The 71,678-nt window shown below is 31.4% G+C and overlaps 5 protein-coding genes across 10 annotated transcripts; 3 read left to right on the forward strand and 2 right to left on the reverse strand.

Annotated features, from left to right (window-relative positions):
- The first annotated feature begins 8,157 nt into the window (after positions 1 to 8,157).
- On the forward strand, positions 8,158 to 14,950 carry LOC107901334 (bifunctional purple acid phosphatase 26). Of its 5 annotated transcripts, none has more exons than XM_016827286.2 (11): positions 8,189 to 8,313; positions 8,437 to 8,459; positions 9,188 to 9,415; positions 9,898 to 10,098; positions 10,369 to 10,480; positions 11,130 to 11,356; positions 12,740 to 12,878; positions 13,238 to 13,458; positions 13,909 to 14,030; positions 14,150 to 14,311; positions 14,553 to 14,950. In XM_016827286.2, the coding sequence occupies exons 3-11, from the start codon at positions 9,242 to 9,244 to the stop codon at positions 14,626 to 14,628; spliced, it is 1,434 nt and encodes a 477-aa protein (XP_016682775.1). In that variant the 5' UTR covers positions 8,189 to 8,313; positions 8,437 to 8,459; positions 9,188 to 9,241; the 3' UTR covers positions 14,629 to 14,950. The 5 variants fall into 5 exon arrangements, with proteins under 5 accessions (XP_016682776.1, XP_016682773.1, XP_016682775.1 ...); XM_016827285.2 differs by having other exon boundaries at positions 8,263 to 8,459; positions 14,553 to 14,663; positions 14,874 to 14,950; XM_016827287.2 differs by lacking the exon at positions 8,437 to 8,459 and having other exon boundaries at positions 8,158 to 8,313.
- A 548-nt stretch (positions 14,951 to 15,498) lies between these two features.
- Positions 15,499 to 22,596, reverse strand: LOC107901333 (synaptotagmin-5). Its single transcript, XM_016827283.2, has 12 exons — positions 22,271 to 22,596; positions 22,038 to 22,193; positions 21,819 to 21,939; positions 21,233 to 21,354; positions 20,819 to 20,920; positions 20,125 to 20,199; positions 18,487 to 18,566; positions 17,996 to 18,146; positions 17,659 to 17,889; positions 16,651 to 16,947; positions 16,238 to 16,351; positions 15,499 to 16,027 (listed from the first exon to the last, which is right to left on the reverse strand). The coding sequence occupies exons 1-12, from the start codon at positions 22,373 to 22,375 to the stop codon at positions 15,869 to 15,871; spliced, it is 1,713 nt and encodes a 570-aa protein (XP_016682772.2). The 5' UTR covers positions 22,376 to 22,596; the 3' UTR covers positions 15,499 to 15,868.
- Positions 22,597 to 45,735: 23,139 nt separating this feature from the next.
- On the forward strand, positions 45,736 to 50,074 carry LOC107900000 (putative chloride channel-like protein CLC-g). Its single transcript, XM_041095213.1, has 7 exons — positions 45,736 to 46,099; positions 46,177 to 46,377; positions 46,583 to 46,760; positions 47,103 to 47,365; positions 47,953 to 48,222; positions 48,340 to 49,468; positions 49,638 to 50,074. Exons 1-7 carry the CDS (start codon positions 45,951 to 45,953, stop codon positions 49,770 to 49,772), a joined length of 2,325 nt encoding a protein of 774 aa, XP_040951147.1. The 5' UTR covers positions 45,736 to 45,950; the 3' UTR covers positions 49,773 to 50,074.
- Positions 50,075 to 50,247: 173 nt separating this feature from the next.
- Positions 50,248 to 54,571, reverse strand: LOC107901332 (calmodulin-binding receptor-like cytoplasmic kinase 3). 2 transcript variants are annotated; one of them, XM_016827281.2, is made up of 8 exons: positions 54,387 to 54,571; positions 53,354 to 54,090; positions 53,050 to 53,268; positions 52,710 to 52,978; positions 51,721 to 51,886; positions 51,536 to 51,625; positions 51,124 to 51,422; positions 50,248 to 50,661 (listed from the first exon to the last, which is right to left on the reverse strand). In XM_016827281.2, exons 2-8 carry the CDS (start codon positions 53,607 to 53,609, stop codon positions 50,455 to 50,457), a joined length of 1,506 nt encoding a protein of 501 aa, XP_016682770.1. In that variant the 5' UTR covers positions 53,610 to 54,090; positions 54,387 to 54,571; the 3' UTR covers positions 50,248 to 50,454. The 2 variants fall into 2 exon arrangements, with proteins under 2 accessions (XP_016682770.1, XP_016682771.1); XM_016827282.2 differs by having other exon boundaries at positions 53,050 to 53,265; positions 54,387 to 54,556.
- Positions 54,572 to 68,017: 13,446 nt separating this feature from the next.
- Positions 68,018 to 70,364, forward strand: LOC107901331 (heptahelical transmembrane protein 1). The gene is made up of 4 exons (XM_016827280.2): positions 68,018 to 68,490; positions 68,578 to 68,670; positions 69,377 to 69,434; positions 69,512 to 70,364. Exons 1-4 carry the CDS (start codon positions 68,231 to 68,233, stop codon positions 70,181 to 70,183), a joined length of 1,083 nt encoding a protein of 360 aa, XP_016682769.2. The 5' UTR covers positions 68,018 to 68,230; the 3' UTR covers positions 70,184 to 70,364.
- The last annotated feature ends 1,314 nt before the right edge of the window (positions 70,365 to 71,678 follow it).

Here is a 71,678-nt window from a genome sequence, read left to right on the forward strand (position 1 = left end):
TTTTATTTTTTTAGGAACAAAAGTTTTCTTGGGCAAGATTCTGCTTGGGATTTCACGAAACAAGATATTTTGCAAGTCCAGTCCCTGAGGATTTGGCCCTACTTCCCTTTTACTATTCTTTTTCATTATTTATCAGGGATAGGATATTTTTGGTGCTTTCAACGACCGCATCAAATATATTTGATATTCAAATATATGACCAAAGCTAGAAGTAACCTTATAGCCTCCATTCTAGCAATAGAGGCAAAGGTTTCATTGAAATCTATAACTTCAACCTGTGTACCCTTGAGCTACCAGCCTTACCGTATTCATTGTGATGCAACCATTCTCATCTGTTTTATCCATAAATATCCATTTTATACCTATCATATTACTAAGGACTAGCTTGGGAACCAACTCCCAAACTTGGTTTCTCTCAAATTATTGAAGCTCTTCTTTCATTGCATGGTCCAATCAGCATCCTTTAAGGCCTCTTTAACCTTCTTAAGCTCAAACTGAGAAGTATAGTAAGTCAACTTGATCGTATCTCTATAGTTAGGCCTTGATTTCCCTCTAATTCGAACACCACTTTGAAGATCTCCTATAACGACATCCATGGAATGATTCTTTCTAACTCTTGCTGAAGGTTGAACAACTTCATTGGCATCAACAGAATCTCTAATATAATTAACATCTATGCTTTATGGATTTCTAGATCAAGTTGCTCGATCACATTTTTCATGCTAGAAACAATAGGTACAGTTTTAAGCACTATATGTGTCACACATTCCTCTTCACCACCAACAACCTTTTGAGTTGTTTCATCTTGTACCACAACATTAATTGACTCCATGATCTTCTTAAGACGATTGCTGTAAGTTTTACTTTTGTTTTAAGTACCCAAGGAATACCCCTTCATCACTCTTTGCATCACTTTCCTTAGTATTCCCAATCTTTGAGAATATAACACACACTGCCAAATATATGGAAATATTTAACATTAGGTTTCTTACCACGCCATAAATCATATGGAATTGAGCAGGTCTTTGTGCTTAAGTGGACTCTATTGATGACATAGGTAGTAGTATGAATTACTTTAGCCCAAAATCTATAAGCTATTCTCTTGTTGTTCAACATTACTCAAGTCATCTCTTGAATGGTTCTATTTTTCCGTTCCACCACTCCATTCTACTAAGATGTATGGGTAGTAGAGAATTCATGGGAAACATCTTCCTTATCACAAAACTCAACAAACTCTCAGTTTTCAAACTTCTTGCCACGATCACTTCTAATCCTAACAATAGCTCCGATGGTATTCTATTTCTTAACCATAAGCCTTTTTTTAGAGTTTCTTAAATTCATTGAAGGTGTTTGACCTTTTTTTTCAAACTCATTGCCATGATCAATTCTAATCCAAAACTCTAGATCAAACAGTTTTTTCTTTGTTGCATCTAGGAAAAAGACTTTATAGTAGTTGTCAAAAGTTATGACACCTTGCTATGATTCCCTTTACCACATATCATTCCCTTTTTCCTGTTGCAAAAAGTAACATTTCCCTCATAGATTTCAACAAAATTTCTTAAGCATGGGAGGTTATTAGCCATATGGCATGAACGACCATTGCAAAGTACCATACATCATCGATTGAAGCTTTAAGTGACTGGTGTGCAACAAACAACATTGCTGATATTTTCGTCTCTATACAAGTTTTTCTTTCTTTCAAACAATGCCAGAAGTAGTGGGCGATATTTGTGACACTGTTTTATTCTACTAAAAATTTTTGAGCATCTTGAAAGAACGGGCTTGATATGGCCTGAAGCACCAAAATAGTGACAAATGATCCTTCTTCTGGTAGATGGAGTTGATTTCTTCTAGAGTTTAGGCTTCTTTTGAACTTTTACCTATTTAGAGCATTCTCCAAGATAGTGGTTACTCCCTACTTTGACACACTCTAGGACTTTCTACAACAACTTTCCCTTTATCTATAAATCCTAGGCCTCCTCTTTTCTGATCTTTTTTCCAGTTGTCATCATCATATTCAATTTGTCAGTGCTCTAAGTGAATTGTTCAAGAGTTTTCCTTACATCTTTGAGTTCTTCTTCAAGCTTTTCAACCCTTTTTTATTGCTCATCAAGCTCTATTAAATTTGCATCTACTTATCCTTCAAGCATGGAGACTTTTTTTCTTCAAAAAATTATTTTCAGTTGAAATCTTTTCACTAAGAATATTCTATTTTTGTAACATGAGATTGTAGGCTTTCAACAATTCCTCTTATGCCTCTTTTTCATTGCACTCCAATGATTTACAATCAGAAACATATTAAAGCAACAAAATTGCTTACCTATTCATCATTAGACTCTGATTTTGAATTGGTTTCCTCATCAATCCAAGTTACACATAAAGATTTTCCCTTCTTCTTTTTCAGGTTTGTTACAACCTATTATGATTCTAGAGTAGAAATAGGAACAAGTTACAATAGATTTCGTATCAAGTTTTCCTCTGACACCGAGAAAAAAAATATTTAGTTTGGGTAATTGTTGATAGATTAACGAATTCAACACATTTTATTCCCATCAGGACTGACTACTCACTTGAGAGATTAACTAAGTTGTACATCTCCGAAACTGTTAGACTACACAGTGTGCCACTGTCTACTATCTCTGATAAAGATCCAAGATTTCTAAGTTTTAAGGTAAATTACATGAGACCCTAGATGCTAAACTTAATTTCAGTACCGCTTTCCATCCACAAACAGATGGACAGTCGAAACGAGTGATTCAAATTTTAGAAGACATGTTACGATGTTGTGTTATCGAGTTTGAAGGTAGCTAGGAAAATTTTCTACCTTTGGCTGAATTTGCTTATAATAACTACTAGTCCAGTATTAAAATGGCACCGTTTGAAGCTTTATACAGATGTAAATGCAAAAATCTATTCTACTAGTCAGAATTGAGCGAAAGAAAACTATTCGGGAAATGTTGGATTAGAGAAATAGAAGGCAAAGTCTGTATTATCTGAAATTGTCTAAAAGCAGCTTCAGACCGTTAGAAATCGTATGTTAATTTGAAACGAAAAGGCATCGAGTTTCAAGTGGGTGATAGAGTGTTTTTAAAAGTCTCTCCGTGGAAGAAAGTACTATGGTTCGGCAGAAAAGGGAAGCTTAGTCTGAGATTTATTGGGTCGTATGAAATTATCAAGAGAATTGGTTCTGTGGCTTACAGACTGACATTACCTCCGGAACTCAAAAATATCTATAATGTTTTCCACATTTCAATGCTACAATGGTATAGGTCAGACCCTTCTCATGTGATTACTCCCAGTGAGATTGAATTACAACTCTATTTATCGTATTCAGAATAGTCGGTAAAGATTTTAGCTCGAGAAGTAAAAGAACTCTGTAATAAATTAGTACTATTAGTGAAAGTTCCATGGCACCAGCACAGTATTGAAGAAGCTACGTGAGAAATGGAAGAGTTGATGAAATCTCAGTACCTGAACCTATTTTCAAGTAATAAATTTTGAGGACGAAATTTTCTAAATGGGGAGAGTTATAACACCCTATTTTTCAGTGGTACTAGAAACGCCGATTTTGGAACTCCAATTTTTGATAATTGAGTCAGTAAATATGATTTATTAATAATATTTATGATTCAGTTATAGTGTTATAGTGATTTTTTGTCTAGTAATTTTAATGAATAGTTAGTAATTAATGTACAAGGACTAAATCGTAAAAACTATAAAAGTTGATCATTATTAAATTTTAGTAGCTAAAAGGGCTAATTAGTATTTGAGCAAAGGTTTATGTGGTAATTAGACCATAGTGAAATAGTATGGATGGTTAAGGCGTATTTTAATTGGAAAATATGTTAAAATAAGGTTAAAAATGGTTTTAATAAAATGTTAAAACATAAAAACATCATTATCATCTTCTTCCACTTTGTTTTCACCACCGGAAACTTAAAAAAAAAATAAAGCATAAGAAGCCATTGTTAAAGCTTCTAGGGTTTGATCAAGTGTATGTAAGTGGTTTCTAAGTTCGTTTTTTCGTAAATTTTATGTTTTTGATATCATTCTAGCTTAATCTAGCTAACCTAAATGCTAAATTGTAAAACTACCAAAGATTTTAAAGTTGTCATTGTTGCTTTTGAAGCTTTTTTGATGTTAAATGGTAGGATATGAATATTAGATATGGAATAAGACTATTTTGTAAAGTGGAATTCGTTAGTTTTGAGTTTAGGGATTAAAATGAAAATATTTCAAAAATAGCATGAAATTTCTATAAATATAGGTGTTTTAGAGCTATACAAGGATGAAATTGAAAATGGATTGAAAAACAAAGTTTAAATGTGAAAGATATGATAGTTTCAGTTGTAGGGACTAAATTGACTAAAATGTGAAACATTAGGAAAATTGTGAAAAATAAAATTAAGTTGACATATACATTGAATAAGATGTTATAAGGTTATTGGTACTGATAATTGGAAATAAATTACTGTATAGATCAAGAATTGGACCAACCGGCAGATAATCGAGGAAAAAAAATTACAGATTAGTCATTGACACTTCTGCTATTGTTTTTTGTACCTAATAAATTCATACGGTATATTTATGTATACTTATGTAATGTTTGTGGTTGAATTGTGAAATTAAAATATTTGAATGTATTTGAAAAATGGTTACAAATGAGTACAAAATGTGATAAATGATTTAATTATAAAAAGATGTTCGGAATTGTATACTGAGCTCAGATGAACATAGGATAGAATACAATTGGCATGTAAATAGGGTTATTCGTGCACTATATGAGATTTATATAAGATGTGAGATAGAATATGGGAAATTCACTAATTGTACCAAAATCCAACATTTGTTGAGGTTACTGAGTTTGTCTCTATGGAGATCACTGTTAGTGATTTCATCTATAGAGATTAGGTGTGTTTTGAAGGGATCTGTAGCCTACAGGCTTGGCACTCAGTGCCCAGGTGTGTATTGGTGGTATAACTCGTTTGAGCAATCAAGTGTGTTTTGGGTGGTTACCTGCGTATCCGTATATGTTTATTACAATTCATCGGGCTAAATGGTTATTGTAAATGAGATGTTGATCGGATGGTGATGTATATAATGTGATAAATTATGGTTGTCTATTGGAATGACTTGGAATTCGGTGGTATGAAATGAAATGAAATATTATATGGTTGAATGTAATACACTCACATTGTGTATGTGAAATGTGTTGGCAGGAAATTTGTTTAGTAGATAATTTATATATTACTGTGTTGGGAGGTGAGTTTTCATATTTCAAAACTTATGAACTTACTAACTATACTCTATTTCATTTTCTATTTTTTGTAGTTGACATTTTGTGGAACTTGGTTATCGAATTACCTCCAGAGCTCACACTATCCAGCTTCTATCTCGGTAGTCTTTTAATCATTCAAACTCGATTACGTGGCATGCAAATAGGAGTTAAATTGTATATATGTTTTATTGGAAGTTAAATGTTGAATGGTGATGTATAAAAGTGTGTGTGCATGTTGGCAAGTTGGTATGTTAACTTAGAGTTTTGAGTGGCAACTTTTGAATGTGGTTGATCAAACTTATATATGGATATTGATGTGGTTGCTTAGTATGAAAATGTGATGGAAAATGTGATGGAAAATGTAATTTAATGGTATGTTTAAATGTGACATGCTATGTTCAAACAAGTGAAGTCTTGGTGATAAATAAGGCATTGTAATTTGGTGTTTATTTTGGATGATATAGGCATGATACATGAAAGGTTTTGGTGCATAAATTGTAATATAGAATTGAGCCATATTGAATAGATGAATGGTATAAGTGATTGAATGGCTTGAGTTTATTCATGACATGTTGATTGATTTGGGTGTCATTTGAGGCATATTGGTATAGTGGTTGAATGTGGTTAAAAATGTGGTAAATTAGCATGTTTCTATTGAGTTTGTACAGGTTTTGAATAGGTTCAATTATGCTTTTGGACTTAAAATTATGCTTTGGAGATAGTCTGGTATGAAGTAGGCACTAAAATGACATATTTTGCGTCACACGGTTTGGCCACACAGTTGCGTGTCACACATGAGCTTGTGACACATCCGTGTACCACTGGAAAATAAAGTGCATTAGAATCACACGGTTTCTAATTACCACATGGGCTAGCCACATGCCCATGTGACTACTGTAGATATTGATCATTTAGTTTTCACATGGCTTCAGTATGCTACACGACCATGTGACTTTTGTTAAATATTTACAATTTGACCCACACGACCACAGTGAGTTACATGGACTGGATATACAGTCGTGTGACTCCAATCTTACATGGTTACAGCTTGTTACGCAGCCTGGGCACACGGTCGTGTGACCTCTATTTTGCACAATTGTCATTCTATTTGTAAAAGTTTCAAAATAGTCATTATTTGATTCCATGTCAATTCTAGAGATTTCGTAAGCTCAATTTAAACCCGATTTTTTCAAAGCATGATTTTTGTGAACGTATGTAGTTATTCGATGTTTAATTAAACTTTGATTTCAGATTTGCTTGTTACTAATTCGTTAATAGTTGTAGCATCCTATAGCTCGGGTTCGGCGATCGGACCGGGTGAGGGGTGTTACAATCCTTCCATTTTAAGCAAGTAGATCAACCAAGATAATCACTAATTATGTTAAGTGAAAGGCTCTAATATCAGTTGTAAAAGCGAAAGGGTTGGTTGCTTTGCAAACAGAAATTGTGGTTGTAATAGTGCTTAGAATTGTGCCCATAATTTCAACCACGAAACCAAAAGTGTGAAAACAATAAAGATGAACATCGAGACTGTTTACGCAATTTGACCTCAACCTACATCTGCAAGGCCTTACCCAGAGCAATGATCCACGATATTTCTCACAATACAACCAATGATTTAAGTCCTAACACTAGTCTAACGCTTACCATTTTAGCAACTTCACTATTGTACAAATACTAAATCACTTTCCTTTTAAGCTTCCCCCTTAAAAGCTTAGTTTTTCAACCCAAGAGACTCTCTTGATTGCTTACAAAAATAATGTGCACATAAACAGTTTCTTAGTTGAACAAATTTGTGCTTTATCAAGCTCTTAATCACTTGGTTACTCTCAATATGATCACCTTAACCTAGACAAAACATAAGTTTATATATTACTTAAGTTTTGCTTACATAAGAGTTATAATCTAATCATTTTTCTATAAAGTGAGACTAAAAATCAGCATGAGATGATATTTCCATAATAGTCTTCATGAAATCCAATGTCTTCAACTGTAGAAGTTGGCTTTACTTGACCTGCAAGTAACCAAACTTAATCCACAAGAAACTAATCTTTAAGTCTTCAATTTCATCTTAGTTGGTCTTCATGTTATGGTCTTTACTCATCTAAATTCTTCAAAATAGAAAACCCAATACTTTTGTTCTAAAATTTGCCAACTCTACAAATTGGCAAGTAGAGCAATAAAACAATGTCTGAAGTTGTGACCACTATTTCAACCACAAAATTAACTTTTCCTTCAAATGTGTCAACATGTTTCATTGTTTATTATATATTATTTTTTAAACACGTATCTGTTTTTAGATTTGTGGTTTCCACATGCATAGCTTATGATAGGATATCTAGTATTAATAATGTTGTTAATTGAATTGGTATCACAAGTCAAGTTGACCCTAACTCACAACTGACGACAAAATCATGATAAATAATTTTAGTACATTTAATATTATTTATCTGATGTATTTAAATTCCGTTCTACTCATAATTTAATCTAATTTTTATTTTAATATTGTACATATTTCATGTGTTATTATAATTAATTAATTTCAAAGCATATATTTTATTGTTTATTGTATATTATTTTCAAACACATATCTATGCTTAAAAATCGTGATTTCCACACACATACACATGTGATAGGATTTATAATATAAATTAAAATTCTTGAAATTATATATAAAATATATTTTATTGAATCCGGAATATATAAAATAAAAATGGAGAATAAAAAAAATAGTTTAAATAGTTAAAAGCGAAATGAAAACAATCATTTTTACTCCCGACAACACAGTCACCATCCAGTCCCATGTTGCCACGTGCAAAGTCCAATCCAATGAAGAACGATATTCTTTAAGACCACGCAAGCTATGGTGAATATACGAGAAAACGGTTCTCTAACGTACGCCACCTCAGCCCGTACTATCTCCACTATTGTACGCCTCCACGTTCGGCCTATCTTCTCCTTACCCAAACACCAATTATTAAGACAAAGACAACAAATTTCCCATCATTAGTCGTTCAACTGCTTTTTTTTCAAAGGTTCTTTCTTTTTATATCTCTCTCTTTTTGTTAATCTGATGTTGGTTCTGTAATTCTTTCTTGCTTCTAATCTAAATTTGTTGTATTGGCGATCTTTTCTGATTTGGGATTGTTGTAAAAAAGGTGTGTTTCTTCAGTCCAAACAGGTGAGCATAATCTTGGGTTTTTTTATTGCATTCATGTGATATTGTGATTCAAGTTGATAGATATATTATAATTTCTAACATTAATTAATGAAATTTCTTCTTGATTTTCGTTTCTCAATGATGTAATGAATAACACCGTTTCAGTAATTATATCTTTCTGTATGTTGGGATGGTTTGCTTTTTCGTTATGTTTTAAAGTGAGGACATGATGGTAATTCAAAAGGGTATTTAGCTGATTTTTGGTAAAATATTATTGGGTTATATGTTAAATGAAGGTTGGTTTGATGTAATCCAATCAAGGTAGTTGTTTCTAGTGGATTTTAGTTTCTTCTGCAAATTATATTGGCCACGGTGAGGACTGTGTATTTAGCAGATGCTTCGAATTCTGACTCCATTTTTGTGCCTCCTATAACACCTACTAAACTTGATGGTTTGAACTTTGAACGATATCAGTCATTTGTTATTGGATCTTCCCTAACAAGCAAAATTGAACAGATGTAAAAATGTCAACAAACTTTTTCCCCTCTTTTGATGGTCTTTAAGCATATCTCCTCATTTGATGCATTTCATAAATTGAACAACTTTAAAAAGCGAATAAAGAAGTATCTTTTTTGTTTTACAAATCTGTGTTGAAGTACATGCAGGGTGATTTGTTCTTAATGTATTGTGCATCCTTAAAGCTTCTTGATTACTTTTTTTAATTGATTGGTGTTTAATCCTGAATGCAGTAAATCACATGGTTTTTGGTTGATTTATCAAGAGTCGTAGCAGGGGTCACCAAGATGAAGTCTTTGCTTTTTCAACTTATATTGGCATCTTTTGTTCTCTCGAACTTTGACAATAATGTGAATGCTGGTCACACAAGTGTCTTTGTTCGGAAGGAATGGCCATCGGAAGACATCCCTCTTGATCATGAAGTATTTGCTGTTCCCACAGGTCATAATGCACCACAACAAGTAAGACTTCCTTTTATTAACTTCATTTTTTTCAGCTAGCTACGTAAAGTCTATCAACATTTGTATTTGTTAGTCCTATTTCTGTTCTCAGTGATCATTACCAGAGCTTGAATAAGAATTATATTATGCAACAATGAAGACACTTTCTTTTTTAAATAGGGACTGAAGATTATTTCTCCTTTCTTATTCGATACCTTGCTACTTACAGCACTAAATTCTCTGACTGTAATCTTTCTTAGTATACTAGGGAACCACCATATAAGAAAAAATCAGAGTACAAATTTCTGGATCTTGTAAAGCTTGATACTAATCTATGCATTATATCTGTCAAATTGGTGTTGTTCACTGAAAATGGCTCGATTAAATTTGTCCTCATGAAGTATGCTTTCCAATTGCAGAACTTCTTACCACATATTCCTTGTTGGCTTCTATTCCAAACCTTTTCCAACCTGTATGTAACATTCATGTTATTGAAACTGTAGGTGCATATAACACAAGGAGATTATGATGGGAAAGCTGTAATTATCTCATGGGTCACCCCTGATGAACCTGGGTCCAGCAAAGTACAGTATGGAACATTAAAGGGAAAATATGAATTTACTGCAGAGGGGAAGATGACAAACTACACCTTTTATAAATACAATTCTGGCTATATTCATCATGTTCTTGTTGATGGTCTTGAGGTAACAATATTTACTTGGGAAGTAATACTTGCACAAATGGCTTAACTTCTTCAACAGTGAGAGAGTTTCCTGTTTTTATTAGAAGCTTATTCTACATGCCCTTAGCATGGATTTTTTTATATGGTGGGATAACATTTTTTAGCTCTTCCATTACAAACTTACAAGAATGGACTTTGAGTTCAGTTTGCCTTTAAAATTGTAATTGACCTTGTCATCTGAACCATGATAAGAACAAATTGGTTGCTTAATCATTTTATTTGTTGTTCTCAGTATGATACCAAGTTCTATTACAAGATTGGAACTGGTGATTCTGCACGAGAATTTTGGTTTCAAACACCTCCTAAGATCGGTCCAGATGTTCCTTACAAATTTGGAATCATTGGTGAGTGTTTTCTTCTGTAATCTAAAGCAATGTTGGAATGTTTTCAGTCATGTTAATCGAAGCAGTTCTGATGCTGGAAAAGTTTCTGATTTCAATCAAATGCCTGAGTTTAATCCTTTTGCATATTAGAATCATTAATTTTTTTTAAAAAGGGCAGTCAACTACATCTGAACTCTTATTGCTGCTTGAGTGCCTGTAAGCCTTCTGCTTCTTAGTAGCCCATTGGCCATTAAAATCATTATTGATGTAATACTGGGAACAAGGAAAATGTTGGTGTATTTATTGAAGACCACCAAAACTTGATCTTTTGTGCTGGAAATATGTAAACAAGTACATTGTGGACAGAAGAAAATGGAAATCAGCTATATGAAGCCTAAAATCCCAACTAGCTGGATTTTGATCAGAAATTGTTGTTTGCCATTTAACCAAGTTCATCTCTGTTATCAATCATATTTTATAACTTGTCTAGTGTCTCTCTCATGCATTGCAGAATGTTCAACTCAATTCACATTAACCAGATCAGGCTCATTTCGTAGTTTTTTTATGCCATGTCTTTTCATTAACTCATAATGATGTGTTTCCCCTATATCCTTTTTTTTCCTTTCAATCTCTAATTTTTGTTGATTGAATTGTCTTTAATATGTTGCAGGTGATTTGGGTCAGACATATAATTCACTGTCCACCCTTGAGCATTACATGCAGAGTGGAGCACAAACTGTCTTGTTTGTAGGAGATCTTTCTTATGCTGATAGATATCAGTATAATGATGTTGGTATAAGATGGGATTCATGGGGTCGCTTTGTTGAGAAAAGTACTGCATATCATCCTTGGATCTGGTCTGCTGGGAATCATGAAATAGAATACATGCCTTACATGGTAAAGCGTTGAACGAGCATTCCTACACATTATTGCTAAAAATCATTTGTTACTTTTGGATCCTATGAACTTCACTCAACCATGCATGGTGCTTCTAGTTATGCATTATGTAATGCATAATAATATTTGCTTAACACCCTCAAGCATTTTTCTCAGCTACTGTACAGGCCATTCCTTTTAGTGTTCATTGTTCTCAACCTAAAAGCCTTGGATTTTCCTGAAGATTCAATCATTTATTCTTTCATTTCCCAAGATCAATATTTGGTTTTATTGCTAGATCTTGGTCTGGTTTAAGGAGAAAACAGAAGATCTTTTCTCCTTAAACCACACCAGCTCTCAGCCCAATTATCTTTCAAATGTATGACATCTGATTCTACGTTCTAGCTAACTGGAAGAAGAGATTTAAGTTCACTTTCTTGTTTCTTTTTTCTTCTTTTCCTGCTTGGGCTGCGTTCACTTGGATGTAAAAGGTAGGTCCAATTATGAATTTCATCCCTCTATTTTACAAAAAATTAAGAGATTAGTCCCTCTAATTTGTAAGAATTTGGTCTTTATACTTCATAAAAATTGAAAGGTCACATAAACTTGAAATATTGATTTTTACTGACTTGTTGCATATAAGTTGTTGAATTTCCGATTTTTGCTAATTATTTACATATAAATCATTGAACTGTTAATTTCTATGTCAACTTTTTAACAGTAAGGTTTAGCAATATTCTTTAATTGGACATTTCCGTAAAGCATAAGGATCAAATTTTGACAAATTAAAGTAGATGGGCTAACATATTAGTTTTTGTAAAGTAGAGGGATGGAATTCATAATTAAACCTAAATTTCCAATTTTTGCTAATTATTTGCATATAAATCATTGAACTGTTAATTTCTATGTCAACTTTTTAACAGTAAGGTTTAGCAATATTCTTTAATTGGACATTTCCGTAAAGCATAAGGATCAAATTTTGACAAATTAAAGTAGAGGGGCTAACATATTAGTTTTTGTAAAGTAGAGGGACGGAATTCATAATTAAACCTAAATTTCCGATTTTTGCTAATTATTTGCATATAAATCATTGAACTGTTAATTTCTATGTCAACTTTTTAACAGTAAGGTTTAGCAATATTCTTTAATTGGACATTTCCGTAAAGTATAAGGATCAAATTTTGACAAATTAAAGTAGAGGGGCTAACATATTAGTTTTTGTAAAGCAGAGGGATGGAAATCATAATTAAACCTAAAAAAGGTAATGGCATAACTGACACCATATATAATATGTTTCTGATGTTTACTAAAGTTATGGAAGTTTATAAACTCACTCTTTTCAGCATAACATTTATAATCATCTTGTTTAGTACTTAACTTTCAGAACACTTGGAACGTGTGCAGGATGAAGTTGTCCCTTTTAAGTCCTATCTCCAACGGTACCCTACACCTCATTTGTCTTGTAAAAGCAGCAACCCAATGTGGTATGCTATTAGACGTGCATCTGCTCATATCATTGTGCTATCGAGCTACTCTCCATTTGGTACCATTTGTTCTTCTCTTCAGCTGTTATATTCATCCTAATTAGCTATTGCCTTGAGCATCCTGCCCTTTCTGGTCCTCTTCTCAAAACTAATTGTCATAGCAATTGATTTACTTGGTTTGGCTTTTATCTATTACTTTTCTGTCCATTCTTTATAAGTACACTCGTCACCACCATTCATGAGTAGAACTAAACCATGAATTGTAAACTCATACTTGTGAATGGTGACTGAACAGTAATGGATGGAGTCTGGAGTCTTACCCCCAGTACTTATTGTTTTCTCCTCAAAGACAGCAGAAATTATTTTTTTTCTTCTCTTTTATACATCTGACATCAAATTTTAACTTCACCTTTAATAGTGAAATACACACCTCAATATGAGTGGCTTAGTGAAGAATTAAAGAAGGTTGACCGGGAGAAGACTCCTTGGCTTATTGTCCTTATGCATATGCCAATCTACAATAGCAATGAAGCACATTTCATGGAGGGTGAAAGTATGCGAGCAGTCTTTGAAGAATGGTTTGTCCACCACAAAGTTGATGTAATCTTTGCTGGTCATGTCCATGCTTACGAAAGATCTGTATGATTCTATCCTTATAATTTCACTTCCCTTTTCTTCTTATTCTTCTTAGCACTTCTTTTATTTTGCATCATCTGAAGAAGTTTTTATGCAGGCTTTTTAAATGATTAATTTGATGTTTTATCTGAAGAAAAATTTCTTAGCTAAAGTTGTAAATCAAGTTAATTTTAGAGAGATTTTATTTTATTTTATTTATAATTAGAGAGATCACTTTTCATTTGGAAATATGGAGCTGCCAAGCACAATTCCCAGTATATATCTATAAGAAAAAATGTAGAAGGGCTTTTAGTTCATCGGAGGTATCCATACTCTCAAATAGCAACATAAAACCCTCTTTATACTGAACTCTTTCATGCATAATTTGTTGTCCATTGTATGGGTCTATTTCAGTACAACCATTGGTCTATTTTATGGAAGGAAGGCTCATGCTTCTTTCCTCTGAATTTTCAGTATCGAATCTCAAATATAAGGTACAATGTATCAAGTGGCGAACGTTACCCTGTACCAGACAAATCAGCTCCAGTTTACATCACTGTCGGAGATGGTGGAAATCAAGAAGGTCTAGCTGGAAGGTTAGTTTGATGGCATGTTGCAATAAAGACAGCAATGATATTTAGCTACTTGTTTACAGTTAATCTGTTACAAACTACATTCCTCGCTAAATTAAGCAAATGGTTTTTTGGTTCTGCAGATTTTTAGATCCCCAACCAGAGTATTCTGCATTCCGAGAAGCTAGTTATGGTCATTCGACACTGGAGATCCAAAATAGGACACATGCATTCTACCATTGGAACCGCAATGATGATGGGAAAAGAGTGGCAACTGACTCGTTTGTATTACACAATCAGTACTGGTGAGTACAATCAACCTTAATCTGCATAAGGCTGTATGTTAGATGAGGAAGCATCAAAGTCTGCAGTGAAACAACTAATGGTCATTTCCAATAATTTTGCTGAAATTAACCCAGTGCACGAAGCATTTTTAGAGTGTTTGCATGATATTATTAGCAAACTTTTTAGAACAAAATATGCAGTGAGTGGTATATGTTGTAGGAGAATTGATTCACTTGAAGATATGGTTGTGTTTTGTTGCAGGTCAAGCAATCTGAGACGAAGAAAACTGAAGAAGCATCATTTGAGTAGCGTGCTTAAGCGTATTGCTTCTTATTGAGAAGATGAACTTTCGACTAAAGTATTTCATCTCTGGTACAGATTTGGTTGATTAAATTTCAGTAAGAAGATGAAAATGCTAAGGAGTTTTGGCATTTTCGTCTTTTTCTTCGAAATCGTGCTTGAAAATGAACTCTTTAAATGGCTCATAAATTGTATGCTGTAGCTAGAATTATCACTGTTCATGAATTAGGTGGATTTACTTCGATTCTAAATCTCTCTTTTCTTTTTTGGCTACACCCACAGTTCGGGTGAAAATAAACAGGTCTGTGAAAAGCTTGCTGTTTGATAATGCCTGAATCTTCGATTGAGAACTTCGTAAATTGCCCATGCCGCTAAAATGAGTTCTGACCAAAGATTTTGTAGGATATCCTGTAAAAAATTTTAATGTGCATGAGATTTTCTTGTGGAGCTTATATGAATCTAAACCATCCGCCGAGTGAAAAAGTGGAAGGGGGGAGTGAAAAAGTTAAAAGAAAATAAATTTTGGGGAAAAGAAAATGAGATTATCAATTTTCATTTTAATGCATAAAAACCAATTCTGTATGTGTTCTTTTTCCAATCATTTTTCAACCATGCCAATCTATCCCAATTTATAGGTGGAAAGCATAAGAAGCATTTCTATTTTTTGATAATTTTCCTTCTCAATTTTATTTGGGGATATCCGTATACATCTCCCATGTCTCTCGGGTGATGGCTCAAATATTGAGCGTTCATGCAGCTGCTGAACACTGTAACTGCAAAGAGTAAATGACTTTTATATGCCTGCTTGCAAGTAGGCATATTCAGAAGGCCTGTTAAATATTTGGAAGCATTTGAAAAAACAAATATCGTCTGAAAAATATTTAAAAAAAGAACATAGATCCATGAGTAATATCACAAGAAAGCATTCAGTTGATTGACTGTACCCAGTGTTCAAGCTATAGCCTTTGGGCAAATCCCTCTTTTCTCATGTAAAACTATGGCAATGATGTTGATCGCGTAGTATATTCCCAACTCGATCTTTACACAAAGCATACAGCCGGTAAAATTTTTTTTATATATATACAGCTTTGAGTATTAGGTCCTACAAATATATACCTGGGTACTAGAACTTTTCTGAGATCTATGGCTCACCGTATCCAAGATACTGAACATGGCCAACCCCATGAACTGGAATAAAGTCGCAGCCTTGGCATACTTGAGTCGTGCATACTTGAGTCGTGAACCCAAATTTGCAGGCCCTGGCTCCCTCCCTCTACTTAGAACTCAGAACCTGAATCACGTAAAATCGGCTGTGGCATCCATTTAAGGTGCAGATTCAATTTCCCTGATTTAGCTCCCTCTACCTGGAGAGTATCTTTGTATTCTCCTTCCAATATAACTCTAGTCAATGTCAAAATGCACCTCCCCATGTAGTCCTGCAACATTGAAATAAACAAAACCATGCAATAAGGAGAGTTCAAGGGTCAACAATGAAGCTGGATACTGACACCCTAACCTTCAATTCTGTGTAACTTAAGGAAGTACTTTAAAACTGACTACTGCATTGTCTGATTTAGAAACCAAACAAAATTTGTATGACCCAAAAACAAGAATGATTTAACGGTTCCATAAGAAAAGGAGTTTACCTTCCCAAAAGTGTCATGGTCCCAGACTTCAAGGATTAGCATATCATGTAATCCGTCCTCGACAACGAAGTCGAAAGTTTGATTCCAAACTGGATTCAAGCTGTCATTCACAACCTGACAAAGAGAACAACTTTAAGGACCAAAGATTCTTTATTCCCCCACTCTTGAAGGATAAAAACCATATATCTCTCTAAGATTCTAGGGTCCTTTAGGATGGTTCACTAAAACTAGAAATTAGCTATAATACCATGCATTAGGAAATACAAAAGGCAAGCTCTCTGTGAGGAAATCATAACTAAGAGTCAAAGATGCAAGAAGTGGCTAAATAGTACTGACTCCTTCAAGCCCCAACTAGACAATAAACAAAATAAATAGAGAGGGGGAACAACACCATTCGGCAATCAAAATCTTACCCTAGTTTTGTGTTTTGCCTCTGACTTCTTCATCGTGAGCACAACATAGGGATCAGCCTTTCCCATTAAATCTACAATAGGCAAATCTTCTGCAGATATCACTGTGACTGATAGTACTCCTCTAATAATAACTTCCTTTTTCTTCTGTGTGACTGCTTTCTCATTTTCAATTGCATCTATTCCATTTGCTCCACTTTTAATAACCTTCTCCAAGGAGGTCATTGAAAAGTTGGGGGAAAAGGGGTTTGTAAAACCATTCTCCATGCCAAAGGGACAGTACAAAAGCTCCAAGTGCACCTAAAAACCAACATAAAAATTACAAGCAAAACATAAGTATCACCATTTCATACAAATACGATACGGAAATACTTCAGAGTGAATAAATGAATGAATAAACTTGGGGCCAACAAATGCTGGCATAATCTGGTTTGGAACCAGGTCTCTCCCTAAGCACAGGTTCATTTGTTGGCTTTTTCTTTTGGATAGGTAAGTAGACTTCCTCATATTAAGAATTGGGGCTATAGTCTTTCTAACTACATGCTGTTTCTATGATGAGCGGGAAGAGACTGAAGATCATATCATCTTGACCCACAGCTCTTCAAAGGAGGTTTGGAGGACAATTTGGAGAAGATTCTTACAGTAAAGAAGAATGGTAACTAGCATATTGAGTAAGGTTATCTTGCTGAGTTCATGTCTCTGCAAATGAGTTGGAGCCCCTCTAAGGAAATTTGGATTTAATGTTGATAGGGGTTCCATTAAATTTATGCATAAACTATGCCGAATGCCATTATTAATATAGTTGAATCCAAGCACCAGAATTCCAGGAATTAGCACATATTTGTATAAATTATGAGAAAGGATATTTATATTATTGTTATTACCCTTGCATATACAACCCTTTAAACCTACTCGGCATGCTAGGAAATGTCCAAGTTGCTGAAAACATATATACAAGCCAACAATAAATCAGAAGTTATATAACTAAAGGAAGGTAATCAATGTCCTCACCTGCCCCCTGAATTTTGTATCTCTCTGGATCTCCAAGTCTTTAACCAGATTCAACCAGACATCCTTCACTTTACCAGGTTCAAGATCCCTTAAGAGTACTTCAGCACATCCGATGAGCTCAGATGCCTGAACCCCCTCATCATCATAGATTCTTACCACCAGGTGCTGAGTTGTAGCATCCTCAATGACAAATTCATAGTGTTCATTCCATATAGGATTCAGCTCATTGTTCTGGAGATAAAACACAAATTTCTTCAGAACCTACTGGAAATTTTTTGAAACAGTTCCTTTTCTATGGAAAGAACAAAGAGGAAGCAGAGGGGGAAGGACAACTTACAATTGTTTTACTTTTTTTTGTTTTGTCAGGTAAAGGGCGCACATATAATACAGCATAGGGATCCGATTTCCCAATAATATCTTTGTTTGTTAAGTCCCGAGCCTGGACAAGCTTCACCTCTAGTATTCCAACTGGCTTTAACTCCAAATCACTGAAAATAGAAAGACATCAACTTCTTTTACCATCAGATGTTTCACTAATTAGATGTTGAGAGAGAGTGAGAGAGAGAACGACACACAGCCTAAATAAATCAACCAATTCATAGGTGCTCGCAGAGAGAATGACACCACAGCCTAAATAAATCAACCAATTCATAGGTGCTTGCATCCTTTCTGTGGGATACACACAGTATCTATATTCAAGTGAAAATACATTTATATTATCAAGTGACCTCTCTACAAACAACAGTTTCAGATGAAATTCAGCTTCCTTCTTTTCTATATTGCATTATATTATCATCTATTGAGAAAAAGGAAAAATAAAGGACATACCTATAATCACCAGGCAAAATCGGTATAATTTTTCTTACAGGCCACATGATATTATCTTCTATAGCATCCCGTATTGTGCTCTGCATGGGAAACAATATAATAATCGGTTAATCTCCTTAACATATTAGTAACACTTTCCATCTCCCAAAGTTCAATAATGGCTACTTACCTCAGCGTATGACTATGTGAATCATGGACACCACAGAAATCAATTATAACTTGTATGCAAGGCATATGCACATTTAAAGTTTAACAGAAGCTGGATTAATCATCTCAGTGCTCAAAAAATGTTGCAAAACTAGCAAGTGAAATGCCAAATCCTAAGTTAACATACGCACTTTGGACTTTCTATTTGTTATCCTTAACTAGAAATACAAATTGTTTTAGGAATAAAACCATAGTCATGAACAAATAAAAGGCAGGGGCAGCCAAATTCCGATCTCCTATAAGCTGGATACAAGTTATTACTTTTATTTGGTTTCATAATACAGGAACAGATTTGACCAATACGGAAATTTTGTTAAATCTAGAAAACTTGCAAACAAACAATCTTGATATGATGTTTCAGGTTCATCATTTAAAGAAACTCTAACAGTAACTTAAATAATAAAGTCATCCCTAGTAATAAAATCCTTATGCATGCAAAGGGTTGGCTATCATCAAGGAAAATAATTCACCACTCCTTCACTGTCCAAATCCAAGATGATAACAAGTTACTCCATACCATGATAAACTGCAAGAACAACTGGCATAACAGAATGAACAATAGAACAACCATCTGATATTTTGGTAGGTCCACACATTGAGACTAGGCATGTCCAAGGGCCGGGCTTGGACAAGGATTTTTGCACTTCGGGCCAACCTGACCCGGCCCAAATTCAATTTAAAGAATAAAAAAGTATTTTAAATTAAAATTTAATTATAAAATATATAAAATAGCAACTAAAAAAATATTTTTTAATATTTTATTAATTTTTGAATGGTAAAATGAGCTTTTTGGGTGGCCCGGCCCGAAAACAGGCCTGGGCTTGAAAATATTTTGGAACAAGACCTCGGCCCGGACCATGTACACCTCTAATTGAGACTTAATGGTCATGGCACTGATTTTTTTCCTTTATGCACCAACAAAGCCATGACCATATAACTCATGTTTTATATCGCTTTCATATAACTATATCCTAAAAACTTCCCACTACCGTTTGTAATTTCTCTTGTTGGACTACAAAATAATGATCCAAAGGCTTCATTCGGGGATCTTGAGTCAATCTGACGAATTTAAACTCTCAAAATCCTCAGCAACTCTATGAACTTATTTCAGCCACCATACTTCTAGCCCTCCTGAGCAGTCTTCTTGCTTCACCACCAGTACCTCCCGCAACACTTGTTCTATATGGTCTACCCCTCTCTCATAACATATTGAAAAAATTTACAAACTAAATGTCCCAAGACATACTGTTATGTTGAGCAGACAAAAACAAAAAGCGGATATCTCAAACTAAAAATTAAAGCAAAAGTTCTGTTTGTGGAACAATGATGCAAAAATAAAGACAATAAGAAGAATTGGCGAAGTTGATTGATACAGTACAAAAGAACAAACTGAAGTAGTAAGGATAATCCAATGTCAAAAGTCACACAAACCTCAATAGCATCAGAAAGTCCTGGAATAGTTGATATGTCACCACCAATGACTTTCAGGGTGAAATCCAACTTTTTCTGCAAGCCAAAAAAGCACATTAACCTAACTATATCAACTACTTCCATATGTCAGGTGCCTCTCTGTAATGTGCGTGTAATGAACCCAAGTGATCAGTAGCCTAGATCAAAATCACTTAATTGGGATATCAGGGATATTATGTTCAACTGAAGCCACTGGTGTGCACCAGTTTTTATAGAGATTGTACACACAAAAACCTTATGATTAATATTTAGCAACCAGATCAAGCAACAAAAAAAGAGACACTAGAAACAAGAGTGAAATCTATCAATTATAAGTGTCAAAAGGGAGCCAACACAACAAACACATGCTTACATCTGAGCAAGTACAATTGAATTGCTATGTGCTAAGACCTTAACTAACAACTTCAATAAATAGCAAACTAGAAGTCATATGGGCATCAGAATCCATTTTTTTCTTTGGGTACCAAAAAATACATTCATGTAAATATTATATGCTTTGACAAATACCTCCCAGGAACACTGTAATTAAATGTATATATGTATGCTTGCTTCTCAATCTCATTTCTTTCTATGTCTACAATTAAAGCTCTTCTCCATGGGTAAACCGGTGTGCTCACTATGCACTAATTTGCATTACTGGAAACAAATAACACACCTTTTTTCTCAGAGAAAAACAAACAGCTCCAAAGCAAGGAAACTCATTCACCAGGGGCTTAAATATCAACCTGAAAACTCCAGTAAATCCAATATCTTTCACCTAAGCCAAGGGAAAAAGGAATTAAACATCAATAACTGTCATTCTGGAGAAAAAGCTTAACAACTTGAGAGCCATGATGTTGCTCTATAAGATTAAATCCATTGCAAAAGGGCATGTAAAGACTCAACAAGAAAGAGCAAGCAGGCCAGGAATTTGGTAGAAGAGCACGCAGACCAATTTCTAAAATAAGGATGAACAACATTATAGCTCTAGATTCAAGAAGCAAGAATACATGACCTAAACAGGGCATTTAATGGGGCATTCAAGCAAGAAACCGTAGCAACTAAGCAAACTAACTAGGATGGACGTTACCTGCACAGGTAGTGATACACCAAGATAAGTCTTGATATCTAGTATTATACTTGAATTTGCGTCCCACTGCATTTCCAACTCCATTGTAACGCTATCAGCTTCATCTTCAATAATACTTACTCCTAAAGAATGACATTGCTCACAAGGTTATCAAAAATTCTAAAGATTCAACCAAATTTTATAATCTTTCACTCGAAACTCACCCATAAAAGCATCATAATATATATGTATGTATTATTTTTAAAAAAAAAACTTATTTAGTTCATACCCAAGATGGATACATTGAGGCTCCATTTGGTTTTATGCAAGTCTAGTTTGTCAGAACAAAAATAACAGAAAGTGTAATTGATTTTTTTTAAACGGGACCAGTATTTAAAAGAAAAAGATACATTATTTTTCTGTTACATATAACAATTATGTTTGATTAATGGCCATCCATTTACTTCAAATGGCAAAAACGAAAATCCATTCAAAAATAACAAATCAAAACCGAAATAAATAAATAAAATAATGGTAACTCAATAATAAATTTAAAATCAAAATCAAAGTTTTCGAAAAAGTGAGAATTATATTTCAGCAAACTAACCAGTAAACTGAGGTGCAACAGTGCCAAGAGTAAACCTAGAAAACTTCAAAGAAGACAATATAATCGGCCTATATTGTTCAAGCACCGGCTCCACCGAAGTCTTTATCAGATCAGATGCTGCCTATAACACCAATTTCAAACAAATTTTCTCAAAAAAAAAAAAGAGTAAAAATCTCAACTTTGGCTCCTCTGTCCATTCATTAAACAAAGTTTTTTTACCTCATCAACGTAAGGCCATATCTTAGTAAGGTGCGGATTAAGCCAAGTCAACTTCTGGCGCTGCGAGAAGACAACCCAAGATGGGTAGAAATCTGCAGGCAAGATCTTTCTCGAATCTTCCACTGTCATTCTCGCAAAAGCAGCCACCGTCGTTGCCTATGGCCAAAAAAAGAAAATTCATAAAAAAAAATCGAAATAAATGGAAGGAAGGAGAAGAAAGAAAAAGAACTAACGAGATCATTTCGAAGCTTGGATCGAGTGTTCTCGTTCCGAACAAAGAGAACTACGATAGCAAGGCCGACGATAAACCCGATCACCACTCCGACGATGAATCCCATTTTCCGAAACAGAGGGAAAAATTACTGTAGGATATGATCGGGATTTGAAAAAGAAAGGAAAAAAAAAAAGAGTACAGTAATAATAAGAAAAGGCGTAAAAAGGTTAATAAAAGGAAATTAAATAAGTACAGTTTTAATAAGATATAATACAAGGGTGCGTGGCGGAGAAATCGGGTGAGAAGTGATGAAAGAAAGGTCGTTGCCGACAGACACAAAGTTGATGGACAGTTTTTTCGTGATTTGGGTAGTGTTTTGGCTTATTGGAACATGTTTACCAATCATATTCCGACACGTAGAATGTGGGTTTTTGTATGGTGGGGTCTCCCAGGTTCCAAACATTTGCTTCGAACTCGCCACGTTTCGATAAATCCAATTACATTCTGCTTTGTACTAATTTTATTTAGTGTACGGGTTTTGAATAAATAAATCAAGAGTCTAAATTGATTTTTCTTTTTCCTTTCCTGATTTAGTACTATATATCAAAAAATTTATAAAAGTTTTTTCAATTTTAATTACACAAAAAGTATTCAAACATTTTATATAAGAAAAGTATTCAAACCTTGCTAAAATTATGGGAATAACTTATGTTAAGATGATCTTAAAGGTATCATATCATATGTATGTTTCGCTTCACCATCTTTAGTTAGGTGATTAAATGTTGGTGTTTTCATGTTTGGCGAGATATCAATTCTTATCTTTAATTGTTTAATTTTTTTTATTCAAATCCTACCGAATGCATATTTTACCAAGAAGTATTGGATGTAATAATAAGACACAATATATTTCCAATGAGAAATTTAAGTTCAAATATTAGAGAAGACATTGTGAAAGTAACAGTCACGAATCTCAAAGATAAATTGCAAAAATTGATATGAAAAATACAAAGAAAATCTAGTGCACTAACTTAAGTAATAAATAGCCTAATGTTTGGTAGATGTATTAAAAGCCATGTGATAGTATATTTTTACTTTGTTTGGCTATGTTTGGTAGATAAATTAAAAGGAAGATTTTACTTCATTTGGCTATGGTTTGTTTTAAAGGATTTGTGGACAAATAAAACTTAGGTATTCTTTTATAAAATATTAATTTTTTCCTAAAGGAATGAAAAAAAAGTTCTAATAAATTAAATAATTTTTTAACAATATCATCACATTTAGATAGATTTGTCCAAATATAAAATTATTAAATAATTTTTCTTCCATTTTTTAGTATATTTGTGTTGTAAGGATTTGACTATGCTGAACTTGTAAAGTTTCAAAAAAAAATTTAGTTTCAATATTCAAATTGATTTTTCTATTTTATTTTGCTCAAATTAGTACTTGAATTTGACTCTCGTCACACATTTTAGTACATTATATCTCTATTAAAATTGAATGACATGGACCAATCAAATTGTTACACAAGACAAGTAATCATGTGATGACATGACATGTGTACCACGTGTGCAAACATGATTGTTCTATATCATCCAATTTTAACTGAGTTACAAAGTAATAGACCAAAATGTTTGATGGGAGTCAAATTTATATACCAATTTAAATATATATATATATAAGTATCAATTTAAAATATTAAAACTAAACTCAAACACTAAAAGATATTCTTACCCTTTAAAAATATTCATTTATTCTTGTGATTCATGAAAATATACAAACACTTTTAAGTTTAGTTTATTAACTAATTTTAAAATTAAAGGATGGATTTACTTTTTATTAATTACTTATTGTTTTATTTATTTTTTATCTCTATTCTTTTTTACTAATAATTTTCAATTTAAATTTATTAGATATTTAATTATTTTAAATTGACTAAGAGATAAATAATAAAATTTATATTATCATTAATTAAATCAATTAAATAAGAATAAGAAATAATTATTTTGTCTCTAATTATAATAAATTAATATGAGATAAATAATAAATAGTAGAGTTTAATCCTTGTAATTAACTCAAATAAAGAGGCTATATTATACAAAAACTTTATTTTACTTGACTAATGGTCACTATAAAATAAGTCATTTTCAAATCATTTAACACATTTACAAGTTAAAAAATGCAGATTTCAAAAATTCTGTAATAATTCTAAATGAATTTAGAAGCTGATAATTCTGCAAGAAATTCTCATGTAATCTTAATTCCACAAAGGGGAGATCAAATCTTGTTTCAAGGTATAATTTTTAAACTTCAAAATGTTTCTAAGTGACATCGAACTTAATAGGGATCTTTATAGTATAAATACGTAAGTTTATTTTTAAAAACCAGTTATGGGTGATGATTATAATTTTTTATTGTCCTCTATTTTGTTTTTTAATATTTTCATACAAATATATTTTAATATTCGACATATAAAGCAACCCCACGTCAAAAGTCAAGAATCGTATCCTTTAATGACGTTATTTTATATCTCAAAATAGTTGTGAAGTAATCGTTAATCTCATTATGTTCATTCTTAAGGATAAAGACTTTTTCTTCGCCTAAAAAATAACGCCCAATCGTCCCAAAATTACATTCCTACTGACATCCTCGTGTCATGAAAAATAATGCCACGATGCCATTAAGCACAACCATCACATCTTATCCAATCTCATTAATTTTTTCAACTTTCCAAGCAAACCAACCCAAAGACAGACACATTGAGTTATATCCAAACGATACCCTAACTCGAGTTTAAGTTAGGCTCTACTAATGAGTCGATCATTTTATCAGAGATTCGCTTCAACCCTTTTTCAAGATCAAAGGAACAAAAAAATTAACCATTAACCATCACTCTACTAAAACATGTTTTACATTATTTTCTTTTTTTTTGTATTTTATTATAGTATTTTTTTTTGTTCAAACGTATTTTATTATTGTATTTCATATTATATCATATTTTATTTATATTATTTACATTACATTTGAATGACGTGAAACGTGGAGTGAAACTAATGCTGTTATTGCAGGTGTAGGGCAATCCATGGATGGGAAACAAGAGTCAGGTAGACCCTTTGCAGGAAGTGGATCAAAACTAATGCTTTGTTTGGTAGGGTAGAAAGAAAATGGAAAGACAGAAAATCGAATGGGTAGAAAATTAGAAGGATGAAAAACATTATTTTTCTTTTAATAGGTGTACTTAATAAGAAATATACACATTTTTATTATTTTCACTTCCATCATTTTAATTTGGAATAATTAATTTTTATTCATTAAAATAGAAAATAATCATCTCTTCTATTTTCTTTCCTCCACCTTTTTTCCCTTACTAAGCATACGTCAAATTTATTTTTTCCGCTTTTCCACTCCTTCCTTCCATCCTTTCACTTTTTCACCTAAATAAACACACCCTAAAATTTCTTTCAGTAAAAGTATCATGGACATTACTGTACTTATAGTTAGATTGCATTTTGTCACCTTTACTCAAAAAATAGGCAAATTAATTCCTATACATTAAATAAAAAATGATCAGTTTGCCCTTTAATTTAATATACAGAATCTAACTTACCTATTTTTTAAATAGAGAACAAAATACACTTATACAAAAACCTCCAAAAAAAAACTTTTTCCTCCTGCTTTTTAATGACAAAGTTTGTTTATTGGAGTGTCGTTGAAAGGCCTTGAGTTGTTGCGCAGCCATTGGAGTCTAATTTTGGTGAATCTATTGATGACCCACCCTAATGTTGAATTAGCCCAAAATAATAACCTCAGTCCACAGAAGAGCTAAAGGCAAAAGGGAGCTCTACAGAACATGCCCGGGAGATTGTGAGCCACTCCCCCATCTTAATACCGGTTCGTACTACACTAATACCGCCGGGCGCCATTCATTTTGTCTTTAATTTAATGATTTTTTATCTTCAACGAATTTAGGAGTCCGAGACATTGTACAAACATTCCGTAAGGCTAATCTATGCTACTATATAAATATGGAAGGCGTTTAGTTTCTTTTGACTAAGCATAATGGGTAAATTTTAATTCCAATTTTTCTACTTTTGGTTAAATTTTAAGTTCATCCTTATATTTCACTTAAATTTTAAATTTAACCTATATACTTTTGTTTTTACATAATTTGGTATCTCAATTAATTAGTCTAAATACTTTATTCTAATTAAAATAACGATGTGAATTTTTAAGAATTGTTAATACCATTAATTTTTTCTATTAAATTCAAGTACGTTACAATGTTAACTTTTTGTTACATGGATACTCAAAGATCTTTTTTTTTTCAAAATTTTACACCAGCAAATTAACAAAAAAATTAACAGTTTTAACAAATAAATTTGAATTTTTTTGTCCGAAAAGTAAAATGTTAAATTTTTAAAAATAAAAATATAAAAATTAAATCTCAAATGTTGAAACCGTTTTTTGAAAACACAAATTTAGTTGTCGACTTTAAAAATAAAGTTGGAGTCGCCACCGATCCTTTATTAAGGTGTGATCGGCTCACCTTATTTTGGTCTACGAATTTTGAGAAAATGAGTTCGGGAGTCAGTTACGCACGAGGAAGGGTTATCACCCTCGTAACACCCAAAATTGGTACCAAATTGATTATTTAATGTCTTAGTGTCGAAGGTTTTTTAAAAAAATTGAAATCAACTCAAATGATGGAATTTGAAAAAGTATAATCAATTGTTCAAGTCATGTAAAGAAATCGAGTCCCAATACGTTAGGGTACAATTCCTCATAATCCCCGAACTTTGAATATCACTTTATTTTATGTGAAAATCTTCATTTTGAGAAAGTAACATGACACACCCAATATGTTAGGGCACAACAAGTTAAGTTCCCAAAAATGATTTTTATACCCATGCATTTTGAATAAAGAATATTCTCGGTAATTTAAGCTTACAAAAAAAATCGGAACCCAATACGTTAGGGCTCAATTTCCCTCGAAAATCCCAAACTTCGAATATTGCTTTTATTCAAAAAAAACCTTTGAATCAAGAAAATAACTTTGATGTATGGTTAAAACCGAACTATATTTTCAAAAAGGGTATGTTAAAAAAATTAATGTACAATATGATACAAATACTTTAATATAAAACATATATGAGTATGTATTTACAAAATATATATACAAGTACAATATACAAGTAAATTCACAAATACGTGCATGCGTATATTTGACACACATGTACAAGGATACTTAAAAAGATTGAATGGAATATATCAATAAAAAAAACTAAAAAATGCATGTTTATGTATTTGAAAATCGTGAAGAAGGATAAAATACAAAAATATGTATATGTGTATATATTTACAAAATAAAAAAATGTATAAGTATGTATGTATTGGAAAATAGTGTAAATATGTATATGTATATATTTAAATACCTATATATGTACAATATGTATATAAATAACGGAATATATAGAATAATAAAAAAATGTTTATAATAATTCAAAAAAATGTATATATATATTTGTAAAAAAATTATGAAGAATAATATATAAAAACATAAGTATACATATTTACCAAAGTAAAAAAAAATTGAAACTAAAATATAAAAGTATATATAAATATATAGAAGTTAGGAAATAAAAGAGAAAAATAAAAACATGTGTATAAAATATATAGGTAGACGTGTACTGTAAAAAAATGCATATACATATATATTATATAAAAAAACAATGCGTGTATACTATATATAAAAAAATGCATATATATATTATATAAAGTCAATGCATGTGGATGAATGTAGAGATAGTAATAGTAATAATGATAATATTTAATATAATAATAATGATAATAATAAATAATAATAATAATTTAAAAAACAAATTACAAAAAAAAATAAAAAAATTCTAAAAAAAATAGATTAATTTGAACAAAAGACAAAAAAATAGGGGCAAATTTGAAATAAATTAGAAAAGAACCAATCTTGAATGCGCAGGAAACAATGGAGGACCAAAAGGGAAATTAATCCCGCCCTCCTAAACGCTGCGCAGCACGGGATTAAATCGAAAAAAAATTAAAATATGCGGCTAAATTTAAAAAAATAACAAAATGGGCTTGATTGAAGTGCCTCACAAATTGAAGGGACCAATAGCGCAAATTTACCCTTTAAGGCCAGAACGCGCGGATCCTTCCCTCCGGGTCGGGTCACCGCGCGGGTCTGGCCATTTAAAACGGCGTCGTTCGGTAGTTTTAATAAAAACAAGGTTTTTCCTTTTTTAAAAAAAAAAAAACTTTGCTTTCTTTTTCTTTGAAGACAAATTAACCCCAACTAGGGTTTTCTTATTCTCTCTGCCGCCGCCACCGTTCAGCCCTAAGCCTTCACCAAAGCTCCGATTGCAACGGAGATGGCGGTGGCACGGCGACTTCGACGAAAGGTAAGTTTTTCTTCTTTTCTTTGCTGTTTTAGGAAAAATAAATTGGAAATAAAAGAAAATAAAATATATATAAACAAAAAAAAACAATGAACTCTACGAAGTAAAGCAAAAAAACACCTTCGAAAAAAAACCAAATTTGATCTGTATTTCTCTGTATTCTTCCCTCTCTTTTCCCCCCCATTTACAAATTTTAATCGGCTCTTTTATAGCCGAAAATGGGAAAGAAAATAAATCCAAACAAATCTATTCGGTTGTTTGTTGGCCCGATTTTTTTGCTCTTCTCTTTCGCTTGTTGTAGGTACGTGCTTGAGGAGCAGTGTTAGCGGAGAAACGGCACGCGTGGAGGCCGAAACTTGCGGCGACTGGAGACTGCGGCGGCTACTTGCTGCTACTGCCTAGGGTTTTCTGAAATTTTAACGTTTTTGGGCTGGGGTCTGTATTGGGCTTAGGTTTAGTTTATTGGGTTTGGGCCCAGGCATTATTGGGCTTGTACATCAAATATACAAAGAGTATAAAAACTTTAAGTAAATTATAATCTTAAATTTTTATTCTACAATTTAATTAATTAATTAATTAATAATTAACCTAAAGAATTTTTGTAATTACTTTTTCAGATCCAATTGCAATTGAATTTTTAAAAAGGGGTTTGTTTTGATTATTTAAAGATGATTTGTCATCTACTTTGAGTGATTTACCCGAATCTATAAATAAAGGGATGGCTCCGTCCACGTGGATCCATAGCTACAACCCTCTAATTTTGAGGATTTTTTAAGAATTCTCACTTTAAAAAATTATGAAAATATCTAATTTCTATTATGAATATCTTATTAAGTGGATGTCATCATGATCAAGATAAAGTTTTGGTATATTTTAAATTCTAATAGTTATTAGAATTAGATCTCTACTTATTTTATACTTCTTATGCCTATAAACAGAGACTCTGATTAAGTATTTAATAAAGTATATTCTTTGTTGCTTTCATATTTTATTTGTTCTTTAATCTTCATATCTCTCTTTATTTTATAACATATTATCAGCACGATCTTGCTCAAAGTGATAGTTCCTTTTATCGACGATCAAATTTATCCTTCATGGTTTTCAATTTCTTTGACGGCAAGATGCAAAATTTTTACAGGAAGTTTCTTTTATTTAATGTTTCATATCTGATTATTATTTTTCATTCTTCTTTTATTATATGTTATCATTATTTTGATTAACTTATTTTATTTTTTGTTCTTAAGGATGGTGAATGATTTGGTACCGTTATCTATATGAAATCAAGAATATTTTCGAACTATCTCATACCTTCTAGTGATGGCGATGATGTTAAAAATCTTTAAGTATATTTAACTATGTTTTATTTATTGTTTATTATAATTGGAGACTAATCATGACAACATGCATAGATAGATTTTGATTTGAAATCTTACGCATGTTTGCGATGGTGATTATGAAATAAAGAATCTATTGGGATGTTTATAAGCCCGTCTTACTAGATTTGTTGCATTTCCCGAAGTGAATGTAAACACAAAGAAAATAAAAAATATATTCATGGACCACTAAAAGTGAGAATATAGTAATAAATAAGAGATCAATGAGAGTTCTCAAGATAACTTTTCAAAGGGTAAAGATAACTAATGTTATCAATGTGATATGAAAGATCATTGGCCACATATGTGGCGTATACCCAAATATTTTGTTTCTGTTAATATTCTTTGAGGAATGATATGAAAATGTAGTAATGAATTCTATCATTACAAATAGAAAATATTTACCTTATTTGGCACTGAAACAAAAAAATATTATTCCAATATTTGATAATACAAAATTAGTTGAAAGCTCCAGAAGAGCTAATATATCACTATCTAAAAAGCACAAAATTTGTGATGGTTAATGCATTACTTTTAAAAGTTATTTGTAATGGATCTCATATTAAGATTTTGAATGAGGAAAATATTATATTTTATATGAATAAAAAAAGAGGATTGAGTTATTAATTTATAATCTTTATGATATTCTTTTGTCATCATCCCTATAAAAGGGTTGAAAGCAAAATATTTGACTGTGAAAGATCTACTCATGAGCAGTAGAATATGATAATTCTATCTAAAGCTTATTATGGTTGAATGCACCTAAAGTTGCCAGTATTTTTAAAAATTGTGAGTATAACTCTACAGTATTTAGAATAAGTTCTCAATTAAAATTACGAGGTAAAATATTACTGATGAGAACTTACAAGAGAGAAAACTTATGTATGAAAATTCATTGGTTATATACCAGTTATACACATGGAAAATAAGATCCACTCTCAAAGTTTGTTATTAATAGATTTTTGGGCATTTGAAGATTTTGGCATATTCCCTGAAGCGAATACTACATATAATTATTTGGAAATTATATTTATTGACTTGGTGGCATTATAGACTTCACATTGATTTAAACATTTTCAGTAGTAAATGTCACAACAGTACTTATATGCAGATACAAATTAAAAGGAATGATAATAAAATTATCAATTTGTTACAATTTAGTACAATTGAAACACATGTTAAAGTAAACCAGAAGTTTACTAATACAAATGCATTTACTACTTGGTGTGACCAGTTAGACTATCCTAGATCGTATATGATGCGAAAATTAATTGAGAATTCATATGGACATCTATTAAATAACTAGAAGATTTTTTAATTTAAAGAATTATCATTTGTTGCTTGTTCTCAATAAAAATTGGTTCTTAAAAACTCACTAGCTAAAGTTGAGATTTAATGCCTTGCATTTCTAAAATGAATATGTGGTGGTTTTGATATTATATGATTTTGGTAGATGCATCTACAAAATAATAACATGCGTTATCAACTTGCACCTGTCGTTTGCGAGATTACTTATTTAAATGATTAATTTTAGATTATGCAATTAAAACAATTCATCTTGCTACTATTGGTGGATTTATATCCCAAGTTTTCAATGATTATTGCATGTCAATTGGGATAAAAGTTGAACATCCTGTAACTCATGTTCACACACAAAATGATTTAGCTGAATTGTTTATCAAATGTCTCCAACTAATAGCTAAATCATTACTTATGAGAATAAAACTTTCTATTTCAGCATGAGATCCATGGTTGTATTAATTTACATGTTGTACGCATCAAGCCAATAAATTATAAATACTCCCTATTGCAATTGATTTTTGGTCTAGAGCCAAATATTTCTCATCTTACAATTTTTGGATGTGCGATATATGTTCCAACTGCTCTACCACAACGCACAAGTCATAATAAAAGATTGGAAATGTATATTTATATGAGTCTCCTTATAATATTTTTGAGCAATTAATTCGAGATTTAATTGTGACATGAGTTGTCAATTTTCCCAACATTAGGGGAAGATAAACAATAACTTGTAATGAGTTAGGGGAGAGTAATTGAACCAGAAATTCAATAAGGATAACTCGTTACAAGTTACCTGTTAGATGTATTTACAACCTTAATGAGAATAATCAAGTGTTATATACCATCTAACATTTTAATTTGAATCAAAGTCCCAGTAGGACAATCAGTTAGAATAAATAATTAATTGATCGGTTCCAAAGATGAAAATTATTCTAGATGGTCATATAGTGGAGGCGAGTGCTCCAAAAGAGACCAAAGACATAATTAATAAGTAAAACTTTAGAAGAGATTCGGGTACCTAAAACTGAATTTTAAAATAATGAAAATAAGAGATCTCAATAAGTTATGTCAATTCGAGAAAATATAGAACCGAATAATAAAAGTGGTCGACAATGATTTTGCATGCAATATTATTATTGAAATAATGAAATAAAAGGAGGATCTTGAATAAATCTATTGAGAAATATAGATATGGAATAAATTGAACAAAATAGAAAGACGCAACTCAAGTACAATTAAATTCATGGAGTTTTTGGACCAGTAGTCCGAATATCTAAAGGTATAAAGCCAATGAGGGTGCAAATGAAATAATTTTGCAAAAGCGGAATAAAAATATAAAGTTTTTCGCTAAGTACTGGTATTGGTTATGAAAAGATATAATATTCTTTTGTGGTGGATGCAATAACCTTTAAATATATTAATAAATTGACAATTCATAAAAGATTTAACTTACGTCTAATGGTTGTTGTTACAACCTTTATAAATCATTATATAGTAAAGTTTATATTAAAATCCTTGAAGGATTTAGAATACTAGAAGCATATTAAAATTCTCGGGAAATTATTCATTTATATGAATTGAAATAATTTAAACATATGTGGCAAATTTGAGTAGTTGAAGGAGGATTATAAAATGATCCAAAGTATCTATTTGTGTTTTTATATAAGAACCATGATTAAAGTTTATTATGATTATTGTTGAATCTCCTGAAGAGATCAAAATATATTTCCTCAAATTTCCCTCACTTATGACTTTTAAAAGAATGGTAATATAAATGCTTAGCAAATACATTCAAATTGTCATTTGAAAAACTAGTATTCAAGATTGAATATGTAGAATATGAGAAAGTATGTGATGTTTTCATGAGGGGGACTAAATACGCGTTGTACTCTTTTTCCCCTAACTGAGGTTTTGTCCCATTGGGTTTTCCTGGTAAGGTTTTTAATGAGGCAACATATTATGCGTATTATAGATTGTGTACTCTTTTTCCCCGATTAGGTTTTTATCCCACAGGGTTTTTCCTAATAAGGTTTTAATGAGGCGCATTATCTACCAATGGACATCCAATGGGAAGTGTTATGAATATCTTATTAAGTGGATGTCTATCATGATCAAGATAAAGTTTTGGTATACTTTAAATTCATAGTTATTAGAATTAGATCTCTACTTCTTTTATACTTCTTATGCCTATAAATAGAAACTTTGATGAAGCATTGTAACCACCCATTTTGATCAATTAAGTACATTCTTTGTTACTTTCATATTTTCTTTGTTATTTATTCCCCCCATCTCTCTTTATTTTATAATAATTTTAAGATTAAGAGAATAACTTGATTTTCATAATAGTATTGCGTGTTGCTACTTTTTCAGATGGCATCACCAAAGTCCCCCAATAATACTTTAATTATTATAAAAAAATTAACTTTTTGGTGTCACCTAACAAATTGGTAGCATTGGATTGAAGCATGCAGGGGCAAAACGTTCAGGGACCCGATGAAGTAATTATCCTTTTTAGATTGGCTAAAAAAAGAGTGTCGTATGAGAGTATGGTGAAACCAAATTAAACTTTTGGGCATGTTAAGTCTGTCCCATTTTAAAATTAAATTTAAATAGCTTTTAAAATATATAAGAATAATAAAAATAAACCCTTCTTAGTTCTTTTATTTTTTAAACCCTAAACTTAAAAAACTATATAAAATCCTTATTTAAATTATCCAATATATCTCTCAAAAAAATTTCTCTATCTAAATTCAAATATATTAGGGAATGAATTGAAATTGTTTAAATTTAGATAAAATTGAGGAAATTTTTTGAGGAATGTATTTGGATAATTTAAATAATAATTATATATATATATATATTTAATTTTGTTGTTTAAAAAAATAAAAAAGAAAATGGTTTATTTTTGTTATTCTTATATCTTTTAAAGGTTATTTAAATTTAATTTTAAAAAGGGACAGACCTAACATGCAAATAGACCAAAAGTTTAATTTGGTGTCGCCATACGTTCACGCGACACTTTTTTTTAGTCAATCTAAAAAGAATAATTACTTCATCAGGTCCCTGAACATTTTTCCCCTGCACGCTTCAGTTTGGTGTCGCCAATTTTTTAAGTGTCACTATGTTCTTTTTTTTGTAATGATTAAAGCATGATTGGGGGGATTTTTAAGATAATGCCACCTGAAAAAGTGACGACATCCAACGCTACTATAAAAATAAAATCATTTCCATAATTAATTTTAAAATTAGATCATTTTCATACTTTTTTAAATTTATAAAATCATATTCCTGAAAAAACTTAATTTTGAATAAGTATACACCCAGCATGCATATCAAATATATGTGCAAGTGATTATTTTAATTTTGATAAAGAGAAATCCAATAAGAACATCATTATATGTAAGTGATTACTACATTTCATGTTATTTAGGTTTTATTATGAATTCTAGATGTAAGGGTAGAACTCAATGTTGGTTGGAACCGCTGTAGTTTGTGGGGTCATTCTCACATTTCCCCTTGCACTCACTTTCATGTTACATGATTGTTTGTGGGAATTATCTTTGTATATGTGATAGTGGGATATATATTTGGTGGTTTTTTTTATGGGAACTGTAATAGTCTTACTTTTTAGTGGTGTAGAAAATAGTGGTTCGAGGTCACTAAATTCGGTAAGCAAGTTCGTAAATATTTTTATTTAATATTTACGAGTGAAATATGATTTTAAAAAAGTTTTTGAATTAGTAATTTGTATTTTATAATGATTTATTAGGTTGGTTTTAGAAAGTGAGGTATCGGGACTTCATTTTTATAAACCAAGCTGTAAATATTTTTATAAATATTTATGGAATGTCATTAAGATGGTAGTAAAGTTTCGTTGAAAAATTTTAATGTTTCGATAGTCAACTAATGAAAAAGGACTAAATTGAAAAAGTGTAAAACTTGTTCAATATAATAATTAGGTGATTAAATGGCTTAATTAATAAATAAAGAAGGACCTAAGTAATAATTGTATCTAAATTTAATGGATGAGGTGACATAATAGAAAAATAAAATAAAATAAAGCCATTCAATGGTAAAATTGTAATTTAATTGAAAATAAAGTGAAACAAATTGGAAATTGAAATTTTTCTAGACATTTCTTCTTGTTTCGGTCTAAACTTCCATAGGATAGAAAGTTTTAAGCTGGTTCTTCAAATTCTTCTTCATGTGAGTTCAATTTTTACCTGTTTTTTTATAATTTTTATGTTTTTGAGATTGTTACAATCAGGTCCAACGAAACCTTACCTTAATTTTTGATTTTATTAAAAAGTTTAGAAGTTTTAATTGATAAATATTAGATTTTTTTGATGAATAACATGGATTTAGAGCTTTTATTATGTTGTATGATGATTTTATAAAGTGATTTTTGTAAAATATTGATTTTAGGATTAAATTGTGAAAAGGTTAAAAATACAAGGGTTTATTGTGAAATTATTGCATAAATGGGACGTTTTTATTATCATGAACATTTGGCTAGCTTGGGTTTGTATTAAAAATTATTAATTTGCATGTTTTGGGCTTAGGGACGAAATTGAAGAAAAGTAAAACTTTAAGGGAAATTTTGTAATAATGTCAAAAATGACCAAATTGCATGAAATGAATTGTTTTATTGTCTAAATTAATATATAAAATGAAATTATTAATTTAGATCAAGATCGAGTGGAAAATCGAGGAAAATGTAAAATTACCAAAATGCCCATGAATCTTGGTATTTGTGCAATTTAACCAGGTAAGTTTTTATGAACTGTATTCTGTATAATTTTGATTAAAGTGAATGTTAATTGTTGATTGGTATTATATATATATGTTCTATTGTTGGAATTAAATTATTGTTGGAAATATATTATCGAATTTAATATTCAGTTTGGATTGAACGCGGGATTTGAGTACATTCATAAATTGGTGTATGGTGGTATTGGAGGGAGACACTGGCATATTACCCAAGTAAATTATGGTTCAACATTTGTTGTGAACTCTCGTGTTTTACTTTCTGTTTGGAGTGATTTGGGTGGATCAGCTCTCATGAGCTTCTATTGGCGTGTTCGGGAGGACCAGCTCTTATGAGCTTCTGTTAATGATGTACTCTTATCTGTAAGTCGTTCTTCGATTTGGGAAAGTCTTTTTAAAGTGATTTATTTAATGAATTTGAAAGTTATCCAATGATATTCTAAATGGTTCAACGGGCAATGTTCTGTTACAAGACGATATGAGTTTGATACAAACTAATACAGGTATATACATGAAATACATGGAAATGATGGTACATGATATATTGATATATAATGATATATGTATATGAAGAAACGATAAGAGAATGATGTGTCATGACATGAACATATACGAATATCTTTGATATGTTGATTCATGGAAATTATGTAAGTTGAGACGAGTAATAAGCTTAAGTGTGACATGTTGAGATAATAAGATTATCGATGTTGAATTTATACGAAATATGTTCAAGTATGCTAACAAGTGTTGTTGTTTGATGCTTAGGCAAATGCCAAGCTATTGGTTGAATGGTAATATGTTTAGTTATAAGTTGTATTGAAATGGTAAGTGTTCAAATGAAAATATGCTCGAGATCATGAAAGTGTGGTAAGGTTTAAAGTTATTTAAAATCCTACTATGCTAGGGATGATATGTATAAATTTCATATTTGAAATGAATTGATATGATTAAAGTTCATACGAGTTTACTAAGCATTCATTGCTTACGTAGTTGTTTTCCTTTACTTTTAGATTTTCGGAAGCTCGATTGGGTTGAAAGCTTGTCGGAGTTATATCACACTATCCATCAATTCTATCGGCACTTTCGGATGTTTTAAGTTTAGTTATAATGACATGTATAAGAATTTTGTTTAATGTTGGCCTATATGTAATTTGTTGAGATTAGTCCCTTATTTTGGCTTGTCTTGGATGCCTAATTATGGCTTGTTGATATGCATAATGTTGATTGTAGGTTGACACCAAATTGAGTGTGATATATGGCTTGTAAATTGGCCTATTTCCATCTACACGGGCTGAGACAGGCTGAGACATGGATGTGTGTCTCAACCGTGTATAACATATGGCCAGGTGACACGGCTGCGTGTCCCCTGTATCTTTTAAATAGTGCAAGTCAGTATATTCACACGGCCTGGGACACGGGCATGTGACTTGGTCGTGTGACTCAAGTCAAAGAGTTACACGAGCATGGACACGGGCTGGGATACAACCGTGTGTCCCTATTTCGAATGCCCACATGGCCTGAGACACGGGCGTGTCTTCTGATCGTGTGAGTCACACGACCTAGCCACACGGCTGTGTGACCCCTACAGTGTTGAAAATTTTAAATATTTCTAAAAAATTCTCTGAGTTTCCGATTTGGTTCTCACTTATTTCTAATATGTATTTCGGGCCTTGAGGGCTCGTTTAAGGGACAATATATATGATTTTAATTGGTTTTATTATGAATATTGATATGTAATGAAACGTTTTAAATTTTTGTCTGAATGATTTGTAAACCCTAGTAATGCTCTGTAACCCTGTTTCGACGATAGATACGTGTAATACCCCAAAAAAAAATTTACTGTAAGATATTATCTTTGATATAATAAAATAAGGAAATAATGCGACAAAAAGGGGAAATTTTGGAGCTATGTCAACATTGGGAAGTATATTATGACATATGAGTTCAAGAAAGGATTAAATAGCAAAAGTGAGAAATGTTTTGTTGCCCAAGAGTAAATACTCAAAGTTTGAGGGGTTAAAGTGTAAATATGAAAAAAATTGAAGGACCAATGGTGTAAATATTTTAAGGGTGGAATGATCTAGAAACTAAGGAAAATGGATAGATTAGGACCAAATTGAAAAAGGTGAAGAATTTTGAGGGACTAAATCACAATTTTACCAAATTAAGTGATGACTAATGATGGAATTTTAAAAGATCATAAAGGGCAAAATGGTCAATTAGAAGAGAGAGAAATCTAGAAGATAATGATGATGTTGGAGATATTTTAGATTAATTAATTAAATAAATATTAATTTATTAATATTTTAATTTGATTTTTAAATGATATTTATTATTTTATTAGTATTTGATTTAGTATATATAAGAAAAGGAAGATGAAGAATCATCCAACCCACATCTTTCCATGCATTTCACGTTAGAAGAGAAGAGAAGAAAGAAAGTTTTGCTTTTTTTATAATTTGGTCATTCTACCAAAAATTTATCATTTTCACCTAGAAATCAAAAGAATTTCCATATCCCTCAAGAGATAAAGATAACAAGGAGACTATGGGGAGCTAAAATTTCAAGTTAGATTCAAGAAATAGAAGCTAGAGGAGAGAGAAAATCAAGTTAAAGATTGAAATCAATATGACAAGGTAAGAACATCAAGATTTTAATATATTTTTAAGTTTGATATTATTGAAAAAGCATGGAAATGATGTTATAGTAGAGTTTTCTTATATAAGGTCTTATGTTCTTGATATATTAGTGAAGGGAAATAAGTAAAAGTGATGGGAAATATTATAGAGAAAGGGAATAAGGGAGTTATAAACTTAGTAATCAACATCTTGCACTAAAACAGTTTTGGAAAGCAGCAGTAGGTTAATGAATTTTGTGAGACAATGTCAGAATGAATTCAGGTTCCCCTGTTCTGACTTTGGAAAATCATTAAAATTTGGAGAAAAATAATTAGGGGTTAAAATTTAGATGATTAAAATCCTTAATGAGTCTATTTTTAATAGAAACAAACAGGAACATCATCCGAATCCCTACGGTGAGATAATTAATTTTTAGTGAAGAAGGGTCAAAACTGTCAGACAGTAGAATAGGGATGACTTTAAAGAATTAACTGTATTTATTGGATAAACCAAAAATTCTGAAAATTTTATGGAAATATGATATACGAGTCTAGTTTCAGATAAAATTTATGGATCTCAATTCGGAGTTCTGTAGCTTAAGATATAATTAATTTAGTGACTACGACTCAAGTGAACAGCTTGTTATGAGTAAACAAGTAAATAGTGGTATTATGTATATATCAAGGATGTGGAATGAAGTGGAGGAGGAGGAAAAATATATGTGAATATTCAGATAATATGAGTTTATTTTAAAATAGCTAATTTACATGTTTTAGGTTCAAGGACTAAATTGAATAAAAGTAAAATTTTAAGGGTAATTTTATAAAAATGTCAAAAATGACCAAATTGCATGAAATGAATTATTTTATTATTTAAATTAATAAATTGAATGAAATATTAATTTAGATCAAGATTGGGTGGAAATTCGAGGAAAATGAAAAATTACCAAAATGTCCCTGAATTTTGGTATTTCTGCAATTTAGCCTAGTAAGTTCGTGTAACTTGAATTATATTCTTAAATGCTTGAAATGTATGTTATTGATGTGAATATGATTTGAATGTTCGTTGTATGAAAATTAATGAAACATTGATATATTTGATAAAAAGGGGAAGAAATCCCAGTTGAATGGAAGAAAAATTCGATGGATCTCTAAAAAGGAATTGACGGTAAAAAGGATCTAGCCCGGACGGGTGATCCTATCCTGATATAGCCCTCCCGAAGAATATGTGGAAAATAGATTTAGCCCGGACGGGTAATCCTAATTAGGGTCTGAATTTAGCCTGGACTGGTAATTCAGATCCAAGCTCATTAGAGTAATTGTCATTGCAGGGGATTTAGCCTGAACTGGTAATCCCGACAATACTCTATGAGTTTATATTACAGGGGATTTAGCCTGGACTGGTAATCCCGCTGTAAGGATAAGGTTCGCGGGAGTGTGCTCTCTGAAATGGAAATGTGCTCACATGAATATGAATTGACGGACCCGGATTTGTACACTAAAAGTGTACCTCTGAAAATCCATCGAAATTTTCGAGAAATTCAACGGGATAAATATAAAAAATAATAAGGGTAATAGAAAACATGGAATTGAATTATTATTGGAAATATATTATCGAATTTAATACCCAGTTTGGATTGAACGCGGGATTGAGTACAATCGTTTTGTGACAAAGGATGAACTGACGGTAAATTACCCAAGTAAACCGAGGTTCAGCATTTGTTGCGGACTTTCGTGTTTACTATCTATTTAGCTCTCATGAGCTTAAGTTCTGCCTTCGGGCTTCTGAAAACAATGTACTCATATCCGTAAGTTGTTCTTCAAAAGGTAAAATATCGGGAGTTGTCTTGAATGGTAATATAATTATTTATATGATGCATTGAATTGTTAAATGTTTAAGTGAAAATATGCTACTGCTCATGAAAAAGTATTAAAGTTTAAATTAAGCAATTTTCTTATGAAATGACTTATCATGTGATCAGTTCGGGAAAGGCTTTGGGTAAATGCACTAGCTTGTGACCATGGTTGAATGATATGTTTATGACTTGTGTCACATGTATATGGAACAAGCGTGGAAAGTAAAGAAATGCAAATGAAAATAAAGAAGTTATCAAGAGTTAAAGTTATATAAAATCCAACTAAGCTTGGAATAATATGTTTAAGTGATACTGTAGATTATTCACCTTGTAAGTTGATGAATATAGCTTCATGGGTATTGTGGTATTAATATTGGGTTATCCTTGATATGTATAGATTTAATATTTTAAAAGAACTAATATGATTAAAGACTACATGAGCTTACTAAGCATTCATTGCTTACGTATTTGTTTTTTTATTTACCCTACAGATTCTCGGAAGCTCGATTGGATTGGAAACTTGTCGGAGATATATCACACTATCTATTGGTTTTATCGGTAATTTTGGATGATTTGATTCTAGTTATAATGGCATGTATAAGTTAATTTAGCCAATGTTGGCTCATTAATATTTTGATTTTGGTTGGTTTCAAATATGAATGTTAGATGAAATGAAATGTCTGAAAATTAATTTATAAATTTTGGTAATGCTCCGTAACCCTCTTCCGGCGATAGATTCGGGTTAGGGGTGTTACAATACGGGTTAGGGGTGTTATAGGAACTACTACTATAAATACCAATTAGTTTAAGGTCCTTAAGCACCAAAAACAAACAAACAAAAAAACAATTACATTTTAAAGATAAGGATTTATATACCATCTATTGAAGTTTTTGAGTGCTTAGAATACTTTAGTGGTTTTCAATTTTTTGTACAGTTTAATTCGACGTCCTCGTCGATGGTTTGACGTGCTCGACATTGACATCACAACATTTAGATTTTGACATTTGGTTCAAGCAATGAATGGAAGTATTTATGTTCGATATTTTCCGTTGCTCTATATTGTAAATCGTTTTTGTGCTAACACCCAACACTTACCAAATTTAAAGAAGAAATCTTAATTAATTAATATGTTATTAGTCTCTATACTTTTATAAAATTAGAGATACAAGTCTATATTTTAAAATTTTAAAACTCAATCCTCTTATTTTTTTAATTTAAAAATTTTAGTCCAATTATTATTAATGTTAGTAATTTTTATAAAAAAAATCAACTTTAACATATTTATTTTCTACTAATCAAATCAAATGTCACATCAAATAAAAATAATGAAATCAAAATTTAATAAAAAATAATTATGATTTTAATAATTAAATTAATATTTTCAAATAAAAATTAAGAATTAAATATTAAATTTTTTCTTTATTAAAACATTGTAACATGAGATCAGCAGTTCACATTATTGTAATTTTTCAGGGTTAATGCGATGTGACCATTGCCCTAATTTTAAGCTTTATCCTCTTATCTCTTTTTTCCGGTAAAGGGCGGAAACGTGTTCCATCAAAATGTGTCCTTATTCTAATATCTTTTCATAAAAGAAATGAATAAATATTCTAATTCTTTTGTAATTTAATAAAATAGGACTAAGTTATAATTTAATTAATATCGATATTGTTATATATAGGAAGACATAGATTCGAGTGTGTTAAAGTGCATTTATTTTCCTATTTAAGGATCAAGGAAGGACTATGAATAGTTCTAGACATTTATATTAAAAAAATAATCACTAATAATTTATTTGATAAACTGAAAATTTTAAGTGTGGAAAAATTAACTATCGAACTTCTACGACTAAATTTTATAAGTTTTAAATTTATATTAGAAAACAGTTTGGTAAATTCATAAATATAAATACCGAATATAATTATATTGTTTGATAAAAGTAAATATTGATTTTTAAAAAATTATTTATTTTTAATTTTAATCTTATTAATATAATATTTTATATCATTTTAGATAGTTTTGAATGAAAGATAAATGTGGTTATTTGAATATCTCATTTTTTTAAAAGTATAGTTTATTTTAATTTATTAATAAAATAAAATAACTTAATATTTTTTTTTACATTAATATTCATCATTTTCTTTGTTGAAATTTTTAAAAAATTAAAATGATTATCAAACACATTTAAAATATTAAATATTAAAAAAATATTTTCAATGAAATTTTCTATGATTTATCAAAACAAAAGGTAAAAAAAAAACATTAATCCCAAACTTTATTTATTAAAGAAAAAAATATAATACCTTATTTGACCCTCTAACTTTACAAAAGAATCATTTTATTTTTCCATTTAATTTTCCGTTTCTTTTTAGCTTTTGAACTTGTATTGTTTGTTAATTCACTCTAAAATTAATAGAAAAATTAACATATGTTAACTCTACTAACTTGACATCTACATGGCAATTCACGTGTATGTCATTAGTAATTAATTAACTTTAAAAAATATATATTTTTTATAATTTTTAAACAATTTTAATATTTTTAAAATTTAAAAAATTAATTAATTGATGATGTGGTATTCATATGACAATTAATGTGTATGCCACATCAGCAAAGTTAATAAAAATTATTATTTTCATTTATTTTATGGTGATTTGATAAATAATATAAGTTGAAGGCTTAACGAGACCGTAATTAAGTAATTAAATAAATGATTAAAATAAATTTTTTTATTAAATTGAAGAACTAAAACGAATGGGATGAAAGAGGCATTTGTTACGCAAAAGGTAAAGGGGGTAAGTGGTTGAAATTAAGAAAGGGCAAGTTTCCAATTCTGGATGTTGGGTGCAGTGCCGCATGCGGATTTTTCTCTTTCCTCTGCTCTGCCCCATTTGCACACCACCCACTTGGACCAACTATTCATTTCACCATTTTCTATGATATTTTTATTTTTAAAATTTATATTTTAAATTTTTAAGTTGAAAATGTAAGTACAATTGTTTTCATTTTTAATTTTTTATTAAATTTATTGTTACTTGAATTTAATAAAATAAATTTAACACTGTTAATAATTAAACTTAAATTTTAAATATAAAAAATTAAAATTAAATTAGATTCCTAAAAATAAAATATAGGGATTCAAAATCTCAATCTTTTTATAAATATATAATTTTATCAATTTATACCTAATATTATGGAAGGTCTCAGCCTAAGTTGTTTTAGTTGAATGAATACCTTATTAATGCTTTCACCATTAATATCATTTAATAAAATTACTTTTTTTCAAGTAGTTTATATTAACAATTTCAATCCAAATTAATTATTACAAATATATACTAAATTAAAAAACTTAACTATAACATAAATTGACTAATTAACTACATTAATGTATATTTTTATAACCGGATTGGTAGTTAGACTGATTAAACTATTAATTTTTAATTCGTTCAATTAGTCCAATTTAAGTAAATAAATTATTAAATATTTATAAAAATAATAATATATATTAAAAATAGAAAATTTTATTTAATTATTATTTTGGTCGTTTCTAACTTGAATCAACCAATTCAATTTCTTTCCTATATCATTGTATTCATGAATTTTCGGTCCAATTCTAACAACGTTAATTTATACTCAAACTCATTATAATTTGATAATACAACCTCCAAGGGACTTAGTGGTCATGGTAGAAAATGGAAGTGACCATTTTGATGCTGCCTGGCAAGCGTCTGATTTAATGTTGTCGTATAGAAGAGGTTGGGGTTTAATGCTACAAAATCTTTACAATGCAATATACTCCAAGGAGGAGGATTGGTCTGAGTTTAGCAACATTATTTGTGAATGTCAGGAGTTGCTTAGAGTTGGAAATGATATTAAAGTTAGACGGGATAGGTGCTCTAACAAAGATGAAGCTTATATGTTTCTGGGGTCGGTGTTGGATTGAATTGAATTAAATTGAGTGAAAATTTTTTGAGTTAATCGAGTTGATGAGTTTTATTTTATCATTCTAACTCGATTTGAAAATTTTTCGAATCGAGTCGAGCGAAATGAATTTCAAGTCGAGTTGAATTAAGTGAAATTGTTTTTAGTTTTCCTTTTCTGAATTTTTCAATCCATTGTTGGTGGCACTGATAAGAGAAAAAGACAAGAATCACATATGAAACAAGCATAGTTCATAGGCTCCCTTTTGTTTTTTTTCTATTTCAATTGTTTCTTTTCAAATTTTTTCTGCTTCACTTATTTTTTTTTAAATTTTCACCGGTGTCACCTGACACACCGGTGACACCCATTAAAAAATATTATATTTCTTCATGAATACTTATATTTTTCATGAGTAATTCAAAAAATAGATACTGGTGTTGCCTAATGCAGTGATGACAAAAAAATTCTTTTTTTTTAATATGATGGTTAGGTGATGATTAAGGGGAAAAAGAGTGGTGACATCGGTGTGTCAATCAACACCGGCGAATATTATTGAAAACAATCCATTTTCGTAAATATTTTTTCCTTAACCTATTTTCGTAATTAATTAATTTTTTATATTACTTCTATAAAAAAAGGCTACTAAACTATGGGTAAGTTCTTATTTTGGTCACTTAACTAAAAGAAGTTACAATTTGGTCAATGAACTATTCAAAAATTTTCATTTAAGTCATTGGACTATTAAAATCAATATTATATGGTTTTCTCAATTCATATTGCTTGCACCAATCGACAGCTCTCTTTCCCTTTCTCTTCTACAATTCAACATTTTCATAAAACAACTTTAGGTATTACGAATTAGTGAATCAAAATTCAAATAGCTTTTTTCTCATATCTTCAACATTGATTCTCAGATCAACTTGAATATAATGTATGTTTTTTTACTCGTCAACGGGTACTGATCCAACATACTGATCATCAAATTGTCGCTTGGAGCTCGCTAGTAAAAGTATGAAAAAAAACTTAACGACCTAGTGACTTAAACAAAAACTTTTGAATAATTCTGCGACTTAAATGGAAACTTTTGAATAGTTAAGTGATCAAATTGTAACTTTTTCTAATTAAGGACCAAAATAAAAACATACCAATAATTTAGTGACTAATGATGCAATTTACTTTATATTTTTATATATAAAATTTTCTAGAGTTATATTCATGATTTAAGACTCTCTCAAAAACTCTTATCTCTCTATTCTCATTTTTATAGGAAAAATATTTGGTACAAACTGTCTCTGAACCAAAAAAAAAAAAAAAAACAAAAACAAAAACAAACAGAAATTCAACCTTTGACTTCTCTGTCTATCTCTACTGGTCTTCGCCTCCACACAAGCTCTACCACCAGACCAGCCACCCCAAAATCCCGCCCCACGTGAGGCCATGTCAGAGGATGCGCCACCGTTCCAAACCCAAGAACATGACTCTCTCACCATTCCTTTACTCTCTCACCAGCAGCGATCCATTAATTCCACCTCTCAGGTCGCCATCGTTGGCGCCAACGTCTGCCCCATCGAAAGCCTCGATTATGAGTAAGCTATCATTTTACATAACTTCCTTTCTTTCTATTTTTGTTTTTTTAATTGGTTCAGTGTTGTTCTTTTTGAAGGATTGTGGAGAATGATTTCTTCAAACAAGACTGGAGGGCACGTGGAAAGGTCCAGATTTTTCAATATATTTTCATGAAATGGCTTCTCTGTTTTTTGCTTGGCGGTTTCGTCAGTCTCGCTGGTTTCTTCAATAATCTCGCCGTTGAGAATATCGCCGGCGTTAAGTTCGTCATCACTTCTAACATGATGCTTGCTCAAAGGTCCCTTTATTTTGTTCTTCTTTTTTATAATTACTGATGAATTTCATATATTACTATTTTCCTGTTTTTTTAACTGGAAATAATTTGCACCAAATATTTGCAAAACTTTAGCAGCAAGAGATTCATATACTCCACTATTATGATTGTCTCACTGTTTAAAAAATAACAAATTTGAAGAAATTTTTATTTTTATTTATTCGTGCAGGTACTGGATGGCATTTCTAGTGTTTTCTCTATCGAATTTGGCTCTAACTCTCTTTGCCGCCATCATTACGGCGTTTATTTCTCCCGCCGCTGCCGGTTCCGGTATACCGGAAGTGAAGGCTTACTTGAACGGCGTAGATGCTCCGGGAATACTTTCAATACGAACTTTAATAGTTAAGGTAGTTACTTGCTTAATCTTGTTTTTAATGGTTTCTAAATTTTGTTACAAACAATGAATTATTAGTGTATCGAAGATACTTTGTGATGTTCAACTTGATGCAGAAAGAACTGCCTTTTGTTACCTAAATTCTATATTCTAGTTTGTTTGTTAATTCTAATTGTATTAAATCACTAATAAATTGGGTTAATATCTAATTAGTTATCGAGTTACAGGATTTTGTACTTTCAAAGTTCAATATTTATACTAGAATTTATTCTTTCTTTTTTTAACTTTTTGTGAATTGAGGAGGAACGGTCCGTATTCTTTCTTTTGATATTCATAATCATGTGAAATGGTGCAGATTGTGGGAAGCATTGCTGCAGTGTCTTCTTCTCTGCTGGTCGGAAAGGCAGGGCCCATGGTGCATACTGGTTCATGCATTGCAGCATTGTTTGGACAAGGTGGGTCGAGAAGATATGGTTTAACATGGAAGTGGCTTCGTTTCTTTAAAAATGACAGAGACCGACGAGATCTTGTAACATGTGGATCAGCAGCTGGAATTGCTGCTGCTTTCCGTGCCCCGGTCGGAGGTGTGCTGTTTGCTCTTGAAGAAATGGCATCTTGGTACATAAACTGATACATCCATTTGCAGCACCATTTTGATATATTAGTAACTATCCTTTCATCAGTGTACTGAGTGTTACTGCATACTGTTCTTAGTTGGTATTTTGAAGGTTTCACACTTGTCTCATTTTCTTTTTCCCTTTCTATTGTTTGACCAAAAACGGAATTGTATTAGGCAATAGTATAGGTCAGCCTTCTGATTTTAGTTCAGTCTTCAAATTCTCATATCCATATTTGTTTTTTCATAAATCATTTATTCTCCTTTCTGCACCGATGGTTGATTAAATTGTCTTAATTAATGTTGTTTATTTCTAAGATGGCAGGCAGAACAGATATAGGGCCATTATAGTCCATAATATGCCGAGTAATATAGCTCTTTGCTATCCGTCTATAGCTAGTTCATTCAAAATTGCTGAGGTAGAAAGACCAATTGTGATTCTTCTATGCCGTTGATATAACATAATTTACTTTGAGAATCACCTTCCTTCCTTTAATTCATCATGCACATGGTGTTCATGGTCTCTTTCAGACAAGATCAAATTTCCAAAACTTGACATCTTATGATAATATCCTTGTTTTTTCTGCAGGTGGAGAAGTGCCCTTCTTTGGAGAGCTTTCTTTACGACTGCTGTGGTTGCAATCATACTTCGAGCCCTAATTGATGTTTGTTTAAGTGGCAAGTGTGGGCTATTTGGTAAAGGGGGTTTGATAATGTTTGACGTCTATTCAGCAAATGTTTCGTATCACCTAGCCGATGTACCTCCTGTTCTTGCTCTTGGAGTTATTGGGGGCATATTGGGAAGTTTCTATAATTTCCTTTTAGTTAAGATTCTCAAAGTATACAACCTCGTTAACGAGTAAGTTCTATTTTTAGATATGTGTTTTTTGCACCAATTACCGTTTCCAGTATTTGGCATGATATACTTTACTGGGTCGTTCTCTATGCTTATTTCCCCTTCTTTTTCTCCTCTCAGGAAAGGCACTTTTTATAAAATTTTTATTGCTTGCACGATCTCCATTTTTACATCGTGTCTGCTTTTTGGATTACCATGGCTTGTATCTTGCCAATCATGCCCCTCAGATGCATCTGAAGACTGTCCCACGATAGGCCGATCTGGTAACTATAAGAAATTTCAGTGCCCCCCTGGTCACTACAATGATCTTGCAAGCCTCATTTTCAACACAAATGATGATGCTATCAGGAATCTTTTTAGCAAGAATACTGACTCTGAGTTTCAGCTCTCAACAATGCTCATATTTTTTGTCACCTGCTTCATTCTAAGTATTTTTAGCTACGGGATTGTTGCTCCAGCAGGGCTATTTGTACCTGTGATAGTAACTGGAGCATCTTATGGGCGTTTCATCGGAATGTTAATTGGTTCTTGGGGAAATCTTAGTCATGGTCTTTATGCTGTACTTGGTGCGGCTTCATTTCTTGGTGGATCTATGAGGATGACAGTCTCCTTGTGTGTTATAATTCTGGAATTGACCAATAATCTATTACTGTTGCCATTAATAATGGTGGTTCTCCTTGTTTCCAAGACTGTAGCGGATGCATTTAATGGCAATGTTTATGACCTTATCATGAAAGTAAAAGGTTTTCCATACCTAGAAACTCATGCTGAACCTTATATGAGACAGCTAACCGTTGCTGATGTTGTCTCTGGCCCGCTTCAGCTCTGTCATGGAATTGAGAAGGTCGGTAATATCGTACACATCCTCAAAACCACAATGCATCACGGGTTTCCAGTTATTGATGAGTCTCCACATTCTGAATCCCCAGTTTTGTATGGTTTGATCCTCCGTGCTCATCTTATTGCACTGCTAAAGAAGAAAGCGTTCTTGTGCACCCCTGTGCAGTTAGGTGCTGATGCTTTTAGGCATTTCTCATCAGATGATTTTGCAAAGAAGGGCTTAGGTAATGTTGACAAGATAGAAGACATAGAATTGACAGATGAGGAGATGGAGATGTTCCTGGATTTACACCCTTTTACCAACGCTTCACCGTACACAGTTGTGGACACGATGTCACTAGCTAAGGCTCTCATACTTTTCCGTGAAGTTGGTCTGCGACACCTACTTGTCATACCCAAGATCTCCAGCGTAAGAAACTATCATATTCATTTTCCTTAAACTTGATTCCTCATTCTTTGTCTTAAAATTTGACTGCATTTCTTCCTCTTTTTTATCATGTACACTGTTTTCATTTTAGATATTATTTTCACTGTTGCTAACTAATTATATTATTCAATGCCTGATACTGTGACTGCAGAGAGCACCAGTGGTGGGCATATTGACAAGGCATGATTTCATGCCGGAACACATATTAGGTTTGCATCCATCGTTGGTAAGGAGCAGGTGGAAAAGATTGAGGTTTCAATTCCCCCTTTTACTGAAAATATTCTAGGTGGGGGATCTCATTCAGTTGTTGCACATGGGGTTTACTCTTGGAATTAAATTTGTATATAGTCTTGTACTCTTAAACTGCACCGAGTTGTACGATGATTCTCTCCCTTTATGATTCAGCACCCTCATTTAGCTCGCAGGCGAAGACTAACCCAGCGAGGAATCACATTGAACCCTTACGAAATTTGTATTTTGCATTTACTGCAGGAGTTGAGGCAAGTCAGAATCTTCCAACCTTGACAATTTTTGCTTTTGGTTAAATCTCTTTGTATGCATTAATAAGCTAGTTACGGCTTTCCGAAAGAGCTTTCTTGAAGGGTTTTGACCAGATATGGTAATGGTTTCTAGGCATTGCATTCATTTGTACTCATTTATTGCTATTCATTCGCCCAAACAAAATTTGACATTGTTAACCTATTAAGGGGCATCTTATTATTAAGCCAATAAAAATGAAAGATAAGCAATACTCTTTCATATTTCCTTTTGACACAGTCAAAGAGGATATTATAAAAAGGATCGAACAGCGCATAATAGCTTTTGGTTAACACCAAATTTGGATATTACACGGTATGCTCCAAAAGAAAGAACAACAGCAAACGGTAGCAGTAAAAGAAAGAAAAAGAAAACCAAGATTTGAGCCAAAGGGAGAGGTGAGGTGAGAACTAGTTTTAGATAATGTAGAGTTACCCTCGGCTTGAGGTCTTAACAGAGTCAGCCCTAATTGCCCATAACTGTTCTCCCACAGATTTCATCTCCGGACGATCATTTCTAACAGGTGCTGCGCATTGAAATGCCAATGCAAACATCTTCGTTAGTATCTCTGCATCTACTACTTCCAGCCTTGGATCCACCAATTCCACTACATGTCCTTCATTATACTTGTTAAATGCCTGTATATACACATTCAAACCATGAATGAATTCCCAGGTGTAAAAGGAACTAGAAGCAAACACTGTGTTATTGTTTTTGCAGACACAATATCATGGGTCTTGGTAGCCAACTTCACTACCTTGCTTCTTTACCCATCATTTTTTTTTCCTTTTCTCTTTTACTCACACCTTCAAAACAAAAAGGCTATGAGAATCTTATTTAGTAAACATAAGGCGAAAAGCCTGTTAACTTGGGATTTAGTTCGTATGGTCAACCTCAAGTGGTGACATCCAATAGGTGCAGGATTAGCCTGACTCTACTTTAGGTCTACTTCTTTTTCATTAAGATATGAGAGTCGTAATGAAAGTAAAGTATTTGACCAAGAAAAAAGATTGATAAATTAGATATTGGTTGCCCATGCCGAAGTAATGACGATAGGAATGGAGTCAAAAGCTTAACAAGAGAAGGAAGAACAAGCTTACCCATCTAGGTGTCACACGCTCTTCAACTGGCCTCCTTAGCTCCACAGGACGGCGGCCAGTGAGAATTTCAATAAGTAAAATCCCGAAAGAGTAGACATCACTCTTGGTTGTGAGTTGATAGGTTTTCATGTACTCAGGATCAAGGTAACCAACTGTTCCTTTCACTTTGGTTGAAATATGTGTTCGGTCTGAGTCCATTGGGCCAACTCTTGCAAATCCGAAATCAGCCACTTTAGCTCTCATGCTTTCTGTCAGAAGAATGTTGGATGACTTCACGTCTCGGTGAATGATTTGCTTCTCTGGTTCATGATAAATAAAGGTATTATGAGAAGGCACAGGCTGAAATATATGAGTATGTGAGGCCATGATAGAAAGACAATATACGAGTCTGGGTTGGGTGGTGTTTGCTTACCTGCATAAACATGGAGGTATGTAAGGCCATGAGCAACGTCGATAGCAATTTCAAGACGCTGATTGAAATCCAGGATTTTGCCGTGCTGACCTGCCAGGAATGGCAACATAATATTATATTTTAAGCCTTTAACAATATCGTTGTTGACCCAAGACTTTGGTAGTTATCATGGGCAGATAACTTACCATCCAAATGTTCTCTTAAAGTACCATTTGGTACATATTCTGTAATGATAAGCCGTTCATTCCCTTTATCAACATAACCAAGTAGCTTCACAAGGTTCCTATGATCGATCTTGGCTAGAAGTTCAACTTCACTGCTGAACTCAGTTTGCAGATTCTCAAAATGTTCCTAGACAATATTCTTTTATCAGTCAACCAAATAGCAGACCCGAGGAATAGGATGGCTTAAACTTTAAATCATGAAGCAGGCACTAAAAAAATATCTTAAATATTTAAGCCAGTTTCAAGTCTGTCAATAATAAAGCCAGCATACAGCCAATAGCCAAGAGATTTACCAAGTCAATATCTAGGAATCCTTTTTAAATAATAAAAGAAAACAATGAATGTGAGAAAGTTTCAACCTTGTTACAAGCATATAACTTTAGGACATTTTGTCCAATGTGCACATTTTACATTCTTTGGTGTTCATAGCCACCGGTCCTAGCTGTTAGCATACTCTACAAGTTGACAAAGGAATAAGTGATCGAACTGGCAGTTCTTCTACAACCTATGTTGTATTCCTAGTGTCAGCCTTACAATGTTAGTGTTCTTGTAGGTCAACTGATTCACTGTTATCTTCCCTACAAATTATTAGACTATGAAATCTAAGATGCTTCTGCAATTCTGTCTTAAACTAACATGCTAAAGAATGCATGTCAAAAGAGAGTAAGTCATTGGAATCTGAAAATAAACATATTTTATCCCCATCTACTTTTATATGTGGCACTCTTATGTAGGAACACATCCAATAGGAGAATCCTGTGGATCTCTAATATGCAGACAGTTAATATCTGTTAACAATCCGAACATTCTGTTTTGTAAATTTAATGATTCTGACTTCAGTGCAATGATTCACTCTTGTCATCCCATATATAACACAATTTTTTCTAATAAAACAGAAAACGATTGGAGAAATGTTGTAGAAATAAATATAGGTAAGCATATTTACTTACCTTTTTTGCTCGTTTAATGGCAACCATCTGGCCAGAATCTAGCTGGGCCTTATAAACAGTTCCAAACCCTCCTTCGCCTATCTTTAGAGCGGAAGAGAAATTACGGGTAGCTCTGGCTACCTGGGTCATATTGAGATGCACTGACCTGATTCTATTGAGTTGTGGGGACATTGAGAATCTTGAAGGACTAGGTGGTATCCTAAGTGGGCTGGCCGGAACCTTCTCTGGAAGAGAATGAATACTCATTTCTAAAGGGGGAGCTGAATCAACTGCAGAAACAGAACCATCATTCACAACACTGCTATGTTGTTTATAAATTGTAATATAAGTAAAGACTCACTCGAATTTGAATCCTTTGAAAGAACAGTGTGGTCAGTTGCTCTCTTTTTCCTGTAAAGACAGGGGCAAATAAAAACACAGGTTAACAACACTCCAGCTGCTGCTCCTAACCCTACTTTTGTTGAGGCCGGATATTTTCCATTATTCTTCCCCTTCAGATCATCATCAGGTCCCTCATCTTCTTTTTTCGGCTCTTGCAATAATTTTCGGCCTCCTCCTACTGATAAAGATTCTAAGAAATTTATTTCTATTATGTAATAAACTTCATAAGTACAAAATCAGAAACCTGAAACAATGCGTGTTACCTAATGAAACGTCCAAACCACAATTGGCTCCACTATAGCCTTCCAACTCACAATGATCTGCATAGTGCAACTGTAGGACCTTGCAGAACAAAACTTTATCTACTTGATTGCCGTTCAAATAAAACAATTCAGTACCATACAAATTCGAGTACGCAATGTGATCCCCACCACAAATCTTCGACTTTACTTCGATCCCAGAGGCAAAGAATGTTGATAATTGCATAAACAAGAGTAGACCAAACATAGAGGCAGCCATTCTCAATGAGTTAACTCTCAAACACCATAAAAATCTAAGCTACAAATGAAGCATCACTTATTCTGCTAGTTGCATCCAAGTAATATCAAAGGAGAGAAACATAGCAAAATCAACTCCTGGAACCTTAATTACTTCATTCAATGTTGCCCATACTCAATACAGCGTATTAATGATGCACAGTAACCAAGGTAAAACCCCAATAAACAAAATCTAATATCAACAATCACAAAAAAGAAAAAAACTCAAACTGGGTTTCTCTTTTCATCTCCAAATTAACAAAGGAGACGACTTCAAGAGATTTTTCTAATCGTTCAATTCTCTTTCTTAAAAGGCCACTGCAAATTTTGACCTAAGTCTTCACGGTTGAGTTGACTGAATCAACAATGATCCCTGAAACCCTGATAAGATATCAAAGCTGACCCTTTCATTTAAAGCCTCCCAAAAGCGTTTTAAACATGTAACTCCAACATAATAGCAAACCCTGCAAAATTCAATCAAAGCTTTAAACTTCGTGATCAAATTCGAAGTCACTTCCAGTTGACGAAGTACATATATATATATATGAAAAAGAACAAAAGAAAAAGAGTATCAAAGTTGGAAAAAGTACTAGGAGAGAAATTGAAAATCCCAGAAAACCATGACCAATAAAATAAAGTGAAACGGCTCAATTCACCAAATCATGAAAAGAAAAGAACCCAACAGCAAAAACATCTAAAAAAAAACCTCAAAAAAAAAAGAAGAATCGAAAAAGAAAGAAGTAGACAGGAAAGACCAAACCTGAAAAGTGACAGATAAGGGCGGCTAGTTAAGGAAGAAGGGAAAGAAAACGAAGATCATTGCTGTTGTTGGAGTTGGGAGTTGTTTGTGCTTAGCGTGCGAAATAACAAGTAAAAGACCTGACCGGCCCTTTTGTTTGAAACAAAGGAATATGGTGTGCTGTTTTGAGTTTTGACGTAACCCATGGCTGTATCCATGTACTTTTTTACTCCCAATTTATCTTGGTTAAACTACATCATTAGTTGTTAAAGTATGAGTAAGTTTTTGTTTTAATCATTGAATTATTTGAAAATTTTTATTTAATTTACTAAACTATTCGAAAGGTTTTTTTTAAGTCATTGGATTATTAATTTTTTTTTAAAAGTTTCGCTAGTGAGTTCTGAGTGACGATTCGACGGTCGATATAATGGATCATACCCATCGATGAGTAATAGAACTTACCTTAAATCTAAGTCTATCTAATTGTCAGTTTCGGAGATCGAAAAAAAACTATTTGAAATTTGATTAGCAGATTTGTGACATCTAAAAATTGTTTCATGACAAAAGCTAAACTATAAAAAAAGGGAAAAAAAAGAAGAAGCTTTCGATTAATGCAGGTAATACAAACAAACAAAGCCATATGACATTGATTTTAACAATCTAGTGACTTAAATGAAAATCTTTGAATAATTTAATGATCAAATTATTACTTTATTTAGTTAAGTGACCAAAATGAAAATTTAGTCATAATTTAATAACTACATGTGGAATTGAACCTAATAAGGGAGAAAATAATATAAAAAAAATAGTTGGACAACTTTGACCTTTTAGTGATCAACGGCTTTATTTGAGAATATTTAAATTCTTTCTATAAAAAAAAAGAAAATTGATTTTGTGATAGATATATTAATAATTGTAAATGCCAAACTGTGAGGAAGTCCTAATAATGTGAAGATTTGTGGGAATATTCTTTCATTAGATGATACCATACCTAAATGAACTGCTTCATTTATTATACTAATTTTGTAATTAAATGAAATAAAATATGCTCTTCATTATTTAGTTTTATTGGCTATGGAGAATATCCCAACATTTATTGCCTTTTATTTATCTAAAATTTTTAAAGTTTTTATGAAATTTTCGCATTATACTATTATATTTCATTTCAAAATAATTTCATTATATTTATTCTTTTTGAGACAATGCTTAAAACTATTCATAATCTCTCCTTAACTCATAAATAGGAGGATAATGTGCTTCAGCCTATTTGAATCTATGTCCTCCTACAAATACTATTTGAGCTAAATCTTAATCGATTTTGACTTGATAGTTTTACATGATATTCTTTCAAAAGTAATTACAATACCACGCTTTATTAGATTACGTAAAATTTTAAGATAATCTCAAGGTTGTTTGAAACAAATCGAACTAATCGGTCAGATCAATTGGATTAGGAAATAGTTAAGATATCCGCTCAAAGAATGGCATTGAACTAGTTTACTTGGGAATTGGTACAGATTGGTTGAATTGGGCAAAAAATCGATTGAATCAAATTTTTAATTTTTTTAATTTTTTATAAATTTCTAGTGATTTATTTAATCGAATCGAACTGATCGATCAGACCGACAAACGAATTCAACTACTGATCCGGTTTTAAAAACCTTGGGTAATCCTTATTTTCTAACCATTTTACCCTTCTCTTTTATAATTTTGATGATTTTTTTTATCTTTTAACTCAAACAAAGAAATTTTGTATTTTTTGTAATAATAGTAATTTATTTTATTTATTTACAATAATGGTAATTAATATATTATTTATAGTAGTGTCATGTTAAACGTATGATTTAAGAACACCACGAGGAACATGCAAAGCATCTTTTATATATAGCCTAAAGCTTTGCACACAGTAACTAAAATAGAAAAATTTTTTGATTTATGCACCTTTAAAATTTATAAAAATTTAAATAAGTAAAGATAAAATTATATTTTGACTCTCTTAAGATGATAAAAAAATTTTGATTTAATCCTTTAAAAATTATAAAGATATAGATATTAAAGTCGTGAAATTACATTTTTACTATTGTAAAAGTATACAATTTAATTTTGGCCCTCCTAAAAAAATTTTCTGGTTTCGCCCCTGCTTACACACACACAAAAAAAAAGACTTTTGTATATTTTGCTAAATAATTTGGACTAAATCCATTTTTTTATAAATTTTGTTTTCATTTCATATATAGCAAAAAAAATCAACCTAAAAACTTAAAATTAAATATAAAAAATATTTCAAACACTATTAAAATACAATAAAAATATATAAAAAAAACAAATACACGATACAAATAATAACATTAAAGAATAATATTAATTAGGTAATTGGGGAAAATTTTACCATTAATCAATTTTAGGGTGAGGCCTTTGATATTTTCCACTGTTATACAAATCGTATCTTTTTTTCTCATTAAATTAAACAAATATTAGAATCGATCCGATTAGATAGATTAGATTGGTTTATATGGGAACTAATTGAATTGGTGATTAAATTATTATTTTATATAATTTTTAATAGTTTATTTACTAAAATCGGATAAATTGATTAAATGAATTAAACTAAAAATAGATGATTGGAGGAATTTGATTAGGGGTGTAACTATAAATTCTAAAGTTCCCAAAATAATCCATGTAATGATGTAACGTTTATTTCTTTTGGACTGATTATTTTTTTTATAAACTGTAAATAAAGAAATAGGACTGGACCGAGTGGGTAGAAGAAGCCCGAGTTTGCTAGGAACCCTTTCATGGGTTCACTTTATCCTTTTTCTTCATACAAATAAGCCCACAATTTTTAGTACCTAAGTTGTGATCCAAAATCATTTTATCATTTTCACTTATGCCTTGCTTTATATTAACATTTATTATGGGTAAAAGATTTGTGTTTCAAGTTTTTAGTTGGTTGAATTCCCAAAAGTGGAGGCTTTGGTTAACTTCGAGATTTATAATACGTTAATTAGTCCTGATTTAAATTGTATAATGATTTGATTTTATCTGGCGGTTACTCGAACACTCCGTTTATAATAATTTAATATTTATAATTATTTTGACTTACATTTGTAATTGTGTTATACTGATTACATTTTAATTTTTTTAATTAACGCCAATTTCAGATTCCATCTGTTTTTTCCTATTCTTTAATGATTTAATTAACTATTTGAATAAAAAAGTGCCTTTATTTATTACCATGAACAACACATTGAAGAATGGGTCACATTTAGAAAGTAATGGGTGGAAAACCCGACAACCACACTGAAGGCACTAATTGGGAATGGCATTATTGTATAGGAGAACCCAACTACCAACGCGGTGGTGGCGAAGGTAGCCAATGCGCTGCATACAACGGAGGTAGGGTTTGTCGTCTGGAATTCATCTACATAATGTTTGAAAAATTGAATTTGATTGTAAACTATAGGAGATTGCTACTTTTCCCTTAAGCCAGTTTCAATTATGCATCAATGTCACCAAGTCTTCTCAAAGCTTATAACAGGATTTAGATTAACGTATGATAATTCTAAAGGTTTAACCTAAACTTAAGTTAATATAAAAAAAATTGAGCAAAGCGAATAACCTTTTATTCTAATAGTAAAAGTAGTTGTAAGCATGCGAGTTTAACTTCGATCTCAAACAACTCTATTCTCCTTCTTCAATTATAATAAAAAGAAAAAGAAAAAGAGCAAAAGTACATCTTCTCTCTATTTTCTTTTCAACTTATTTTAGAATATTTGTTGTTTGCTTTTTTTAATTTTTTAACAAACGAAAGTTTGTGGGATTTATATTGAATACCACATATGAAGAACTCAATTGATACTTGTTAGATATTGTGTGACTCGAATCTCGACACTTGTTGAAAAAATAAATACAGTGGAAAACTAAAGGGATCTATACGGACCAGACCGCACAAGTTGAGTCCGTATAGAACTATACTTCTTCTATTTGGCTTTGAATAGAACATGGTTTTTTAAGCTTTGAATAGATGTAGTCGAAGCTCCTCTTATATAATTCATTTTTCAACATTAGTGAATTTCTTCTCCTCTACCCATGATTTTTTCCCAAAAGAATTTCTGCATAAAATTCGTGTGTTCTTTTTTGTTTTTCTTATTACTTTACAATCGTTTGAGGTTTATTATTTGTTTTGTTTGATAAATATGATTGAAAAAGGTTAAGTATATAATTATTTTTTATGGGTAGCATTCCCTTTTCAGGCTTAGTTAGAAATTCGTGGGGGAGATAATTGGTTAGTTAGATACCTGAATTATAAGATTATCTAGTTAATGACAATTTAAAATATAAATGCAAACTTATCAAGAGAATTAAAATACATGAAGACATTAAAGTGCATTTAGTAGTATTATTATGCAAGCTAAAACGGCACTTTAACAAACTATTCAATTTTACAAAATAAATTCATTGCTTACTTCAAAGTCTATTTTCTTATTTATTTATATTAATATGCTTACATATTTTTTTCTAAATTATTTTATTTTTTAGTATAATTACAAATCATATATGTTTAAAGAACTATAACTATAATCAAATTTGTGTAATCAAAGACCATACTTAGATCAGAATAAATAAAGATAAGGCTTACATATAATGAGAATTGAATTAAAAATAAATTTATAAGAGAACCAATACGTGATATTCATACATAGTGAATATTAGAACTTTTATGACCTCAATCTTGCCATTTTCCTCATTTTGTTTTGGTAAGAAAAAGAATTTACGATTCATGTTCAGGGTTTGTGATTGCTTCTCCCAATATAAGTTATTAACATCTCAACTATTTTATTAATCTAATTCAATTCAAACTTGCATCTTTTTATTTGTGAATTGTTGTTCAATGTTTTTGTGTTTGTTTTTTTTTAGTCCAAAAAATATTGAAGGATTGGTTAAATTGAGAATTTATGAAATTAATTACATTAAATTCCAAAAGTTCTATCTTAAAAAGGAATATAGTAGTGGATGATTAAATATTTTAGTTGAATTGAGTCTGAAGCTAAATGGTTTTTATGAACAAAACTTGAAGATATAAATTTCAATTCAATTGATTCCTGAGCATTTATTAGGGGATTTGAATTTTAATATTTCTAACTGTTTCACTAACTCCAAACTATGACTTCATTTGTACCAAAATCAAGTTTGAACATAAATTGTCCAGGATTCCAATTGTAACTTGTAATTTATTTTTATGAGGTTTCACTTATCATCTTTTATAGTTTTTGTTATAAATAAGAAAAATAGAAAAAAGAGAGTAAAAAACATGGTTTTTTCTCGTAGGTTCAAAAAATGGAGTTTGAGGAGTTCATAAGTTTTCATAGTAGCACACAAATTACTCGACAAGCTATCCATTACATCAAAGGTTAGACATCCAAGTAACTACAAAATGTTGGAGTCGCGATACCCTCGCATTTTAAGGGGAGCCCTAAACTTTGCTAAGCCGCTTAGAAACCATAGACTCGGCTTTTCTACTCATGCGAAATCCCTAACACCTAACTCGGGGTTAGAAACCATGGAAGTTTCCCTCCACCTCAAAAATACAGATTTAGGAAGCCCTAGTTTTCTATCCTTGAGGAGTCTACACAACATGCCCCCACTTGTTTTTCTTGGACATCCAAGGTTCACCTCTCTTGGAACTACGAGAATCACTATCCCTTCCACCAAGGAGTTTAAGAAGTACACAAACCTCTTTGAGGTTTTTTTCCTGTAACAACCCGTTTTTTAGTGGTACCAAAAACGACAGTTTTAGAATTCGGTTTTTCGATGATCGAGTTAGTAAATATTATTTATTAATATTTTCAAGTCATTTATAGTGTTATAGTGATTTTTGGTCTGGTAATTTTATGGATCGGTTAGTAATTAAAGTACAAGGACTAAATCGTAAAAATTAATCGTTATTGAAAATTTTGTAGCAAAAAGGCTTAATTAGTAAATGTGCAAGGGTTTATGTGGCAAATAGACCATAGTGAAATATTATGGACGGTTAAGGCATATTTTTTTTTTGGAAAATATGTAAGATAAGGTTTGTTTAAATAATTGAAAAAATGTGTCATCTTCTCCATTTCTCCTTCTTCCACTCGATTCCACCATTTTTAGGGAGATTTAAGTTCAGTCAAACTCTCTTTGCATGTAAGTGATTTCAAGGCCCATTTTTCGTAGATTTTATGTTTTTTAGATCGTTGTAGCTTAATCTAGCTAACCCAAGTATTAAATTGTAAAACTGTCAAATAATTTAAAATTGTTAATTGTTGATTTTGAAGCTCATTGGATGTTAAATGGTAGAATTTGAAGCTTATATATGGAATATGACTATTTTGTAAAAAGAAATTTGTTAATTTTGAGTACAGTGACTAAAGTGTAATCATTTCAAAATTAGCATGAAATTTCTATAAATATAGGTGCTTGAGAGCTATATAGGGATGTAATTGAAACTAGATTGTAAAACAGGGCTTAAATGTGAGAGATATGATGGTTTCGATTTTAGGGACTAAATTGAATAAAATATAAAACTTTAGGGAAATTATGAAAATGATAATAGGATATCATAAGCATTAAATAAACTGTTATAAGGTAATTAGCATTGATATTTTGAAATGAATTATCGTATAGATCAAGAATCGAATCAACTAGTAGATTAATCGAGGAAAAATAAAAATTACAAATTCGTCCCTGACACTGCAATTGTTTCTAATCTTACCTAGTAAGTTCATATGGTAGGTTAATATGTATAAATTTATTGTATTTGTTTGAATTATGAATTATGAATTATGAATTATGAATTGTGGATTGTGTGATTATATTATTAATAGAACACAATTTGGTATGCTAAGGTGAGGAATGACTGAATTGTAAAATGTGGTAATGTTATGTTAAATTGTGCTCAGATGAACATAGGATAGGATACAATTGGCATACCAATATGGTTAGTTGCGTGCTTGTAAGGGATTGCACTTCGGTGCCACTATTTGCACTTCGGTGCCACTGACTTGCACTACGATACCTATTGTTCAGCATTTCGGTGCCCACTGTCCAACACTTCGGTGCCTACTATTCAACACTTTGGTGCCTATTGTTTAAGCACTTCGGTGCCTACTGGTGTGGTGTAGTTACCTGTGTATCCTTATAAATTGATTTGGTTCATTAGGCTAATTGTTTTAAATGAAATGTATCAACCGATTTGATGTGATAAATAAAAATGGATGTGTTTATTCAAATATGGTTGTATTATATTACTGGATTGAGTAAATGAAGTATATGCTCGACAGTTATAGTGAAATGATATTGAATTGAATTGTACTGAAAAAATGGATAGTTATACTGGTGTATATGAGATGCCCACCTTGTTAATATGAAATGTTATGACAGGAATTTGTTAAATTAGTTGTTCAGTTTGTTTAATTATGAAATGAGGTAAGTTTATTGTTTGAATACATATGAGCTTACTAAGAATGTAAATTTTCACTCTGTTTTGTTTCCTATTTCTGTCGTTGACGTTTTGCAGAACTCGGTAGATAGAATCACCCCAGAACTCACACTACTTAGCTTCAGTCTCGGTAGATCTCAAATTGTTGTAATTTTGGTTATGTGGCATGTGTTTAGGTTTCTGGGTGTGATAAATGTTGAATTTGGAAAATGATGTAAATGACCATATAGTAGATCTATTTTGAATGTGTTTATGGTAAGTAGAGGTGCTCATGGGCCGGGCGGCCCGGCCCGGCCCGGCCCAATGGTCCGCCCGAAATATGGGAGGGTTTGGGTAAAAATATAGGTCCGAAATATGGGCTTGGGCAAAAAAATGAGGCCCGATTAAAAAACGGGCCGAGCTTCGGGCACTACTTTTTTGGCCCGGGCCCGGCCCGGCCCGAATATAATAAATATTTTTATTTTTTTAATTTTAAAATACTTTTAAAATACTTTTTTAAAATTTTTTTAATTTTAAAATATTTTTAAAATATATTTTTATTTTTTTAATTTTAAAATATTTTTAAAATAATTTTTTAATAAATTTTTGGTATTTATTTAAAAAACGCCCAGGCTTATGAATTTTTTCCCGGGCCGGGCCTGGGCAAAATTCTAGGCCCATATTTCGGGCCGGGCCGGGCCAGGGCCTAGGACCTGGGCCAAAAATTTTTTCTGAGCCCGGCCCGAACCCGGCCCATGAGCAGCTCTAATGGTAAGTGAAGTATGGAGCATTTTGAATGGCCAATTTAAATGTGGTTATTTTGGTATGGAATGGTAACACATGCTAATTGGTATATTTGAATTGAATGCAAGGTATGGAATAGTACTAATTTAGTTGAATGACTTGTAATGTTGTTATAACATTGTTGTTTGGTTTTGGTGCCAATTTGGTTTGGCGGACTCTTCCGTTAAGTGTACGCCACCCAGATGCTTTGGCGAACTCGCTTGGTTTATTGTTGAATGGACTTGTTTATTATTAAATAAGGAAATTTAGTTAGTTAAATTGAGACTTAATTAGGATGGAGCTAAGCTACTGTAGATAAAAAGACTTAATTTTTGATAAGTGCACTTAATCACGAGAATCAAGAGTGTTAGTGGAATTATCTGATTTTTCTATGAAACATTGTTTCCTTGCTTAAGTATATACTAATAGCAGTACCTTTCCTGAAAATTTTTATGTTTTCTTTGTGTTCATCTTCCCCCTTGATCTTCTTTGCATTTTTTGAAAACCAAAGTCCAAAAAACTTGTTTGAAGTTGGTTCACTGTAGTCAACCAACTTATACGTTTGGCGTAGTTCTCTGGTAATTATAGATGAATCTTAGGTTATTTTTAAGGCTATTTACGTATTTTCGATTCTACATGCATGCATAAGTGTTAATGTTTCGTGCATACATGTTTAGATTCGATGAAGTAGTAATCTGATATGTTTAAATAACCTTATTTTTAGCTCAAGACACTATTGAAGGTCCGAGTGACAAAAGTAAAAGACTTTCTATTTAGACTTTATTATTTTTTTGGTGAGTTCTTTCTTACTTCCATGTATTACCTTTATTGATGATTATCTTTACTTTATAATATTGTAAGGTAAGTATTCTTACTCTATAAAGGAAGATCAATGTATGTAAGTGTGAATAATGGTTGTCTGTCCAGAGTCATTAGTCTGAGCTTTGTATGTCTGGGATGAGAAGAATGGGTCATTTTCATGTTAAGCAACTACTGCCTGCTTCTGAAAAGAATGATATGATATGAATTGATCTATGAAAATATAGTTAAAGGAAATATGTTGTGTAGCCTCTGGTGGGGCAGATATATATTGCAAACCGAATTAGCATAACACAATTAAACATGCTACTGAATGAATCTGAAATGGGAGCTATAATGAGATAATGTATATGAATGAAACGAAAACATCTGATATGGATTTGACTCTGAACTCTGGGTATGTGACTGGCATGAAAATGGAATGTCTGAGTTATGTTGTGTTGGCGTATAGTATTCGCCCATGTGACAAGCCATTGGCTTACGTCTGTTTAAGTTTTGCATACGATGTTGAGTGATTCCTTTGAAAGATTAGATTGTCTTACTAGTATTCTGCTTAAGATCTGTGTGGAACTCACTAAATTATTTTGAACTTACCTCGTTACCCTTTTCTTTCTCAGACCTATTGTTGAAGGAAGACTTTCTGAAGGACTACGTCAGAGGATATTTGTTGCTATGAGACATCTGGTTGTTTGTACTATGCATGACACATGGGGTGATTTTTTTGTCCTTTAGTGAATTCGGCTGGGCCAGGCTCGGGCAAAAAATGCTTTACTCGAGGCCCGACCCGTTTTTTAAACGGGCCTTATTTTTTGTCCAAGCCCATTTTTCGGGCCTATATTTTTTCCCAAACCCTCCCACATTCCCGACCCATGATCAGGTCTATACATAACCAACCCTTGAAGACAAAAACTAAAATATATTATAAAAGTTTATTAAAGAAAAGAAATTGGTCCCATTCAAGGGCAGAGCAAGAACAATTTTTTAGGGGGCCGAATGAAATTTTAATTTTTTATAATCTATATCTTTATAATTTTTAAAAGATTAAATCAAATTTTTATAATTTTAGAGAGGGCTAAAATATAATTTTAGCTTTATTAATTTAAATTTTTTAAAAAATTTTAAAAACTTAAATAATAATTTTACATTTTAAAGGAAGCCGGCCCTCGCAGCCGGTAGATTCGCCACTGGTCCCATAACTATATAGCATGCCATTAATCAGTAATTAATAAAGCAAGGTTATGATTAGCTTAACAAGTTATTACACAGACAAGAAACGTTTTGTTATTTTGGCAGGGCAAACTAGAAAAAAGAACAAAAGAAATCAACGGTCTATGGTAGGCCACCTGTCTCTCTTATGATTAAAAGAAAAAAAAACGGTTGCGTAATTTTCTAGCTAATCTTTTTTTTAAAATTAAATAAAGATGGCTCAATAAATAAAGTAGAAGAGGAAAAAAAGAGGGGGATAGATATGGTGAACTACTTAACTTGTGTATTTTGGATTTTTTTAAATATAAATCTTTCAAAAATTTATATTATATATATTTAAAATTTTAATCATAAATAAGATAAATATAAATTATTATTTTTCAAAAAATAAAATATCAAAATGGGATAAATCCCAAAAGCATATATGAAGAATGGTTTAATGTGTAATTGTTCTTGTAAATTATTAACATAATTATTGATATAACATCATTTTATGTTTATATATTGCATACATAAATATTTATATTTATTCAATATAAAAATAAATTGATGTATTTATTTTTTTAAATGTGTATGATTAAATCAAAATTAAAATTTTAAGTATACATTAAAACCACAATTAGAATCAAAATTCATATATAATTCTGAGATGTATCTCTATCAAAATTTAGGTGTATACATATAATTAAATGCCAATTATATAAAAATCTAAACAACTAAAAGAATAATATTGAGAAAAGAAAGAAAAAAAGAAATCCTTTCAACAATACTAGACCATGCCATGCCCATCTATCAATTTAATTCCTAAAAGAGTTGATCATGGTAAATTTTAACTCTCAATATTTATATATTTTTTTATCAAATTGATTCTTATTTTTTGAACTAATTTTGACCTTCCACTTTTTAAAAAATGTTAAATCTCATTTTTAACAAAAATGTAACTATAAAATTAATTTTTTTAATAATATTGACGTGAAAACCTACAAGGTAATCCACATGACATGATACTATTTGTTTTATATGTTAATTTAAAAATTATAAAAATATTTAAAATTTTAAAATTTTAGTCTATATTTCTTTAAAAAGTTCAATATTCAAAATTTTAAAAAAATAAAAATTCTAAAAAATTTAGCATGAATTACATGTGAATTGTCATACGGGTTGACATGTTTTAGTCAATATTTTTATTGAGAAAATAACAACTCGAATTTTTTTAAAATATTGATAGTTAAATTCGATTCTTTTAAAAGATAAGAGTTCAAGTTTAACTAAAAAAGAATAAGGGTAAACTTAAGAGTATACTTGAATTTAACTCATGTAAAGAAGCTGTTATCCGCTTGAAATTTGGAAAAAGTTTGAAAATATAAAGCATGAAAAATAGATTTAGATTAAAAATATAAAAATATGAGCAGTAAAACTTGAATTTCAATATCTAAGATTTAAGTAGAGTAAGACCAGATTACAACATATATTATAATTAAATATGGATAAGTAGATAATATGAATTTTAAATTGTGTCATCCTTCTTCTCCTTCTTTCAATATTATAATGATAAAGAAAATATATATTTGATTAAGACAAAAAAATGTACTTAATTGTTTAAGAAAGAGATAATATGTAATTTTTGGCCCTTGAACTTGAGAGGTAGATTTATATTGGCCCCTAATTTTTTTTATCCACTTTGACCCTTGAACTTGAAAATAAAATTCTTTTAAGCCCATTCTGTTAATGAAAAAAGAGAGGATAATGTAACTTATGGTTCTTGAACTTGATAATTAGGTTCATTTTGGTACATGTACTTTTTTTTTGGTTCACTTTGGCATTTGAACTTGACAACTAAGCCGTTTTGACCCCTAAACTTGAAAATTCTAATAGTTCGATGATGTGGCACTCCGATTTTGAAAAATAATTTTTTTAATGATTATGTGGTACAATATCTGAGTTTCATATTCAGTGTTTTAATAACCAAACCCATGGTTGAACAAGTTAGACCACCAATTCTTAGAGTCCCACATCATCAAACTTTTAGATTTTTCAAGTTCAAGGATCATAATGGACCTAGTTGTCAAGTTAAGTGCCAAAGTGAACAAAAAAAATGCAAGTACCAAAGTGAACTTAGTTGTCAAGTTTAGGGGCCAATGTAGACCTACTTGCCAAGCTCAGGGGCCAAAAGTTATGTTATCCTTTTTTTTTCATGGTCATGAATAGAATGGACTTAAACGAATAATGATTTTCAAGTTCAAAAGTCAAAATGGATAAAAAAAAGTTTAAAAGGGCCAATATGGACCTACTTGCCAAGTTTAGGGGCCAAATGTTACATTAAACATGGGTATCTAATTGAGACAAATAATCTCATGTACTAAATTGTACATAGAAGCCAAACTTATGTATTTAGCTAGGACAAAAAAACTTAAGTATGAAATTAGAAAAACTTAGATACCGAATTGGGAAAAAGAACTAAGTACTAAATTAAACATCAAAGTCAAATTTAAGTACCAAATAATATACTAGCCTTTATACTTAATCCACTCAAATAGTGTTGTTGGAGTTCGATCGGACCGGACTAATTGGATTAAAAATTGATTGGTATATTAGTTTGGACAAAGGAATTGAATCGACCTCTAAACAAACTATTCGGAACCGACAAAAAATGGAAATTGAGACAAAAAATTAACGGTTAAATCAATTTATAAATTTATAAATTTTTATAAATTTATTAATTTTATGAACTTTTTAATTATTTATTTAATTATAATTAAACTAGAGTCTAATCGATTAAAACAAAAATCGATAATCTCACTGATTTGACCGCAAATCTAATTTTTATAACAATTGGCCAAAATGTATGTCTCTTGAAACACTTTTAATTTAGGTATAATGACTTATTTGACCCTTCAATTTTAGAAAAAAAAGTTATTTTAGCAATTTATTTAAATTTTCACCCTTTTAGCCTTTAAATTTTCGTTATTTGTCAAATCACTCCAAAATATATGAAAAATTTAATGTCCGTTAACTTTATTGACGTGACACTCGTGTGGCAATACATGTGTATACCATGTTAGCAATTAATTTATTTTTAAAAAAAATTAAAAAAATAAATTTTTTATATATTTTAATAATTTTTATTTTTAAAAATAATTTTAATAATTTTAAATTAATTAATTATTGATGTGATATCTACGTGACAATCTATGTGTATACCATATCCGCAAACTTAACAAAACTGTAAGTTCAAAAATTAAACTGAAAAAGAAAATAAAAAAAAAGTTAAAAAAAAAAGTAAATGAGTTCCTTCCCCAATATTAATGGGGGTCCCACAAAACCCACAATATTTGTTGATTACCTACCAACAACCTTGTTTTCCTTTCCCCACTCTTTGGTTTGGTTTTGCATTTTTGCATGCAAAAAGCAACCCCCATACCCTCAGTGTTTTGATTTTCTCTCCCTCCTTTTAAATGTTGCAGTTGGTGTAGTTAGCTATCTATCTCCCATCTTCTATAGCTAACCCCCCCCCCCGCTTTTTCCCATCATCAATTCTTTCTTCTTTATATGAATCTTCCTTTAATAGTTCTCTACTTTTATTGAAAATCAAGCGTTTGTTTTGGAGATGGATCCAACCCTCGATTCCAAGCTTATTTCGAATGAAGCTGTTGATATGAAAATCATGAAGAAATTAGGTGATGATGATCGGCGGCAAGGCTTGACCAAGGCGAAAAATCGGTCGTATGCTTTGGTGTCGTACAAGGAGTTGCCGGACTATATGAAGGACAATGAGTTCATACTGAATTATTATAGGGCTAATTGGTCTCTCAAGGAAGCTCTTTTTAGCGTCTTTCGTTGGCATAATGAAACACTTAATGTTTGGACGTATGTTTGAAACACAAAGTTCCATGGTTTCTTTTTCTTTCTTTTTTTTCTTAATTTAATTTTGTGTTTTTGTGTTGGACTGTGTAGGCACTTACTTGGGTTTCTTCTATTTTTGGGATTAACCATGGCGAACTTGTTGGAACTCCCACAAGTTGCGGATCTCATTACATTCTTAACCAGGTTCGTTTTAAGGTTTTTGAAACCCCCTTCATTTTTTCAATTTAGTGAAATGTTTCTAATTTCTTTTTGTGTTTCCTTCACTTTAAAAGCAACAAAAAGGACATGATTATACTAAACAGGTTCTACTAATTGATTAATTGTCATGAAATGTAAATGAGGATTCAAAATTTTCCTAATGCATTACAAGTTGGAAGTTAGTTTAGAAATGTTGGATATGAACATGAAGAAATTACTACATAAATTTTATCTCTCAAACAATAAAATATTAATTGATCACTGACTGCAAAGAAAGGGTTCTTCCTTAGTTTATGAATGGTTCAATCTAGAAAGAGTTCGAGTGCGAGTTTAAATGCTGGGGTTTTAGTCTCATATTTAGTCTCTTAAGGACGATCCTATGAACCACCGAAGTTAAGCCTTGGGTTAAATTTAGAAAGGATGCACGCAGTGGGGTTTGAGTCTGAGGCAAGTATTTGATGGTTCAACCAAACGTAATGAATGCAATTAATTCAAACTTGGCTCAGTACACAGAAGAATCAAATTGGCTGTCAATGGCATTGGTCAATGGTCACTTTCTTATGATGTATGCCTGCTCGCTAGTTTTAGTGTTTTAAAGTTGGTGATTGAAATCTGAGAATTCCATTAAAAATTTGCTAAAGACTTCAATGAGGATCTTAAATCAAGAGTTTAAGTTATGCAATTGATGCAGGTCGTTTCTCATTAATGGCCACACCAATGTTTCTTATGATTCAGAAGACCTTTTCCTGGTGAGTGTGCCCCATGGCATTTACTGTTATGCCTGCTTTTCTTTTCATTTTCTAAATTTAATTTTGGAGAATTGCAGGGAATAACAAATATCGTCAATTTGAGGCAAATAACGACCCCGGAATCAGACGTTACACTTCCGGTGACACCCGTTACACGGTGGCCGTTTTACGTATTCTTAGGCGGCTCCTTGTTCTGCCTCCTATCGAGCAGCGTTTGCCATCTCTTTTCTTGTCATTCACACCATCTAAACCTTACATTGCTGCGACTCGACTATGCCGGAATCACCACCATGATCATCACATCGTTTTTTCCTCCAATTTACTACATTTTTCAATGTGACCCACAATGGCACTTTGTCTACCTTGGTGGAATCACAGCTCTAGGCTTGTTCACCATCCTAACACTGCTATCACCGACCTTATCAACCAGCAAATTCCGTGCATTCCGAGCTCTGCTCTTCACTTCCATGGGGCTCTTTGGCGTTGTCCCCGGAATCCATGCTTCGATCGTCAACTGGTCGAATCCACGCCGCAATGTGACCTTGGCCTATGAGTCAGCCATGGCCATATTCTATTTAACAGGGACCATGTTCTATGTTACTCGAATTCCGGAGAGGCTGAAGCCTGGATGGTTTGATATAGCGGGGCATAGTCATCAAATATTTCACGTACTAGTGGTGATGGGTGCATTGGCTCACTATGGTGCTTCTCTTGTATTCTTGGAATGGCGTGACCGTAATGGCTGTTAAAAAGCTCTTCTGCTTCTTCTGACCAAAACCTGAATTTATGTTTGTTCAATTAAGTCATGTAACTGTGAGGAATATTCATTTGTTTTATTTTATATATATACAGAAATATGTATTTGTATCCTTTTGAGGGGTTAGGGGTCTTGGGATTTATATTTTATCAAGTTCAAGTATTTTTCTTCAATCTTCATTCATGCCAAAGCAGCAATATACAAAGAATCATACTTGCAATTTATCTACTGTCTCTTCATTTTTCATGTTTTTAGGCAGGGGTATCTAAATGGTATAATTGCAATTCTAGTCTCTTTTAATTATAAAATAATTAATTTAAACTTTTTTTAAATAATTTCCCTAAATTTTTTTTGTTAATATAATTATATTTATCATATATGTAAAATTCTAAATTGATCCGAGCCTTGACATGCATGAACTATACCAATCAAAAATGATTAACAAATTCTTAAAATATTAATTATATAAAAATTTATGTAAATGAATCTCTCCCTAATAATTCATTTTATGAAGTATTAATTTCCAATTATAAACCTAATTTATTGATATTTTTATTAATCATTTATTATATTTTAATCCCAAAATTATTCATTGTGTAAATATATTCATTTTAAACATACAATATAAATTAATTAAATATTTTTTAGGTTAAAATATGTCATAAATCTTTATACTCTGTACAAATTTGGACTTTAGCCCCTATAATTTTATTTCCTGTAATTCAATCCATCTACTTTTCTGATTTCAAAATTCATGGCCAACCGTTAATACTATAAAATTTTTTATTAATCTTTTTGGTGCGACATTTTGAAATAAAAAACAATACTCATTCAGTAGTCATGTAACTAAAAAAATGACGTTATGATAAACCTAATTTAACATGATTAACAATTAAACTTGAATTTTGAAATCTGAAAAGTAAAAGTACTAAATTTCTAAAAATAAAAATACATGAACTAAATTCTAAATTTTCATAAAGTATAAAGACTTATGACATACATTAATCATTTTTTTACATACAATAAAACCCGTACATTGTAAGAGTATGGAAACTAATTTATTATTTATATAAATATTGATGTAATGACGGTGTATAATCAAATACACTGTCGTTGAATCAAATGATGACATATTATTTAATTTTTTTTAAATATAAATACACTAAACTTCATATGGAATTGTATCTCATAATCTAATTTATTGATATTGATAATATTAATGTAACATATATATATTATAATATATAATAAAATAGGATAAGAGGATGCACACTTCCTAGACGAAAAGTACTGATATTCACGATTTAACACGTAAGAGATTAGATATAATCAATTAAAATACTGATATTTTAGAAATATTAAAATATTGATAATATATTTTTCTTCCAATATTTTAAATGAAAGATAAAAAATTTAATTTTTAATTTTAAAAACTCATTAATTATAAAATTTTAATCGATTACAAATATAGAACTCTTTAAATTCTA

Source organism: Gossypium hirsutum, chromosome D06 (genome assembly GCF_007990345.1).
Source record: "Gossypium hirsutum isolate 1008001.06 chromosome D06, Gossypium_hirsutum_v2.1, whole genome shotgun sequence".
NCBI lineage: Eukaryota > Viridiplantae > Streptophyta > Magnoliopsida > Malvales > Malvaceae > Gossypium > Gossypium hirsutum.

Bases quoted from the DNA above. Each gene is read 5' to 3' on its own strand.
- LOC107901334 (XM_016827287.2), top strand. From the start codon at position 9,242: ATGAAGTCTTTGCTTTTTCAACTTATATTGGCATCTTTTGTTCTCTCG. The intron at 10,099-10,368 runs GTAACAATATTT...TGTTGTTCTCAG, and splicing joins TTCTTGTTGATGGTCTTGAG to TATGATACCAAGTTCTATTA. The intron at 12,879-13,237 runs GTACCATTTGTT...CACCTTTAATAG, and splicing joins ATCGAGCTACTCTCCATTTG to TGAAATACACACCTCAATAT.
- LOC107901333 (XM_016827283.2), bottom strand. From the start codon at position 22,375: ATGGGATTCATCGTCGGAGTGGTGATCGGGTTTATCGTCGGCCTTGCT. The intron at 18,567-20,124 runs GTTTGTGTGACT...TTTCCCATGCAG, and splicing joins GACTTTCTGATGCTATTGAG to AGCACAATACGGGATGCTAT. The intron at 17,890-17,995 runs GTAAGTTGTCCT...TTTTATCTCCAG, and splicing joins CAAAAAAAAGTAAAACAATT to AACAATGAGCTGAATCCTAT.
- LOC107900000 (XM_041095213.1), top strand. From the start codon at position 45,951: ATGTCAGAGGATGCGCCACCGTTCCAAACCCAAGAACATGACTCTCTC. The intron at 46,378-46,582 runs GTCCCTTTATTT...TTATTCGTGCAG, and splicing joins AACATGATGCTTGCTCAAAG to GTACTGGATGGCATTTCTAG. The intron at 46,761-47,102 runs GTAGTTACTTGC...GAAATGGTGCAG, and splicing joins TACGAACTTTAATAGTTAAG to ATTGTGGGAAGCATTGCTGC.
- LOC107901332 (XM_016827281.2), bottom strand. From the start codon at position 53,609: ATGGCTGCCTCTATGTTTGGTCTACTCTTGTTTATGCAATTATCAACA. The intron at 53,269-53,353 runs GTAACACGCATT...AATCTTTATCAG, and splicing joins TGGTTTGGACGTTTCATTAG to TAGGAGGAGGCCGAAAATTA. The intron at 52,979-53,049 runs GTGAGTCTTTAC...CTGTTTCTGCAG, and splicing joins TTCAAAGGATTCAAATTCGA to TTGATTCAGCTCCCCCTTTA.
- LOC107901331 (XM_016827280.2), top strand. From the start codon at position 68,231: ATGGATCCAACCCTCGATTCCAAGCTTATTTCGAATGAAGCTGTTGAT. The intron at 68,491-68,577 runs GTATGTTTGAAA...TGGACTGTGTAG, and splicing joins GAAACACTTAATGTTTGGAC to GCACTTACTTGGGTTTCTTC. The intron at 68,671-69,376 runs GTTCGTTTTAAG...CAATTGATGCAG, and splicing joins CTCATTACATTCTTAACCAG to GTCGTTTCTCATTAATGGCC.